Raw genomic sequence first — 71,735 nt, 5'->3', positions numbered from 1 at the left:
ATGAGTCAATATTATTTACTGTGATTTTCTTAATAGAAAAATTGGTTTTTCTTAAAAGAAAAATTACGTTGTGGTAGTAACAGTTTCTCTAGATTAGTTTTTTTTTTTTTTTTTTAAGGAATTTCTCTATATTAGTTAGTTTATGTTAATAAATACGAAGGATGTATCTAATAGATTCATGTGACGAGGGAATCAAACTCGATGCAGTTGCACTTGCTGAATATACCATATTTGTCTTAGGGTGTGTTTGAGTTGAGGGTTTAGGAGGGGAAGGGAGGGGAGTATTTACTTTTCATTTTTAAATCACGAACATTATAATTTTTTTTTAAGAAGTTAACATATTAACGCGATAAACGATCACAAAATACTTCAATCGAGTTAATTTATTTATTTATTTTAGAAAAATATGTTATATAGTTCGTAATTTAAAAAAGGAAACGTAAATTCTCCCTCCCTTTCCCTCCTAAACCCTCCATCCAAACACACTCTTAGACAATAATTAATACTACAAGGGTTTTATATCTTTCTCATGCTTTCTAAGATGATTGTAGCAAATATAGACCGGGTAGTAGGGATTTATTACTACTAGTAGCAAAGAATGTTAAGTTAGAGTGGATAGAAGAAGTGTTCTTGTTTTGCAATGAGCTTGTAACCATCCCTCATATCTAACTTTATTGCTTGATAGTATCAATCAATATAATTATCGAGAAGAAAACAAAGCCAAATAAACTCAAAATTCTAAACCACATTTTCTTAATGGATTAATAAAAAGCAGTAGTTATACAATAAATTATTTTTTTAATGACAAATATTAATATATTTTTCAATAACAGATGTTAATATGTTACTAATTGTGATGGGATGTTTTTTCATCTTTAATTCATCAACTCCTTTACTCACTTAGCTACTTATCAAGCAGTTGTTTCAATTTTTTTTTTTACGAAATTGTCAATGAATGGCTAATCACAACTTCATGCACACCACAAGTATATATGTTGTGTTTTTTAATGCACGTCATGTATTTCATTGCATGATTTCACTATCCATAACTCAATTTTATATAAATTACCTTAACCGCAGTGATTCAAAATCTTATTTTAGTTAATTGGAATTGCGGTGTTGAAAATGAGCTCATTTTCACAAAAAGGTTGCTAACACACTCAACTTTTTAAAATTTTATTATTTGAATATCCTCTTACAATTTTTGCAAATTAAAATATGGACAAAACTTAGATACAATTCTCTAGGTGTTTTTCGTATGGTTCTTAACTAAAAATACATCTTTTTTAGATATAACAAACTTTGAGAAAATTATGGATTTAAGAAAATCATGGTGAATTTAATTAAGAACCATATGAAAAGCACACGAGGAATTATACCTAAATTTTCTCCTTAAAATATTCTATTGATGTAATTATTTAACCAACTTTTTTAGCAGTACTCTATATTTTATCATAGGAAAATGTTAAGCTTGCTGCTTGTAGGCATAAGTTAAGAAGGCAAATGTATAAAGTTTTTCTTGAAACTTGTGCGTTGATATGCCTTAAAAATTAAAAAGTTATACTTTTTAATATAAAATTTATTTTTAATTTCCATTTTAATTTCCTTAACTTGTCTTGAGGCGCAAGTTAACACAACCCTTTATCATATGATTTGAGAGACATGATATTTCATATTTCTGTGCCAATGGATAGCCATTTTTCAGGTGACGTGCCATTCCCACTCACTCACATACAAAAGTAACTTTTCTCTTCCATTCCATTAATTTCGCAGCTCCCAAGGTGCTAGCTAGTTCCGAATGAAAAGGACAAATTTAAGTTTACACCCTATTATTCCAATCTCATCCATTTGACACTTGGCATGAAAGTGACGATATATAATGACACGTCACGCATTGTATTAGGATAAGGGTCTAAATAATGTCTATGATATCGTATTGTGATCACTTATAACAAACTTGTTAAGATTTTTTTAAGCAATCTTTCTATAACAAACTTTTTAAAATAATGAAACTTATTTTTAATTAATCTTTAAAAGTGATTTTGTTAAAAGTCAATTTGAGATAAAACATTTTTTTAATGAATTATAGTTCTAATGTATTGAGATAAAACCTATAAATCTTAATTTCAAATTAAAATTAATCATTATAAAAAATCCTAAACATATTAAAATCAATTTTAATTATGAAATCCTCAAAATTACTTCTAACTCTAAAAAATGAACAAAACTTGCACTTAACAAAATGTGTATTTGTAGGAAATTCATGGGATAGAAGTAACGTCCTTAAACCAAATTTAGATTGCACATATTTTAGACAAATACTTGAAGCAAGGTCAAAATTGACAAGGTACTACCACCTAACAATACATAATTTTCAAATAGTGGGTCATTAATCCACTTACATATAGCTAGGCTTTCTCATTTGTGAATTATGAGCTGTTTACCTCCTAAGCTAGCCAGATACACTATGATTGTTTTAGTTGGTGGGGCAATTAAATATGGACAATGTTAAACAGTCTTTCAGGGGCATTGGTTAAGACCAAAAGAAGTAAGTTTTTGTTAAAAAGTGATGTAATTATTACTTGATGAAAAGTGACGGTTTATAGTTCCAAGACGAGAAAATTATTTTTGGATTCCTTAGCAGGTGCTGGGCACTTGGTTAACAAGACCCAATAAATATTGGTTTAGTTGAATACGTACCACAAATCAACTAGACGTATGATCAATCACTAACACAAGCATGTAAGTAAATTAGACTAAGTGCGTTTGGTTCGAACTTTGAATATAATTGATTACGAGAGAATTGATTTTGATAGAATTGATTCTAACGGAATTGATTACGAGAGAATTGATTTATGTTTGGATACAATTATGTAGAATTGATTAAACAAAATGATTTATGTTTGGATGCAATTATATAGAATTGCTTTTGAATGTATAATTACTAAAATAGACATAGCTAAAGGAGAATTGATAACGAATGAGAATTGATAAAGAATGATAAAGTAAAATAACATGTTGTAATAATAAAATATACAAACCTATACACGTTGTTCAAGGAGAATTGATTCTAGAAAAGTAGAAGGTAGGATTTGTAAAACTACGTGGAGAATTGCTTTTGGAGGATAAAAGCGATTGAAAAATTTGACAAACAGCGTTGTTTTTGGCTAGAATTGCTTTTGGCACTATAGAGAATTGATTTTGAAATTTAGAATTCTTACCAAACCAAACAGGCCCTAAAGTATGTGTTTCCAAATAAAATATTAATTTTAGCCTTTAGACTAAAGTTCATTGAGAAATTTACTATTAAACAATTGGTAAGTAGTAAATTAACCATATTCAAAGTTCAAACCCAAACGACGGTCATAAAGAAGCCAGATGAATGTGATCAATTTACGTGGTTGTTGAGGATAGGAATTGAGTTATCAATAGATTCTTTTATTGATAAAAAGTTATGAATAGATTTTTATTTTTCAATAAAGAGGTCGGAATTGTACGTATATATACGGTATATACATTACATCAACCTAACCGATCGTGATACTGCCACCCGTTGAATGTCATACCAAAGTGCTTTTACAACGTGTCAATGTCAATCACTTATTGTTAGCGTTGTTAACCGTAGCTAGTGACAGTTATAACTTCAATTATGTTCATAAATAGTGAGACCATCTCAGCTACTTACAATATACTACTAGTAAATCATAACCGCCCCCATTAGTATAAGCTTTTTTTCCCAATAAAAACAGTGTTCTAAACATATTATTTTAAGAAATACACAAATAAAAATTTTATCTTAGAAATCAAGTCAAAGTAATCTAAATGTTATATTCTTTTTAATTGCTTAAAGATTACACTAAGAACCGTTTACATTTTTATAGAGCAAGTTTAGTTACAAATACACTAAGAATTGTTGTTGACATTTTTGTAGAGCGGTGGATAGTTTCACCTAGGCATGGCAAATGAGGCGGGGTGGTACGGGTTTTATTTTCTCCGTCACCTTATCCAATGAGTATCGAAATTGAATTTCATCCTGTTGGCGTCCACAACGAGCTCGGGTATTCCCGTCTCATCCTCATTCCCGAAGTGAATGATTTTTTTTATTAAAAAAGAAGTATTTTTCAGCCGCAGACGATACGTTGTAATGCATTATTTAACAGAGATGATGTTGATTGATTGCTATGGTGATGAGAAGAGAGTGACAAAGGTTGTGAGATGTGGACGAAGAAGAGAGAGAACTTAAAGAAGTGAATATCAGATTGGGGTGGGTACTTCTATCCCATTACTCATGATGTACCCGTGTTTTGAGATCAAGAAAGACCCAAACCCGAGTCGAAATGAGGAAACCGTCAATTTGGGTTTGGATTGAGGCGGAATACCCACGGATATGAGTTTTATCGTCATGCGTCGTTTCACCTTATAAATCAATTTTATAGGTGGGTCCAACCCAATTTATAAAAACGATAAAATTCTTTTTTTAGTTGACATCAACTTAATTTATGCGGAAGTGCATTAGTATTTATTAACACTATTAGTTAAAATTAGTATTGAAATGTTGTTAACATATAAATGATGTCTTAGTTCAAAATGTAATTCTGTAATCTCAACGGAGAAAGATCAAACCTTTTAAAACACTCTTGTAAAATGATTATCGATTAATATCGTTTAAATTAGTGATAATATCTTTTTCTCGAGTTTTTTAAAATAAAATCATATATTTGGGGTTTTTAATCAATTCATGCCCATGCGTAAAAGCGCTGACAAAGTTTTTGGGAAGAAAAACTTCATGGCTAAGGAAAAGTTAGAATGAAACTAAGAAACAAAAAGCAAACTAGTCAGCAAATAAGTCAAAATCAGAAAATGTGGGGCATCAATATTTCGACTTGTGTGTAAATCCAGCATAGTGCTTTGCAATCTTATTCAAGATTTGCTTGATCAGGTTTTCTCTAAAAATGTTAAATCTGAGAAGGTTGATGTAACGATTTTGAAAGAAAAGGTGAGAATGAACTTAAATGTCCAATCGATATACTTTGACAAACATTGTACAAAAATAGTACTCCCTCTTTTTAAAATTATATAAATCACATTAAAGAAAATGTCTCCTATAATTTGGGTTTGGATCCAGAATTGTATCGAGTAGGTTGTTATAGATTTTTTTATAAATTGTAGATAAAACTAACAATAATGTTTTTGACAAAAATATAAATGAACATTTTAACAAGTTTTTTTTACAAGTCAAAATAAAATATATTAACACTAAATTATCTTCCAATCACCAGAACAAGAATACAAAATAAAGCTGAAAATTAAGGGATTAATTTCATAAACATCAAAGATTAATCCACCAATGATTAAGATCGAATACTAAATATGGATTATGAATTTTCATCCATGAAAATGACAAAAAAGTTACCCTTCTCAACCAATTGAGCCATCATTTCAACCAAGCTGCGATCATTCCTTTCTTTTCACATCATCCAAACACAGGCAAAATATAAATGTGCATAACATACTTTATTTTCCTTGAAGAGCTTCCCAACACAGTAAGTTGTGCAACAAATAGTTTTCCTATAAAAAACTGTTAAATTATATTGGAGGTTCTTTAAGTTATTTAATTGTAATAAATTGGTTCTTTAATTTTTTTTCGTATCATTTAGATCTTTTAAATTTTTTAACTGTAACAAGCTAGTCCTTTAAATATTTTTCGTAACACTTAAGTCCTTTAAATTATTTAATATTGAAACTTTTAAGTTCTGAATAATTAAGGTACTTTTCAAGTATTTATGTTTACTCAAATGAAAAAGTTGAATATATCATAAGACACGTATGGTATGAAGATCTTCTCTTAATTATTTTTTAGTCAAGTAATACAATGGTTAGAAAGCATTTTTTAAAATAAATAAATTGAAAATTAAAGTTCAAATTTCAACTTCTACAACGTATCTATCAACTAAACTAAGCTCGTATAGACTATATCCTCTCTGATTTGATCCATCAACAAAAAAACTAAAACCTGCCTCCTATCTTTCTTTTTATCCTTAAAGTTTAAAAGCTTCTAAAAAGTTTGCAAAAACGCTTACATGTTTCTTTCTACAGGAACCAGCTATTTCCATCATTTTCTTACTTTAAAGAAGCAATTGGTAACGTCAAAACAATCTCTTCAAATTCAATAAACTATGTCTTATCTTCACCCACTTGCCACGTGAAATTTATGCATAAATAATCCTTATCATCCATGTCTAGGCAAATGGAAATATGTGGCCATCTTATATTTTTATCCTCAATTTAATGAGACAATGGGTGCGTTTGTTTTGGATTTTTTCCAAAAAAATCTATTTTTTCTTTAAAAAAATCACTTTTTTCATTTTTAAGTGTTTGTTTTGGATTTTTAGAAAAATCATTTTATCAAAAAATCTATTTTGATCCTTAAATGAAAAGCTATTAGGATTAGCTTTTCTCAAAATCTATTTTTTTCAACAACAAGGAGGTAACACATGTACAAGTTAAAACTCATTTTTAGAAAAAATGGATTTTTATGGGTAGTAGACAAACAAAAATAACTTCAGATTTTTTAAAATCTCTAAAAAAATCTCTAGATTCTTTTAACATAAAATCTATTTTTTTAAAGTTCGAAACAAACGCACCCAATATAACGAGACTAAAATAAATTTGGTAAAAAATTGAGGCAGTTAAATTTAGGGTGGAATTTTCGTAATCCTCAATTTAATTTTGAATGTACCCATAAGAAAACATAAATTTTGTAAACCATATGGTTTTTTTAGAAAAATGTGAGGTGTATAAAATTCCTCCTACAAATCTAACATCTTGACTTCTGGGAAGTATGTGGGCCTAAGTGATAATACCCACCCCACTAAGTTTTCTGAAAAGACAAGTCGAGTGGATGAAGATTATGTTTACACTTAAAAGAGTTGTTATCGTATATCCGAAAATGACCAAAATATCTACAACGCAGTCAACTTTTGTTCGTTCTAAAAGAAAAATTAAACAGTGAATGACAATTAACCGTCGTTAGAGGTATTAATGTCATTTTCAAGTATGTGATAGCAATCTTTAAAGTTTAAACAACAATCTCTCAAGGGGGAAAAAAGCCCATAATCTTGTGTACTACTAACTCCTTAATCCTTATCCAGTGTATCCTACTTCAGTACTTTGTATCATTCCAGAGAAAGTGTTATTTACTTTGTCGTGCATGCTATTTTAGAATTATTTCTGTGTGTGTTAACTTTTTCAAATGAAGTTTGGTCCACATAACTAATACTAGCAAGTACTCTTATCTTATGACTTCTTTCAATGTAGAAGAAAAATTAATACCGAAAATGGAGTAGCTTTTAAAACAATAATTATGTATATTTGACATCGAGGAATGATTCCACCTCCCTTTCCCAATTTCACTTGAAATATATATTCACCTCTCTAATTTAATTATCTTCCTCGTTTTAACAAAGAACAAAACAAAATCCTGAAAATAGTACATAAAATGCCATACGAGGATATACGAGGGAGGTGACATACATGACCAAGGCATCAACTACTTGGTTGACTTCTTTTAATAAGATGCTTCCATATATTAAGCTTTGAATACTTTGAAGTTGACATAACTTAATTCTTTAACATTTTGTCTCATCAACTACACCACACTAATTAACTTAATCTTTTTCATAAGCAACTTGTTGATGTTGAAAATGATGAAGAGTGAAAATTAAGAATTGACAAAACTCGTGTATAAATTATTTCATTGAATTTGAATCTTGTAATAGAGAAGAGAAACTACCTTCTAAGTTTTATATATAGAACAACATTGAAATTGCCTAAAAAAACATTGAAAACGATAAAGGAATTAACTATTAAGTGATCCCTTTGTTCCATATTAGCAGACAATACGGGGTTTTGTTTTTAAAATAAAAATAAAAATAGATGACTCTACGAGTATTGAGTTTGATTTGTATTGAAGCATAACACAGAAGCATTGGAATCAAACTTGCTACATGATAAGGAAGAACACCATACACCACACTTACTTGCAATACAAGCCATCAAAGCTTAAGCTATATTTTAATTTTAATTAGAAACTAGCAACAAACCCGTGCTAAGCACGGACCGTGCTCCGCACGGGCTAATTCAAATATGCTTGTTGTTTATTTAGTTAGTTCTTAAAACTTGAATTTTGATATCGTGATGACGGTCGATCCATTAGTTATTCTACACATATGTTCACTTTTCATTTTTTGTAACTTGTTTCGCGCTCATATATGAGTTCACTTTGGGTTGTACCCGTGATTAGTGAGTTTTTTTTTTTAGGGTTGATCAATCTTTTGAAAGTTACTCTCTCTCTCTCTCTCTCTCTCTCTCTCTCTCTCTCTCAACTAAATTGGATCTTTTGTTACAAAAGATACAAAAGGGTAAATATATGTTGATGTATCAAAATATTAACATAGGACAAACTTGTATTTTTACATGTCATTAACATTCATAATTAGATAATAAGATAATAGATTGTAAATTGTTTTTTTTTTTAAAGAGATTGTAAATTGTTTTTAACTCTTTAGATATTTAGAAGTTGAATTATAGGAGAATTTGTTTTTATTGAGAGTAAGATTAAGTTTGTTTGTTCTTTAAAAAAATATTAAGTTAGTGTTGTTTTATGATTTATCGAGAGAGTTTGTTTTAATTTGTTTTTAAGGGAGAAAAAATAGGGGGAGATTGAAGCAAAAGACACAAAAGGATACAATTTTGATGACGTGTCAAAAAATTTAGAAGGGGTAAGGTTGTATTTTTGATAGACATTAAGTTTCATATATAGAGAATAGAAGTTGTTATAACTACTTCTAAGATTTGTAGGAAAGTCGGTTATCATCCTATGAGAATGAGTTCATAGTAGCCGGGGTCGTTCCTAGAGTTTTACGGGCCTTAGGCATAATATGAAGAAAGGGCCCCCTTACGTAATACATCATAATTTTTTTTAGCACATTGTTGTGATTTTATCGAGTCTTTTTTTTTGTTTTTTTCCCGCATTTTACTACCAAAAAAGAAAAAAAAACAAAAAAAGATGAGTGGGCCACATGATCCTAAATTCGTCTCACATGATTTAGCATAATGATATAATTTAATTTTTTGGGATCTTTGAAAGACAACATTAAGATTAATTTCTCTAGTAGGCTTATTTTCAACTAAAATATACTTGCTTTGTTATAAAATTCTCAATTTCTTGGATAATAAATATGATAAATATATTTAATATTAGTGAGGAACATTATTAGATACAAATGGCCCAAAAAAATGTCACAAATTTAGTTGATAATAATTTTTTGGCACATTATTAAGAAAAACTAAAAAATTATAGGGAGGGTGTATATAGAAATCTTTGTATATATCGGGGTATATATAGTAAATTGAAACAAAAAGGCCATAAACATGAACAGGCTTCAGTACAGCCTTTCAACATGTTTGGGTCTTTCAGTAAACTTTGCTATACACACACCCCAAAAACCAAATATTTCTATATACACCCCCTTTCGTAAAAAAAATTTTAGGGCCCAAGGCCTTCGCACCCCCGGCCTATGACTAGGGCCGGCCCTGATAGTAGCTTATCATGTTCTCTCACAGAATCACTATAAATAATTGTAAAAGCTTCATTCACAAGTTAATAAAAAATTATCTCTTATTTTCAATCAGTTCTTAATTCTCTCAACAATTTGCATTAACTTTTAGTGTAAAAAAGTTTACACGCAAACATATAGGATTCATATGTTAGTGTAAAAGATTTTACAAGCAAATATATAGGTTAAAAATTTGCATTTAAATGCTTTCCAACGTCTCAGTATTTATAATTATTTCCTTTGATATATAGGATTCCTATTTTAAAATTTGTAATTGTTAAAGAGTCTCAAATTTCACAAGATGAAATAAAGTTTGAAAGTGTGATTCAGCCAAGTCTTTATTTTAATCTAGTTTTTTAACAGTTGAGTTAGACTCAACCAAAATTCTAAAATGAAATCAGAGCTTATCAAAGATTCATTTGGCCAGTCATTGATGGGTCAATTCTGTCGAACAACTTGAATCATGCTCCAAATGTCCAGGCTTTGAGAAAGTGTGTATGTTACAATAAGATTGAATTAAATTGAACCTAAATTCTTAGAGCAATCTTAACATCAGAAGAATGTGAGTTGCTCACTTCAGATTTGATTTCATCAGAATAATTTCTTGCCAAAACAATATCATCAGCACATATAAGTAAAATAGTAGGATTAGATCATGAACCATGATCATTGTGATGACACGGCGAAGGGAGATCAAGAGTCATGTAGAACTCTTCATATAAGTTGAAATCAAATCGTTCAATATTCCAACCTTGGTTAGCTTCCAAAGAAACAAAAACTAGATCAATTTAAAACGTGTGAGACTGAGTTGGATATATACTAGTAGATCCTTCCAATCATTAGTGATATAGTACTATAATATTTGGGGATCTTTTTCAGAACAAATGTTGGGGAAAGGGAGCTCCCTAATCTCATTGATACCTTCAGCATCGTGATTCGTGTCTGTTATTATGTCTCTTTGTAATCTGAACATTGAAAACAAGAAAATCAAACCCCCTCTCTAATAAACACATTCACTACTCTCTGTATCTCCTTTGTTCATTTCCTAATGCAGCAACAAACACCCAATATTTGGTTTGTTACTTGTATGTGCACAAACTGTTAACAGTATTTGTATAACTGGTGCATGTACAAGAACCTTTGACAAGCTAAGTTGAGCCAACTAGTGTCCACCTAAACTCCCATTTGTTTCATAAGGACTTATAGATATCTTTATTGAAATTGGGTCTAAAACATCATCACCAATAGATATATGCGCGGTTTAACGTTGTTCGGACAGAAATATCACGACAGACTTCACACTGAATAACTACAGTCACAGTAATTTCAAGAATCCAATGTGAAAAAAGTAATGCATAGGAATGACAAACTATTAAGGTAACATAATCCAATAGCAGATATAAGAAACAACAATGCAAGCCAACATACAGAAACAAATAGATGGGTGCAGATCTACTTTAAACCATGTACTAAATTCCCACTACCCTTCGCTCTGTTGTCCAAATTGGGATCTCCATTCTCTCCACATCCAGCTCGTTACTAAAATCCCTCAAAACAAGCTAATTACAAAGGATAGAGGAATACTACTAAACACACTTATGCATCATATAGCATATTGCATAAGCAAGAACAATCATGTTAGCAATATCTTTTATTCATAAGCATGCTCTTGCTCCTCGTCCTCTTCGTCCTCATATTCTCCTTCTTCATCAGCAGTGGCATCCTGGTACTGCTGGTACTCAGACACGAGGTCATTCATGTTGCTCTCAGCTTCTGTGAATTCCATCTCATCCATGCCTTCACCAGTGTACCAATGCAAGAAAGCCTTCCTCCTAAACATAGCAGTAAATTGCTCGCTCACCCTCCTAAACATTTCCTGAATTGAGGTTGAGTTACCAATAAAGGTGGAGGCCATGGAGAGACCTCGAGGAGCAATGTCACAAACACTTGATTTAACATTGTTTGGGATCCACTCAACAAAGTAGGAAGAGTTCTTGTTCTGGACATTTATCATTTGCTCATCCACCTCTTTGGTGCTCATCTTACCCCTGAACATGGCAGAAGCAGTGAGGTAGCGACCATGCCTAGGATCAGCAGCACACATCATGTTCTTGGAATCCCACATCTGCTGGGTGAGTTCTGGAACAGTCAATGCACGGTATTGCTGAGAGCCACGGGATGTGAGAGGAGCAAAACCGACCATGAAGAAGTGCAGACGAGGGAATGGGATGAGATTCACAGCCAGTTTCCGGAGATCAGAGTTGAGTTGACCAGGGAAACGAAGACAGCAAGTCACTCCACTCATGGTTGCTGAGATCAAGTGGTTCAAGTCACCAACTGCAGCAAACAATCACACATTTTCAGTAATGGCAAACAGCATCAACTACAGGACTAAGTTACCCAATTTGTGAACAATCAAATTCATTCAAACATAAAAAATTAGTCAGATTAAATTTAGGAAAGCAATTTGACCGAAAAGTGTTCAATGGGAAAAAATTTCCATTAGTAGTTAAGAATCACCATAATTGAACCAGAAAAATGAATCATTAACATCAAAGCACCATAGTCACATGATGCATTCATATTCGTATCAACTATCAAGCATTGAACAATTGCAATAGGCATTTAGAAATTAGATCCCAAAGTGTAAATATAAGTTTAATTAAAAGCGATCAGTAATAGCATAATAACTATAATTAAATGCCCACTAACCAGATCAGTAAACTGAGTACATCTAAATTGTCAAATTAATCATGTAAAACATAACAACATTAAAATGGAAATCATAGTATTTGCAGTAAAATTCCTTGAACATCTAGAATCAGTCAAATCAATTTCTCAACAAGTACTATATCTCAATGTCATTCAATACTAATTCAAATTCCAAAATAGAAAACTAATCTGACTAAATAAATGCAAATTAAGAAAATCATTTGACTAATTTGACTGAAACAAGTATACATTAAGAAAACAAATTCCACTATTCAATAATTACCACAACTAACCAAGAAGTCTGATCTAACTAATTGCGCATCAAATCAAACAAATCAACGAACAATTAACATGTAACTCATCTACCCTAGTGATGAACAACGAAAAAGAGATCTAGATCGCGACAAAAGAGAAAAATACTCACAGCTAGGAGTAGTCAATTTAAGAGTCCTGAAGCAGATATCATAAAGCGCCTCATTATCAAGAACCATACACTCATCAGCATTTTCTACCAACTGATGAACAGAAAGAGTAGCATTATAAGGCTCAACAACAGTATCAGAAACCTTCGGTGAAGGAAACACCGAAAACGTCAACATCATCCTATCAGGATATTCCTCTCTAATCTTCGAAATCAACAAAGTTCCCATTCCAGATCCAGTTCCTCCTCCCAATGAATGACACACCTGAAACCCTAAAAAAATCACAAAATCACAAAATACAAAGTCAGTAACCGCCATAACAGAATCAAGATTTTCACAAGCACAAGTAATAGATTATACCTTGAAGACAATCACAATTCTCAGCCTCTTTACGAACAACATCGAGAACTGAATCAATAAGTTCAGCGCCTTCAGTATAATGTCCTTTCGCCCAATTGTTACCGGCACCGGACTGACCGAAGACGAAGTTATCAGGACGGAAGATCTGACCGTAAGGACCAGTGCGAACACTGTCCATTGTACCAGGCTCCAAGTCCATGAGGATGGCGCGTGGAACAAACCTTCCACAGGAGGCTTCGTTGTAGTAAACATTGACGCGCTCAAGTTGTAGATCTGAGTTTCCGACGTATCTTCCGGTTGGATCTATGCCGTGCTCGTCGCAAACTACTTCCCAGAATTTTGAACCGATCTGGTTCCCGCATTGTCCTCCTTGAACATGAAGAATTTCTCTCATTTTGCTGTGATTTGAACAATTTGAACACTGAAACGGTGTTAATTGATGAGAAAATGATGAAAGTAGATCTAGATTTAGAGAGAGAAAGAGAAAAAAAAAACCTGTGATAGTGATGAAGATGAGTGAGAGAGTGACGAGTTTGGATGGGAAAATGGTTGAGCGGGATTTTTATAGCGAGATAGAGTGAAAATGTGGACAAAATATATTGGTTCCCTCGCTTTGTGATGAGAAGTGATGTGGATCGTTGGATGGAAACCTTTGGACGGTGGAGATTGATGTTTTGATTATTTAAATTTTGATTTGGGTTTTGTCTGTTATTGAAGCAAAGAAATTAGGATGGGACGGATATACCCTTGTGTTGAATGACGAAATGGTCCTTCATTTTTATTGAAGAGGTGAGAGGGGATGTACGAAAAAAAAAAATGAAGATATAAAGAATCAAGAATGTTTTGGACGTGGTAACTGCTTGAGTTGTAAAGTCTATATCAGGGACACAGACATGTGATTCTTTCCCAGTTTTCTTCTCTGCGTACTGTCTTTATTTCCGCTGTGATAAAGTTTATGAGTACGTTTGATATTAGGATGAATGTGCATCACAACAACTATGTGATTCTCACACATTCACCGGGTCATCATGATATCAAACATGAATTATGTAAAATTGTATATTTGGTATCGCGGTAGATGTCTTTAGAATCTTTGAAATTCCGACATATCTACATGATATCAAGCATAGACTATGTAAAAATAATTTTTGAGATGTATGATAATTTATGGTATAACAATAAATTTACAAAGAAAAGTAGATATTAACATAAAAATTAAAACAATAGAGATAGTATAAAAAATATAATGTGAGTATGAAAAAAGAAATTGTGTATGACTGCATTTATGTAAAAGTAAATCGAACGTTAAAATCAATTTTAAAATTAAAAACTATAAACTTCAACTTGAAGTATACTTAATTTTAAAGGCAAAATCAACGTTGCTGCAAACAATCACACTTATCATAAACAGTTCTATATTTCTAGAATCTATATAGACATATTTATAAATGGAACCAAACACAAACTAAATTTACTATGCTATTAGCCTATTAGCTAGGGTAACATTATAAATGTCTAAATGATCTTCATCAAATTAAATAAATAAAAATAAATTGCGATCTGATCTTTATCAAAATCAAAATAAATAAAAATGAATAATTGATTGAAGGTTTAGAATACCATAAGGGTAAAAGTGCTTTTAGCCCCCTGTAATATAGGGCATTTTTGGGTTTAGCCACTGTAAAAAAAAATTTTTAGATTCCACCCTCATAAAAAATTTTTGTTTTGGTTTTGGCCCCCGACCCCTGTGACTCGGCAGAATCTATGAGGTGTCACCGACGTGGCATTTTTTTTTATTTTTCAATTTTTTTGAATGCCACGTGTGTAAATGAATGTCCACGTGGCATTTCTGATTTTTAAAAAAATATTTTTTAAAATTTTTTTTTAAAAAATAAAAAAAACGAAAAAATTCTTAAAAAATAAAAAAAATTCTGAAATCTGAAATTTTTTAAAAAAATTGGAAAAACTAATAAAAATGAAAAGAAAAATCTGGAAAATTTTAAAAATAAAATATGGTAAAATTAAAAAAATGAAAAAATTCTGGAAAAAATTAATAAATTTCGAAAAATTCATATTTCCAAATTTTTTCAATATCGGAAAAATGAAAGAAATTCATATTTTTTTTCGGAAAGTACTTGTCATTCAACCGTATAACGGAAAAAAATTCATATTTTTTTTTTCGGAAAGTACTTGTCATTCAACCTAAGCTCGGAATACACAAAAATTCCCGGAAAAAATACTAATGAAAATTTCGAAATTTCAAAAAATACACAAAAAACCTAAGCTCGGTTTATAAATACACATATTTTTTCCCTTATTCTCGGTTTATAAATACACAAAAATTCCCAAAAAATTTTTTGGAAATAAATACACCGAAAAAAACCTAAGCTCGACATATATACTAATGAAAATTTTGAAATTTCAAAAAATACTAATGAAGATTTCAAATATTTAATTTTTTTAAAAATGATTAATCTTCAAGAAAATTTGGAATTTTTTAAATATTTTCCATAAGTTTTTCAAAATTTTTATTTTTCATTAAAATTTTAATTAGAATTTTTCCAGAATTTTAATTAAAATTTCGAAAATTTCATTTTTCCGTAATTTTAATTTTTTTCAGAAAATTTCGAAATTTTATTTTTTCATAATTTTTCATTTTATTAGATTATTTTATTTTTCTAATCATTTTTTATTTTTATTAATTTTTATAGAATTTTTAAACTTTTTTCCGTATTTTTTAAAAAAAATCATTTTTATTAATTTTTCAATTTTCCAGAATTTTTTAATATTTTTTTCAATTTTTTTATTAATTTTTTATTTTTCCAGAATTTTTTAATATTTTCAGAATTTTTTTTATTAATTTTCAGATTTTTTTTCAATTTTTTAATTATTTTTAATTTTTCTAGAATTTTTTAATTTTTTTTAAAATAAAAAATGCCACGTGTACCCCAAAAAAATATAAAATAAATTTAATTATACGGTCGGCGTGACACGTCATCAAAAAAGGTGACGTAGCATGCCACGTCGACGCCACGTCAAAGATTCGCTGACTCAAGGGGTTCGGGGGCCAAAACCAAAACAAAAAAATTTTATGAGGGTGGAATCTAAAAAAAAAAATTTGCGAAATTTAAACCCAAAAGTGACCTATATTACAGAGCTAAAAGCACCGTTTACCCATACCATTATATAAATTGGGAATGAGGCATTTTACGAAATTTTAAGTTTTGAAAAGAATTCATGTAAAAAAAAAAACAGAGGAAAGAATTAATGTTGTTTATGATGTGACTCATTATACAAATGTATACCGATTTTAATCTTGTTCTTAATGTGAGGACATTATGAAGAGTCTCGAGACTCAATTCATTTCGTTAAAATGGTGTGGTATTTGTTCCCATGAGTTTAGCTCAACAGAGTTAGTTTACGATTATGTTTATTTTTGGGTTTACTTGACCAAGCAAATGTTTAAGCCGTGTTATACCCTAATTTTGGACCTAAAAATACTAATCAATTTTTTCCTTATCTTGCATTTTAAGTCATTTGATATGTCTCTGATCCATTGCATCTTTCTCTCGCATTCTATTTCAATGTTATTTGCAAAATTCACATGCAAGGGTATTTTAGTCATTTCCTATGTCAATTTTCTCTCGAGTCTCTCAAAATTTTGCCTCGAGTCCTTTCAAATAGCCTGAATAAGTCCTTGCTTCCAATTCTATGTCAAAATCTATTTTAAAATTGCATTTGAGGTCATTTTGAGTCGGTTGCCCTCGGGGGCATTTTAAGTCTTTTCATGTGTCAAAACCCTGTTTAAATACTAAAAATTGTCTACTGAGTCCTTCAAATTGGTTTAAATAAACTGTTGTTTCAATTCTCTCGTTAAAAACCCATTTTTTTTTGCATACGAGTCATTTTTAGTCGTTTTAGCCCCGGGGCATTTTGGTCATTTCACACGAAATTTTGGCGAGAGAGAGGTTACTTTAAAGTACCTCATTTAAGCCATTGGTTCGTTTTAGTCCGTTTTGTCAAATTTTAATCGTTTCGCTTTACGTTTAGTCAATTTACCATTTTTTATTCCAATTTTATTTTTAGTTTTTTTTTAAGACCAAAGTGTCCAAAATTACGTTCAAGTCCTTTTTAATTTTCTTTTTTTTAGGCCTTTTAATTTCGCATTTTTGCATAATAGTCCTTTTTTATTTCAATTTTTTTTAAGTCTTTTTATTAAAATTGCAATTCGGTCCTCTTTAGTTTTTTTTTGCTTGCGAGTAGTCCTCACAACTTTCAAAAATTGCGAGAAAGGGTCCCAAGTCCAAATCCGGTCATTTTGTTCGAACCTTAGTCCAAGTCCAGGTGGCGTTTTCGTATTGGTCCGGTCATTACACATGTCACCTATATAAAGGCCACATCACCGATCACAGAGGAGAAATCAATCATTACGTGACAAATCACCACAAACACATTTCATCATTCTCTCTCCAATTCCAAAGATCAAAACCGTAACCGTTTCCGTAAATCACCAAGAACACAATGGAACCCTAGAAAATTTCCGAACTCAATTCATCGATTCATCATAGATTCGAACCAATTCCACCACAAATAAACCTAATTCAACAATCATAGCACAAGAATTGATGCGAATTCATAGAAGGTTCTCGTAAACTTGTCATCACCGAACCTTCACCTTCGCAATTCAAGCAAGAACTCATCGGAGACGAATTCTTTGCGATCACGAAGGGTTTCGTGGAAGAGAAGAAGAAGATTCACCGATTTATTTTCGGTCCAAGAGGTTTCGAAGGCTTACCGTAACAATCAAGAACGAACGCGGGATCCTTTTGTTCGAATCTCCAAACAAATCCGAGTAAACACATGAAAACCTTCTCGTTTGCATTCGTAGTCGTCATCGAAGGCTTAAAATGGAAAATAAACGGTGAATTGATGTGAAGATTCGAAAAGATTTGAAAAGGATTGAAAACCGAACCCTAAAGAGCAAAATCATGGAGATTCACCGTTTATTTTTCAAATCAAAGCTTAAATCCATCATCGGCATAAAAAATAGGTCGAGTTAGGGTTTGATTCCGAGAAGATTAGGAAACTTTTTCAAAACCCTAGGAACGTAAGCTTCGAGCTTAGATTTGCTCGAATCTAAGACTCATTTCCAAAAACAAGTGTCAAAATCATAGAGAGGAGTTCAAGACGAACACAACGACGTAAATAGTTTTCAAAAAGGGTTCAGGTACGGCGGCGCCACCGCAGGCCACCGTACCTCCGTCGTAGTGTTCGTCGGAGAAGACGACGGAGAAGAAGAGAGAAGTTGCGGAGCTTCTCTCTCTAAAACGTTGTAGAGAGAGAAGAGAGAAGGAGGAATGAACTCGGACCGGCGGGTTTACGTTTATATAAACGCCCGAACCGTCCGGTTCGTTTTGGTCCATTTTCTTCCCGATCTACACCGTTTGATCCTTGGTTCGCCACGTGTATGCCCGTGATCCCCTCCCCGTAATCATGTGTATGTGCGCCCATGCTTTATCATGCTCCTCTCGCGTTACGGTGCTTTGGATCTAGGGTTTTGGCTTCTGGATCCATCCAACGCCCCCGATGCGTTTGGATGATCCGGGATCCATCTCCCTTTGGGCCTGGACCTTCCGGGTCTTTGCAGCATTTTCGTTTTTTCCTTGTTTTTTGCTATTTTCCACGCTTTTTGTGATCTTTGTACCCCTGGCATGCTTGAAATATTTTAGAAAATCCTAGGAAAATTTACAGAGCTTTTTCTAGTATTTTTGTGATATTTTGTGTTGATTGTATACCGAAAAACTTGTCAAAAATTTTGAAATAGTTTCTAGTGTTATTTCTTGAATATTATGTTAAAATTGGTGAAAATTGGCTTAATTTTTGTTTCTAATCCATGATGTATATTTGTGATACATGACATATGTTTCCATGAACCATTAGCCACCGTTTGAACTGATTTTGATACTTGTGTACGAATTTAGTTAGTTACTTAGCTTACAAGTTAGTTGTGTAGTTAAATAATGTAAATATGCTTAAAATTTGTTTTAAAATGCCAAGTAAACCATGTTGCCTTGATTCCCATTCCAAGACTTGATTCTAAACCCTTAAGAATGTATTGGAATGTGAGAATTATAGGTCATATGGTTCTTGCATTCTATGAACAAATTTTAGCCATGTTTGCACTCATTTTCTATCCTTTATGTTCTAGTGTTTCTCTTGCTTTATTTCCTTTGATATTGTCATGTGCTACTAACTCCTTTCATTTCATGTTTCATCATTTCATAAGCATCTCCATTTCATCCCATATTCATCTCTATTTTTCTTACAATTTAATTTGTACCAAAGTTAGAATGTAAATACTTAGGAATTTTGTAATATTTTACTTCATGTCATTTTAATTTCTTGGCAAAGAGGCCATAGAATGTATCTAGGGTATGATGTAAAGGACAATGGACTCTAATGATGTACACCGACACAAGCACCGACACATGCACACACATCACTATATAGTTAGAATATGCATGTTTAGATGTATGTTTAGGATTATATGTTTAGATGTATGTTTAGGCTTTATACTTAGAAAAATCATTTTCCAAAAAATGTGAACAACTTCACTCAAACCATTTTCCAAACAAACCTTGGGATCCGTAATCCCATTGTATTTTCTTTTTCATTTTCGTAATCAAATTTCAATGAAAATAATCAAACTTGGACCACATTTTGCAAATGACTAATTCAACCTCACAATTTCCCAATCTCATGCCCTTGAGGCCTCTTTCTATTCTTCAAATTCCAATTTTCAAACTTAAAATCAACCAACAAAAACAAAAAAACATTTTTGGAAGAGAACTACGGTGGATTTGATCTCTTAAACGGGTACGTGGGCAAGGAACAAAATTCCTTCAATTCAACTAAAATAAAAAATCCAAACACATTCTTCTCACTCCAATTCTTCATTTAGTAACTTTTAGGTGTAAATAACATTTTCAAATAGCATTTAAAAATAAAGCGCGCGCGTAGAAATTAAAGACGGTTCCTATAGGATACTATAGTCGTTATGGGTGCACGACACCTTCCCGTAGCGAAAACAACTCCGGACCTCGATTCTCAAGGGTTTTGCTTTACTTTTTCCCTTCCCAAGAAAAATAAGATATCACCAGGTTAAAAGGTTCAAACGTAATCAATGTTTGACACCCGAAAACCAAGATAAAACAAGCTGTTGCTACAAATTGGCCAAAGCCAAAATGTTCTTTTGGTACTGTGTTCAATAATATTGTAAATCTTTGTCGTCATTCCAAAACCAAAATGATGACTACTACTAGATGCATAGGTATTTGATAATAAAACGTGAATCATGACATATAATTTAGTTAAAATGTCATCTTCATGTGAAAATCAAATCGGAAGGTAAGGAATATCTAAAACCAGCTTGCATTGCGTTGCAAGTTACAACTAACCCAAGTATCTTTTTTTAGCAAACTAACCCAATTATCTATAATCCAATTCAAGTGATGAACATCAAAGCAAATGTCTAAATAAATTAATCATTAATATCAAAGCACCTCAGTCAAATGATGAACAATTAACCCATGTATCTAAATAAAGTGATAGTATCAATATGGTTTGCACAAATAAGAGTTTTGTATAAATAAGTTGTTTTGAATAAGTTGTTTTGCACAAATAAGCTGTTTTGTATAAATAAGTTGTTTCGAATAAGCTGTTTTGCATAAATAAGCTGTTTTGAATAAGTTGTTTTTTAAAATGAAATCGGAATAAGCCGTTTTGTATAAATAAGCTGTTTTGAATAAGTTTTGCACAAATAAGCCGGTTTGTATAAATAAGTTATTTTGAATAAGCCGTTTTTCACAAATAAGCTATTTTGTATAAATAAGTTGTTTGGAATAAGTTGTTTTGCATAAATAAGCTATTTTGTATAAATAAGTTGTTTGGAATAAGTTTTGCATAAATAATTTGTTTTGAATAAGTTGTTTCGCATAAATATGTTGTTTTGCATAAATAAGGTGTTTTGAATAAGTTGTTTTTTAAAATGAAATCGGAATAAGCTGTTTTGTATAAATAAGTTGTTTTGAATAAGCCGTTTTGCACAAATAAGCCGTTTTGTATAAATAAGTTGTTTCGAATATGCCGTTTTGCATAAATAAGCTGTTTTGAATAAGTTGTTTTTTTAAAATGAAATCGGAATAAGGTTTGTTTGTATAAATAAGCCGTTTTGAATAAGTTTGTTTTGCACAAATACATTGTTTTGTATAAATAAGTTGTTTTGAATAAGCTGTTTTGCATAAATAAGCTGTTTTGAATAAGTTGTTTTTTAAAATGAGATCGGAATAATTTGTTTTGCATAAATAAGTTGTTTTGAATAAGCGGTTTTTAAAAAGTCATTCTAATAAGTTGTTTTGCATAAATAAACTATTTTGAATAAGCTATTTTGCATAAGTAAACTGTTAAGAAAAAAACTTATAATATGGGGCTTTATTAGGCCCACAAATAAATAGATGTTATAGTGGGCTTGGCCCCAAATAATTCTTTTTAATTAGGGGGGCTTTAATTTAGTGGGTTTGGTGGAAGCTTTTTAAGTGGGGAACTTTGAAATTTGAACCATTTACATTAATGGCATACAAGTGATACCATGTATCAATATAATGCATCACACATGTGAATATTCTTTATTTACTCGGTAGAAACATAATGGATTATGTTTGTAATTGCAACTGGATTTATAGCTTTATTGACATTGCTCTGTAGGGACCAGAATTCGATTATTGTGAGGGAAAAAAACATCAAAAGCCGATTAGATAACATCATCTGAAGCATGTTAAAATGATAGCAACAATTTATTACCACCTAAGCCAATAATTTATACGGATATCCGCCAAAGACTTACTTAATTGATGAAAACGTAAGTTTTTACTTTTGATGAAGTAATAATTAACCTACCTTTTTATAAAAACTTATCTGTTTTGGTTGCTTAACCAAGGAGCACTTTAACATTCTTAAAAATTTAAAAACAAATCATTCGAAGTAAGTTCGAATTTTCCTATAGGAACCAGATGACAAATACACAAAAAATATCATTTTGTATTTATTAAAAAATATGTTTGTTATAAAATTTATAATATGACATTAACCTGTTTAAAACAGAGGTAAGATAGGAATACAAATTTCATTTCGTTCACTTTTTAAAATAGAATGGTCATTTTAATTTATTCCGTGGATCTCGGACCTATAAACGGGGATATTACCAGAAACTCATAAAGAAAAAAAGAAATGAGTTAGACAAAAATGGAAGAAACTTCGACAAAAATGAAAGAAACTTGGACAAATCTTTCGTAAATTATCCAAACAATACAAGGTGATAGTTATACCGTCCCACTCAAATTCATTATATTCTGCTCAATTTCTTTAATTTTTAAATACTATCCAACTAAACAAATCCTAAATTTAATTGAGTCCTTTATCCTTATGATAAAGATTCAATCAAAGCCAAATTATGTTGTCCTCAAGGGTCATGAGACGTCAGCATATCCTACGACTGGTTTAATACTTTATAGTCAAGTTTTTGACCAATATATAAATCTAGTCTAGTTAAGAGCCGGAGAGGAGACAAAAATATAAAATTAAGAAAAGTACCGGAAAGAAATCAAGATACACCCATTTGGCAAACCATAAATTAATTTGACAAATGCAATGGAGATGGAAAACCCAATTAATTAATCCACTTTCTTCCTAACGATAAAAGCCAAATCCAAATGTTGTCATTTATCATATGGCCTTTGTTGGGAGCAAGTGAAGTGATTGAACTCCAAGTGTATTTTCAAGGATCATTGAAAACGGCTCTACTTGGAGCACTTGACTCATGAATAATATTTTTTAAATAAAAGTTTTTACTAACCAACACCTTTAAACAATGGTTAAGGAATCTACTTGTTTTGGATGTTTAACAAATTCTCTTAAAGCTCTGCTAACATTCTCCTTTAAATAATAAATGAAAAATAGGAAATTTAATTTAGTCTAAGAAACGATTCTTTTTAATATCTGATGGAAATAATTTTAGACATATTAGTTCTTTATTTTTTATCAATTTTTTACCTAATCTCCTAGACCACTTCAGCTAAAGCACGTGAGAAGAATGCAAAGACACCCACAAGCAACTAGACACTAGAGAAGTTTGAGACACTTCAGGTACCTGAACTGACCAAATAAAACCCCACAAGCATCTAGAAGATCCCAAATCAGCTTACAAATAAATTCTGAGAATTCGAGTGAAGTGACGTCTTCTTGCTTGGTGAAAAATATGGTGAAGAAGTTTGAAATTTAAACCTTGTTTATTTAGCAATAATTAAAGGTTTTATTTTCTAAGTTAATGGTTGTTTGCTTCATATTATAAGTAATATAAGTGCTTGAATAATAGATTTGAGAGGCATGTAAATATGAAAAAACATTATTATGAAAGAGTTTTACGTATATATATGTAAATAATTATACGTGACTTCTATTTAATTTCTAAGTTTTAAGATTCAATCTTTATAATAAATTATATTAAATTTAATAACACAAAATACATCTAAAACATTATCTAAAATGAAACTAAAAATACACATATATTGAAACCCATTTTGGTAATTATACATCCAAAATCAATTTTGATATAAATTATCCAAACAACATCGGGGCATAAGAATCACTTTTACATTATTATATCTAAACATAAATCAATTTACATCTAAGTCACTTTTAACCAAAATCAATTCTATCAAAATCAATTTTATTCACCGCCGAACCAAACACATACTTAGTCCTTAGGATCTTAAATGTAGGTAAGATTAATTATTTTTAAGATAATTTTGAAGGACATTTTGATCTACATTTGATATTCTTGAAGAACAAAACCTGTATTTTTTTTTCTTCATTTCTTAGACATTAAATGGGTATTAGTTTTTTTCTTTCCAAGACTGCTTTAGGTATTATATCAATTTAGTTCTTAAGAATATCAGGTCAATTAGTCTTATTTAGAATAATTATTAACTTATGGGGACATTTTGACTAACATTTGAAATTTTCAAATAACCAAAATGACTTTTGTTAAATTTTTACACCAAATGCATACTTAGCTTGTGTTTAGTTTTAATTGTCTCCATGACACCACTATAAGTCTGGTCCAGAGCTCCAAATTACATGTTCAAAATTTTGGTGATAGCGTGATTTTGTTAAATTTAAAAGTGTAATTTTCACTAAAATTATAGTGATTCACAAAGATTCTTATAGATTTTACTGTCAATTGAAACATACATGAACTAAGATTTACCGCATCACAAGTTGAAAGACATTTCAATGTATTTCTAAACATATGAGTGTTTTGCAGCATTTTGTTGTTTAATTATTTTTGATAATATGGTGCATTTCCCTGACAAAAAACAACACATTTTATTATTTACCTCATTTTTTGTGACCGAAGGAGCTAAAGCTCAAAGCTTGAATGGCAAGTTTCTTGTGATTGATGATAGTACATTTCTTTTTAGGGGGATAAAAAGAAATGTACTATCATCAATTGATAGTAAACTTGCCATTCTTTAGGGGATTGATAGTACATTTTATTCCCCGACAAAATATGCCAGTTTTTGTTATTTACATTTTTTTTATTCAATTTGATCTTGCTAAAATTGAATGGTTCACTCCTATTTATGAGGTTGTAACTTTTTTTATAATTAAATTTTAAAAAATGCTTAAAATAACTTCTGTTGAAAATCTTTTTGAGAGATGACAATGCTCATAAAATATTAACGAAGGACCATACTCACAACCCATATTTATAAGTGCATCGGTACATGAATTAACTTTCCAACATGATCGATCATATATCGTTTCTGAATTTTGATCTTTCAATCCATATAAATTAGTTTTTTAATCTTCTCAATCAACCTCCAACCCAGAACACTACTCATACTACCATTCTTCCAAGTATTGTGATCTGAATAACAAACGGTTCTTAAACCACATTTTTATGAAGCACAATGATAGACGCGTAGGAAGGATTATAAAGTAATTTCATTATATAATGCAAACACTGAGACAATATGCATGAGGACGGCATCGTAATTTTAAGAAGTGTATAAGATAGGAGTAATTCGTTTTGCCACTCTAATTGAACTTGAAATCCAATTATTGATGAATTTAAGTACTCTCGTAAGCTCAAGCAAGCATTCGAGCAGTATCGCGTGTAACGCACAGCCTACATGAAAATGTTGAGTAAAGAACTAGTGGAGTGATGAAGCGCGTGGAGTTAATGTTTGTGAAGGCAACAAAGAGACAAAAATGATGTGAGAATATAGAGCAACCCACATGAGTAATGTGCATTTACATGTGACCTCACTGACCTAGCCACACTGCCAACCAATACCTAGGAGATATATATATATATATAGTAAGTGCATATATATACTCTGTTTGGTCCTATATATATGAAAAAAATTTGATCAACAAAAATTAAATATATGGTCCAAATTTAAATCAAATACATCAATTTTTATTTAGGAAACTTTTTCTTATATATAAGATCGGAAAGAGTACACCAACTTAGTTTTCTATCGAAAAATATAAACTTTGGTTAGGGTTTGTTCCCTTGGTAAAAGACCAGGAGTCCGATAAGTTTTGGATTCCCGCTTCGCTGATATCTTTAGAGTGAGGTAAATATATTTTTGTTAATGTTTTCTCTGTATTTTGGACTGAAACATTATTTCATCACCCTAATTCCAATGTTATAAAAAATGGTTAGAATTGACTGCATCAACTAGATCAGTTTAATTCAGCTTTAGCTGCTACTGTCTCTGCTAGCATGTCCTACATGTGATGCTTGCTTCAATTGAGGTTTAAGCATCCCTTATACAAGGTGTATGTCCAAGTCCCAAGTAATTCACCAACTAAAATAAAATGCTTAGTTGCTTAATTGGTACTGTTACTTAGCTTAACTACTGGCTTTTAGAAGAACTAATATAAATAACATATAAGTGTGTTCTTTTATAAAATAGATTAAGTCCATGTTTGGATGCACACAAAAAAAGTATATGATAGGATTTGTCAGTGAGTTTAGCATAATCATCTTTAAGAAAAACTACACTTTAATTAGAATGATAGTTTCTATAAAATCAAAGTATCAGAATACAATTTTATCAAATATGCAGGGTGATTCTAAATATGTACTGCTACTATATGTATTTCATTTCATATAAGTTTCTACCCAACTACTTTTCATATTGAATTGAATGATACAGCATGGCATGGTGTTTATGTCGCTGACTCCACCTTCACTGACGTGTATTTTTGGCAATGAGTGGAACCAAATGAAGCAACAAAGTTATGATTGATTGGTGTGGATTTTAAAATCAAGAGCCAAGTGTGAAGATTTTCCCAGCTTGGTCCTGGATCCAAAGCTCATATTATTTCAAAGTATATACTAGGACATGTGTTTCCTACTTTTTTTAATTCTTCGTTCTTTCTGTTACATAACATCACATGTTGCATCTACATGTATATTTAACTTTGCTGATGAGTAGAATAAAAAAACTTTGATGTAAAAAGTAGACCGAATCGACTATGCCAAATTGAACAATACAAAGGAACATTGAAGAACATGTAAATGTTGGCTTGAGTTATTGATCCATATTTGACAAGTCCAGTGCTAAGCATCTGATTTAAAGCTGTCAATATATGCAGTCACACAAAACTTAACCCCAGCCTACATGTTTGGGGTAAAAAAGCTTTAAGAGCTCCATTCAAATAACCCTCCAAAGTTCTTTGGGTTAAAGTTGACCACAATACCCTAACTTTTTTTTAAAAAAAATTTCAAAAAGAATTTCCAAAAAATTATCAATTAAAAAAAAAATCTAAAAAATGAAAATTTTATTTGAGAGAATACAAAAATTAGAATATTATATTATGTTCCCTCTTCAAAAAACTGTTGGTATATATATCACTCTATTAGTCTCATCTAGCAAGCTCAAAGTATCAAAAGTTTATCTGTATACAAAAACCTAATTACAGTGATTTACCAAAATAATAACCATTTAATTCTTCCCTCAATTGATTTTGTCTGATATCATACGAGTTAACCCATTGGCTAAACTGAGGTCCAATTATTTTATTAAAATATTATCAGCATAAGTGTTTAACATTCTCTAATATGAATGTTGGTATGGGGAGCATCGGGAGCGTAATGGACTAAACGTCCGAACCATCAAAAGACTCCGACATTACATCTCCAACCAAAATCTTAAGATGTTATGTATATGTGTCTCCTCTCTTATATATCTAATGTTTCCTCCATTTCTAACCGATGTGAGACATAAGTACTCACACTTGATTTCTAACAATCTCCCTCTTAAGTGTGAGTCACTCACATCGGCGGCCTTATCCACACTAGGATCCCCCACCCCCTACCCACCGAGCCTAACTAGGGATGCGATACCACTTGTTGGGGAGTCCGGGAGCGGTAATGGGGTAGACACCCGTAAACACTAAGAGTATTGCACCACATATCCATCCAAAACTTTGAGACATGAGGCATACGTGTCATCTCGCTTATATGTCGGCACTTGTTGGGGAGTCCGGGAGCACCATAAGCGATAATGGGCGAAACATCCAGGGACCACTAAGAGATTTGCACCACATCTCCATCCAAAACTCTAAGACATCAAATATATATGAGTCCCCCTCTTATATATCCAACATTTCCTCCATTTCTAGTTGATGTGGGACTTAATCACTCACACTCGAAACCCAACAATAAATTGTTGCATAGAAATGCTTGCAAAATAAGTGATTGTAGCATAAATTAGTATCTATGCTAACGGAAATTACTTTGTTTTATTTTGGCTAAAATGCACTTTTGGCCCAAGTTTTCAAAAGTTGCGATTTTTGCCCCTCTATTTTGAAAATAGCACTTTATGCCCCCCCAAGTTTCAGCCCCTTTGCAAAACCTTGACCCCCCTTGATTTTGACTCTGTCAAAAGCTCGACATGTCACTTTTTTTGGCCATCTTGGATATTATTAAAATTAAAATTTTGCCAACACTTATTATTACAATTAAAATTAAAATAAAAACCATAAAAGGTAAGATTTCTCACGTGACCCTTCATTCCGGATTAGAAACCGTATAAACCAAAATCCAATTGGGAATTAGGGTTAAGTCCAAACTCCAAATCTCACTCTCATTTCAAAGCACGTATGTTGCTTAAGACTCCTTATTTTGTGTTAATCTTGGTTGCAAAATACTTATGTTGCAAGCACTTCTTTTATTTTGTCTTAATCTGGTTGTTAAATGGCCGCAAACATTTATTTTGTGCTATCTAAATGTGGTTGTAAAAAACTTATGCTACAATCACTTATTTTGCAAGCATTTCTATGCAAACAACTTTATTACTATATTTTGTGTCGTCTTAATAGTTGTAAGCACTTATAGATTAAATCACTTATTTATGTTCTTTCAAAAATTTAGATTGCAAAATATATATGATTCCAAAAGGAAAAGATAGAGGAATTTTTTTTGCAAAAATCCACGTGAGGTTTTTAATTTTTTTTTTTGCAAAAATCCAAAAGGAAAAGATAGATTTATACCAAAAAGGAAAAAAATAGATTAAATCACGGTCACGTGAGGGTGTGAGGGTTTTAATATTATTTTTTTCAAAAATCCACATAGGCTGTCTATATGGCAAAAAAAAATGTGACATGTCGGCTTTGACCGAGTCAAAATCAAGGGTCATGGTTTTGCAAAGGGGCCGAAACTTGGAGGGCATAAAGTACTATTTTCAAAATAGGGTGGAAAAAAATCGTAACTTTTGAAAACTTGAGGGGTCAAAAGTGCATTTTAGCCAAAATAAAACAAAGTAATTTCGGTTAGCATAGTTTAGTTAACAAAAACATTGTGATATCAATATGCATGGGTCGGTGTTCGGATCACAAACCTTCCATTTATTCATCGTGATAGATGAATTTCTAACCATAAAACTATTTGATAAAAATAATAAAGTAAAATGATAAGATTTAAGAATGAAATGCATTAAATAATAGTAAAAACTTGACACAATTTTTAAAACCTTAATCAAGGAACAAACACATGCAATCCATATTTGACAATGCCACTTGTTGTTTTCACATCCATTGTTTCCTAGAAACACATGAAAATGATCAAAAAATTCAGCGGTAGTTAACTACCGCCGGTTTTCTAGTTACAAGCCAAATATAGTTAACTACCACTTGGGTGTTTTTCGTCATTTCTATGTGTTTTTAAGACACAATGGATGTGAGAAAAGCAATTGTCTTTGACAATTTATCAGCCTAGAACATATTTATGTCCTACTCTACAGTTCGTCCCAGCCTGAACCAAATATGACTTAGATTGGGCCTTAGACGTGTGCAAGTGGATGGCGGCCAATTGATTGAAAATTGTTGTTTAGGACCCCCATATTGCTCAAAGTAAATGAGAGAAATTGACACTTACTTATTGGGTTTGAGAGGAAATTTGACAATAAATGTGATAATTTTGACGTTGGTTTGATGAAGATCAATGATTGAAGGAATAATATATTTTCTTTTTTTAGTTTAAGTTTTTGAACTTTTAAATCAATTATAACACATATGAGAAACTGTATTTTTGTTTCTAGCTTTATCATGGGCTCTATTGATACGTACCTTCCAATAGGTAGAGAGTGGAATTTCACTTTCAATCATACCATACAACAAAAAATTCATCTCGTTTTTCATTTACTTTTTACTCACTTTCTTTCTTTTAAAATTTTTTTCCTCTAAGTTTTTTTCTTTAACTTTGTTTTTACATTCCAAACAAAACATAAGATAGATAGAAATGAGACGTTGTAGAAGGGTGTAGGGAGAGGAATAAATCATCCAAATATGTAGGCCATCGGAAGCAAACATCATATATGCATAGGTGGCCACGACCCACCCTAAACAAAATTATAGGGGATTGGTCCGTCTGAAAAAATTCACACATTAATCGATCAGACTAGTTTGTGTAAATTATACACCAATAAGATATTTATTTCAATGGGAAATGTTAACTTGCGCCCTTGCTTAAAAGATAAATGTTAACTTGTGCCTTAAGGAAAAGATAAATGTTAATCGGTTGCCTATTTTTTTTTGTCAACTTTTGCCGTTTGGATTTTATTTATGAGAAATACTAACTTCGCGACCTTTGGCGACACATAAGCTAAAACCAAAGATAGAAACATTTTATTGGAAATTGTGCATTTAATATTCTAAAAATTTAAAATCTTATCTTTTCAAGACAAAATTTATGATTTAATTACATTTTTAGATTCTTAACTTGTGCCCTTATGACACAAGTTAGTATTGTATTTATATATTTAGAGTTGTGTTATTTGAATATCTATTTATATGACAACTTTTGAGACAACCAAAATTTTATAAAGAAAATGGGGTATTGACACAAAAACCAAAGCAATAGAGAGAAAGTAAAAATATAATGTGAGTATGAGAGAGAAAGTTGTCACAAAAATTATCAAAAAATGGTTGTTTAAATATCATTTGTCATATATTTATGGGTTTGTCTGTTATGTGCAATATTGCACACGTTGAGTCAACTAAAAGTAGCAATTTTTTTTATTAAAAACAATAACTATTTATTAAAAATATATATTTAATATAAAATGCACAAGTTCTAATATAAAACTTGCTATTTTAAACTTCTTACCATGTGTAAATTTACACATTATAGAAAAAGCATATATTTATTTACCACTTACAAGTTACAACTATCCATAAGATTTCCTAAAAAAAAACAAAAAAAAACTATCTATAAGAAAAATTAGATATTTTGTCAAAAATATAAATGACATGGTTCGATGCTAGACGAATAAAAAGTAAACATTTTAATGAAGTTACATCAAGCCGTAACTTTAATTTACAAAAATAATGTTTTTTTTTATCGGGGGATTTTGAAAATGGTAATGTAAATTTGAGATTATTTTAAATAATATATAGTTCATCGAGGGCCGGTCTAATAGATTAAGAGGCCTAAAGCAAAAAATTTAATGTGACTTATAAAACTATTTTTTTAAGAGAACGAATATTTATATAAAATCAATTTTGTGGAGACTAAAATTTGAATTCATGACTAAGAGTAATTGAGACCTTTTTGATAATCGGTTATGCAAATGTGTGTAATTTATTTGTCATATAATATAATTATAACCAAATTAATTATTTAGTATAATTATAACCAAATTAATTATTTAGAAATATTTTTTTCCACCCAAAATTTCGAGGCCTAAAACCCTTGTTTAGGCCGGCCTGTAGTTCATTCGGTTAAATCAAAAATAAAATAGTTTATATTAAAAACGCAAATTCTCACACACACAACTCTAAAATAAATTGCGTTCGCAACAACTGTGTTCATCACTTCACGTATATACCAGCAAGTGGAAAGGAACATCAATATATTGGTAATGTTAAAATTTGGTGTGGGGAAGGAGAAGTAATTGTACTTGCATGCCTATGCATGGCTCAGCTCAGCGTGGTTTAGTGCATACCCTACTAGCAGATGGGTTGAGTTTTTTTTTGACAGACATGGGTTGAGTTTTTAGAAGCATGTGTGGTACTATATAGTCTATATGACATAATATGATCGATATACTCAAAGGAAGGTATGTCAAATTATATTGAACATTTGGACCCTACCATGTGCTTGTCTTTAACATTGCTACGGGATAACGACTGGGGAATATCACTCCATTTATATCTATTGCTTTCTGTTAAGATAAAAAGACCTCATGTCATAATCGTATGCATTAAAATAAAGATGCTACAACGAAAAAGGGAGAAAAAGCTAGACAAAGAAGATAATTTAAGGAATTTTTTTTGTTGACAATATATGAATACTAAAGTAAATGTGAATTTTATACAGATAAGAGCGGGGAGAGAACGGGTTTCTGACCGCTTCTTTCACCTAATGAGAAGTTAAGTAAGAGTGTTATATGTGCCACTCCCAAAAGTCTAGCCTAGATGAAGCTTATCTTGACTTAAAAGAACTTTGGGATGATAGTAAAACTAAATGTATGACATCTATTATTTTTAGGTCCTTAATGTCTCATAAGTCCCTAAAAAAATTGGGAGATATCTCTTTTGATGACATTTATTTTTTTAAATTTTGACATATTCGGATGATAACTTCCGGAGCGCATTTTTCAAAGCACAAAGATATATTGAGGGGGTGTAAAAAGAAATCCTCATTTCATAATTTCACCAGAATATGCATTTATAAGTGATGAACTCTATTGCTCATTCAATGTTTTGAGGCCTAACATGGAGAGTTTAATTTGTAATCAATTCGTGACTTTAGATCATTAGGCATGTTAATGGGACAAATACGAGTGCCGCGTTCTCCGTTCCCAACTTTAATGGAGGATATAAATAAAACTTCATCCGTGTTTTTTATGGAGTCCAAGTATCCTCGTCTCATACCCACATGAACTTGGACGGCGTTTTTGTACTTTTTTTATTAAAAAAAAATAAAAAGTTCAAAACTCCATTTCAAAAAATATTGATTTATTTAAAAAAAAAAAGAAGAGGAAACCGCTAGTTTAAGATTCAATTTAAAAATGAAAATAAGCATATGAATCAAGATCGTAGGTGGACACCAATGTCACCATTACCCATCCATGTCTTTCGAAATCGGATAAAATCCAAATTGAATCAATTTGGGGCGGTAACATGTGAGTACGGGTTCATTTGCTATGCCTAATGTTTATTGAATGCATGTGTAATATTGTATCTAAATTACTTGCTAATTAACCATATTTGCCACGCCATCACATGTCCCCGTCTTTAGAAATAGGATATACCATTGTAAAGACGCTCTGCGCTCAAGTCGGTGAAGTCTCAAGGTAATTTGAGGAGATTACTCATAATGATGTGTGCGTGATTTTGGTGCGGCCCGCTTTATTTATTTGCCCCTAGAGCGAGATAAAACGGTTTTACCCTTATGGATCGATGGTCGGGAGATCGTTTCATCATATAAAGTGGCTCAAACAAACTCTTGATTGATGCATGTGGTATGCGGTTGTAGGTTGTCGCTTTATTGGGCCTAAACTTGGATAATGGACTATGGGTCATGAGGATTGGATCGTGGGCGGATTCGGGGTACTATGGTGTTGAGCCGCCGATGTCCGAGCTAATAATAAGATTCCATGTTCTCGGGTCGAATTCACGTAAGTGTGTAGCCGTCCTTTCTCGTTGTTAACCATTTTATTTGACTTTTCTTTGAGTTACACTTTTTTTCTTATCTTCGTTCATTCATGTCTTCGGGTGACAAAGAATTTCGGGGTTTCGACTCTAGGGGTACCCCTAGTTCTAGTTCGGCCAGATTACGGTGTGGGTCCTCCGCAAAGTCCTGGAAATGGTTCATTTGATCGCTTCAATTCTCCATTTCACTCTTCCTCTCGTTGCGTCCCCACCAGGCTCGAAGGAATTTGGGGTGGCACGGCCCAACTTTAAAGACCTTTTGGATCATGAACCGAACGAGGAAGAAGTGAACCGTCGGCTTGTCCTAACTTTCTTTTACACTAGTGTGATGCTAAAATGCTTTTAGCATCCAATTTTTACCAACAATGTCATCTTTTTGCTCACACCAAAACGCTAGTTTCTTGTAGTGTAATTAGGATCATATTTTAATTTCTGAAAACAAAATGAATTGTGTCCAAAATTAGTTTAAATTCTTATAAAAGTAAATCCAAATACATATTTACAAGGAAACAAGTGAACATTTGAGTTTAATGGGGTAGCTCTAAAAGTACAAGGTTAGTGCCGTAGTGCTATATTAGTTGCGGGTTGCAAAAGTCCCTAATAATAATTAAGGACAATAAGTAAGTTGATTGTTGCCTACCACCACAACTAATTTAATAGCAAATGAACGTTGATCATGTGGGTCAGAAAACCCAGAAAGCATAGTATATGGAAAAGGTACAAAGGCAAAAGTCTAAATGGCTGTTATCATAGCCAAGTGTAAATGTGTAAATATTTTTCTAACACTGCCATCATTTCTATGATTCCTTCCTCTAGACGCGGCTATAATTTATGATTAAAGACATAAACTATAGATGGATAGTTAATTAGCAAGTGCACATACATATATAAATTATAAGCAGCAATATGATCCTGATTGAACGACCTTATCAATCATCATCACTTCGAGGCTGTAGGTGACTTTGATGCCAAAACGGCATGTATGTAGGGTATGCCAAATAATATAAGCCATTTTTATTTTATAAATAAATACTTGGACTAGCTTATGATAAACAATTTTGATGCTTCTTGTTACTCCTCTAATTAAACTATTAGTTTTGTTATTTTATCCACCTATAGATATCAAGATACGTGATTGTTCCCTAACTAACACTGTTCTTCCCCTTGCGCAGAAGGCACGATATAAGGAGGGATTAAGCTTTTCAGAGAGGAATTTAAATAAACTCTTAAGATAAAGTATTTATTCGTTTCAAATAAAACAAATGAAACAAAAATGTGTTTTAGCCGTCTATTAATTTAGTTTGGTCAATCTCCACTGTAACTAGATTATTCATACGTATAATCCTTATTCTCATAATTAATTAGCTTCCGATTTCAGTATAAAAAATTAAAAAACTTAAGATTACGTATTGGTTTTGCATCTTTGATTAATTCACACCTACAACTACAGCCTTTACACATAGTTGGTGTGCTTTCACCATCAGAACAAAGCATAAAAAAGAAAGATAAGTTTCCTTTTACATAATCAATTCCGATCACTAATCACATAATTTGAAGGCTATAACAAGTCGTGGAAAAAGCAAACCGCAGCTATATATAGGCCCAGCCGTGAATCGATAGTGATCTCACCTTCACCCACTTCTTTCACCTCTAAAGATGTTGCTCGTTTTCCGTTCTTTTTCATTGTAATAACGTTTGAAAATTATGAGCGGTGTTTTTTTTATTGAGAAAAAGCGATGTTTTTTTATGAAATTTTAATTTTGATTAAAAGTAAAAATATAAATGTTTTTTGTTTTCAAATTATAACAAATCAAACTAACCATAATTGTCTATTTCAACTAACCAACAATATAAAAAAATATAATATAAATTCTTATTTTTTAATGACACCAACAACAATCTTTATTATAAAAAAATTGTTGTTTACGGGTATAATTGGGATAATGAAAAAGTAAGTATAGATACAATTTAGTTTGTTGCACTTTTTAAATGATAAATGAAAAAAATGGACATTTGTGTTTGTTACACTTTTATTTTAAGCTTAATACATCCTCAGTCCCTTAACTTATTTCTTCTTCTCACTTCAAGCCCCTTAACTATTAAATATGTCGATTTGGTCCCCGTAAGTTCTCTTAGTTTACTTAGTTGGTCCTTTCTGTTAACTTTTTTCAAAAAACGTTAACTCTGCACATGTTGCACACCAGGTTGGCCAATCACTTGAGGTAAATGACCATTCTACCACTTTCTTCTTCTTCCCTCTCCAAAACCCAGATCTTGCTTCTATTCTTCCTCTTCCTTGTTCAAAAACTCTCATCTTTATTCATCATCTTGAAAGAAAGAAAAAAACAGAAAATCAAAAATACAAAACTCATTCATAATCACTAAAATTCATCTTCCATTCCACTCCCAACCCCAATTTCAGTCCCCAAATCCAATCCAATCTCAATCCAAACCTCTATCTCCAACAACAACATCAACAATTTCTTCATGGTCAATAATAATAGCAACATCAACAATTGAAAGAAGGGGAAAACGCTGACAATAGGGGGACGGAGGCGGAAGGAAAAACTGAAATAAGGGGAAAACGATGAAGAAATATATGTGTGGAAGGAGATGGTAAATTTTGGAGGGGTGGCTCGGCAGTTTGTTGCTTCTGTTCTATTTCTGTGTTGTTTTTTTTTTCATGCTTCTCTTGTTTTTTTGTTTAGTTTGTTTGCTCTTTGGTTCCTTTGTTTTTTAGTAGCGTGTTAGCCTTAGATTTGTTTACTTTTGTTATTGCTTGTTTCTGTTTAAGTACCGCATAGTTGTGTGGAGGATTGTATTTTGGTTGTGCCACACATCTCAAGTACTTCTTATGCTGAGATGTGGTTTTAATAAAATCTTGTTGTCATAAAAAAAAAATGAAGAAATTGATGATGATGATGATGTTGATTGTTGTTGATGATTTCTGGATTTAAGAAATTGGAGGTATAGTGATGAGATGATGATGATTTTGTTGTTGATTATTGTTGATAAATTTCTATGGCCTTTTTTATGAAGGTTAAAGAAGGTGTTGATGTGTTAAAGAAGGTGTTAATGTTAACTCTCAAGATCTGGGTTTTGGAGAGGGAAGAAGAAGAAAGGGGTAGAATGGTCATTTAACCTCAAGTGATTGGCTAACCTGGTGTGAGAGTTAACGTTTTTTGAAAAAAGTTAACAGAAAGCGACCAACTAAAAGAAACTGGGAAGAGACTTACAAGGCCCAAATCGACACATTTAATAGTTAAGGACGAAGTGAGAAGAAAAAATAAGTTAAGAGAAACTTGCCAGGGATGTATTAAGCCCCTTTATTTTAATATATAAATTTATTCTTATCTATTTGTTACATGTGTTATTTGTATTAAAAATCGAGCGCATTTTTAGAAAGAGAAAAGTCGGCCAAAAGAAATTTGAAAGAGGTAGTTTTAACTTTTATATATAGTATGGATGAAACATTTAACACACTCTCCTTCACACCTAAAAATAATCATTTAGAGTGTGACTCGGAAGATCCGATGACAGATAATTCTATTAATCTCAAATATGCTTTAATACAATCTTAAAATTTGAGTTTAACCTAACTCAACATTTGAAAAACCAACTTGTAAGGTAATGTCTATACCTACTTATAAAATATTCAGAATTATGCGACAAGTCAAATCTTTACAAATAACATATAAAATTTCACATTTAGAAGAAACATATTAAATTTCACATTTAGAAGATCATTTGCTCATAAATTTAGACTCTCAACACATTCAATACGGCTACATGAAACTCTTAACACATGCATAGAGTTATTGGTACTTACCTTAAATTATGATAAAACTCTTAACACATGCATAGAGTTATTGGTACTCACCTTAAATTGTGATAACATCAGTTAATGCATTTTAAATTGTGTTTATTTATGAATGAATGTTGATATGTTTATTGTATAGCAGATATTGCACGTGATTCTACATCCATTTTGTTAAATTCTTAAATAGAATTTCAGTACCAATCACCTTACACACACTATACAAATACAAAATTTGAAAGAAAAACAGAGAAATCCCTATATGTTATATTTTTTTCAGACAAAAAAAAATTGTTTTTTTAGGATAAAGTCTTAAACTATCACTTTTAATAAACAAAATATAATAATCTTAAACTGTCACAATTTTACGGTTGGCTAACTAAAAAACTACAAAACGAACACATTTGTCTTTGTCCCTATTTTGTAATTTACATTTTCTCAACAACATATTCCACGTCCATTGTCAACTACAGTTTGTTTATAGTTTATTCACATGATCACGTATCCATCAAATATATTTCTTTTTTCCTATTCAAACAAATGAAATTAGCATCATAATTAGTGGTGGCATTTACTGTAAATAAAACCAAAAACACAGGGTCATTTCAGGAAACACACTGGTCAAAAGAACGACATCCCGCCAAACACCAGTCCCCGCTGTAAAAGAACAATCAGAAAAAACATAAACATCGGTACGACAACAATTCCACCACGCGCATGAACACGTCTTTAACACCACGCGCCTACATCAACCCGTAGATAAAGTGGACCATACAGTAACAGTGGCGCGTGTGATTTCCAAAAGTGGACCCCACCGTTAGAAGAGGTAACAATGATGCAAGTTACTGAAAGAAAAAACAAATTGATTTCAAGTCGTTGAGAGGGGAGACAAATGAGTCAGGTTTCAAGCTTTTTATTTTCCTTTTACTATTTTTAATTTTTTTCTATTTTATTTTAATTTTTCTCTTTTTTTAACCTTTTGAAAAAGTAAAGCTATAGATTCTTCTTCTTCATCATATTCATCATCTTTCTTTCTTCTTTTATTATGTACTATTCTTGTTGTCATTCTTCAACTTCAATCCTGTTTTTTTCTCTTTATCATTTTGTACACAAATAATCTTGCTTAGTTGGAACTGCATAAGCTGTGTTTGGCTCTATGTTTTAACTTTTTTGCTATGTAAGTTCTTTCTATCTTTCCTGCATTTCCATTTTTGTTGCATGCAACTACTTTTTTCACTTACTTTACTTTAGCTCTCATTTTATATTTAGTTTTTCAATTTTATTTGTCTACAATTTGCTTCAAGTGCAATGGTTGATGAGAAGTATGTTTATTAATTTAAGTTAATTTAATTTTTATTTTTAACTAGTAATTAATTGGAGTTGATAATATTTTTGGAATGTAGGTTGATTTGATGTTGATAATATTTAGTAATGCATTTGATAAATTGTTAATTAATGGTGTCCACGTCTAGTACAATATATATCCTCTTGCTTGTGATCTCAAGTTGCCAATTTTCTTAGATCATCTCTCTATTTTATATTTTCTTTTGTTTTTAATTTTATTTTTATGTTAGGCTCCTACGTCATTGTCTACAATTTTTTCATTTTTGTTGTGTAGATCTCTATGGTTTCATGATTTTGTTTGTTTGTTTGTTTGTTGAGCTGGAGTAGCCATGACATTTTATCTGATTTGTATTTTTCTAATTTTTTCTTGTATGCAGATGTACTAACTTTATTCAAATTGATTTGATAAATTGATAATTATTTTGGTTATATGAATGCTATTAACATGGTGACTGTGCTTGATCTATCTTTTTCATTAGGAGTAGGAAAAAAATGACACCTAATGATTGTGATTGAAATCAACCACAGTAATAGCATACTGGTTAGTTTGTGTTGATGTTATTGTGTTCAATCTTTCCCTTTGTCCTTTACAACTTATGGCGACACGACAGCTACTTCTACTAGATTTTAACGACATTTATAATTTCATTGTTTAATAGATATGCACGATCGTTTTTTTTTATCAAACTATATAAAGGTTAATCGAAATGGCTGTTGTAGTCAAAATCCATCTTATACCAACCTGACAATAGTTGCTTTAAACTCTAATCTTTTGTTCTTTGGTGATAATACTTAAAGATTATATCCACCTTCAAATTTTCATTCTCTTAAACAGAACTTGAATGGTTTAATTTACAGCGTTAGATCATGATTAACTGCTAAATCATCAACAACAGTTGGTGAGCATACATGACTTAGGCCCTTTTACTGTTTAACACCTAATTGCATGGTGATGAATTTGGAATGTCCCTTTCCTGTTGTGTAGTACACATGGTAGTTGGATCAAATAATCCAATGTATTTGATGTATCTTAAAGTGCATATACATTTTGCATACATGACATGGAAGGGTGAACATCTAGAGCTTTTAATGTTCTATCTGGTTCAGCCAAATGAAGCTATACTATTTAGTATTGATTTTTATTTCCACGATATTCTTAACTGAAGGTTTGATAATATGTTTCATTTCTTCTTTTAGCAGACAAATCTTTTTTCACAATGACAAAGATTAGTCCTGAAATTGAAACCAAGATGCCAATGGAAGCAGTTCCGCCTGTTTCGGCCGATGTGAGCTTTATTTCTAATAGTTTTCCAAAGTATAAACTAGGGGCTGATCATCAAGTTTTTCAAGAGCCTGCTGAGGATAATCAGGGTCCTTCGTTGAAAGATGTTATCGAACAAGAAGCTTCCAATTTGTCAGAGCAGAACAAGCGTATCTCAGTTCGTGACCTTGCCAGTAAATTTGACAAGAACTTATCAGCAGCTGCTAAGCTGTCTAATGAGGTTCCATAATTTATATTTGCTTCTGGCCTATAATAGAAAATTCATTCAAATACGTATCTGTTCAGTAAAAACGAAAAGAACGAGAAAAATCATGTTTAGTTACATCACTTTTCTGTTGTTATGACTGTCTTAGTTGAATTAGAGTTTGCCATATTTCATGAGTTTCTTTTTTATTTTGCACTTCAATGGAGTCATGTTTTTTTCCCTCAACTTATGGTGATGTGTTTATTTTTCATGGAATTCAGGCAAAGCTAAGAGAGGTTCCATCTTTGGAGGGGCATGTTCTTTTGAAGAAGCTAAGAGATGCATTAGAATATTTGAAAGGCCGTTTTACGGGAAGAAATAAAGAGGATGTGGCGAATGCTATCTCTATGGTTTGTTATTTTATACTACTCCATGATCTTAAGTACATTACTTTGTTCAATGTTTGAAATGGTATTTCTATTTCATTTTCTGTGGTAACTGGGAAAAGTTGAGCCTTCCAGACTTTTTGAGTTTCTCGGCTCCCTCTTTTGGAGCTTATATCAATTTTTTCTCTATATTCATATACGTCAACGCTAGTTCAGAGTGCATGATAAAAAGTCTTATTTCCTGTTATTCAATCAATGTTACTCCATACTTAAAAATATATTAATCACAGGTGGAAGCTTTAGCTGTTAAGTTGACTCAGAATGAAGGAGAACTGATTCAAGAGAAGTTTGAAGTGAAAAAGCTTTTGAATTTTCTCAAACAGGTCTTATTTGACATCTAAACTTTTCTTTTTCTAAATGAATTTAGAATCTCCATCAAAACATTATGATTTTTTTCTTGAAAAGATATCTGATCCCATCTTTGTTCAACAGGCTTCTGAAGATGCCAAAAAGTTGGTTAATCAAGAGAAGTCTTTTGCTTGTGCCGAAATCGAGAGTGCTAGAGCAGTGGTGCTGAGAATTGGGGAGGCACTTGAGGAACAAGAAAAAGTTACCCAGGCTTCTAAACCACAGGTTCTACACCATGCTGTTTGATTGCATAACTATGGTTGTACATGTACAATTTTGCGTTAATGATTTCATAATTAAACACTAAGCACTAATAGTCTTTTATGTGCATTAGAAAGTCACATGCATGAGTATATATGAAAGAATTGCAGTTTTTTTTTCTTCTTTTTTCCATCTATTATTATGTTACGTTAACTGTTAAGCATACATTTTTTGTGTTTTCTTACTGTCAGGATGTGGATGGACTGGTAGAAGAGGTTCAAGAGGCTAGAAGAATCAGATTGCTGCATCAGCCAAGCAAGGTACATTGCTTAATTTAATTATACTCCATTTTATGATAATGACAATGATAATAGTAAATCAGTAATTCTAATTTATAGATTATTGCAAAAAGCATAGACATTCCTTTTTTTTTCTTCCACGGTATCCATATTGTATATGAATGGGAAGCTTACATAGTGAAAATTTCCATATCCATGCATTGCCGTAAAAAAACCAAGTATCCCATACAATTTTGTTCTATGATTAATATTTCTCATAGCCTAGACTGTATAACTATTTGAATATTCTTCAAAATAGTGAAAATTTGCTTTTCATGAGAATTTTACAACAATTTCAGGTTATGGCCATGGAATATGAACTCCGTGCTCTAAGGGATCAAATTCAAGAAAAATCGGTATTTTCAATTCAGCTTCAGAAAGAGGTTTGTTGGTATCTTGTTTTACTTGTTTGATTGACCGTCGAGAGAGTCTACACAATTATAATTTTCTTCCAATAACTTCATTTTCTTCATGGCAGCTAACAATGAGCAAGTGGGACAAGGAGAATAAATCTCATTCATATAAGTTAGATGGTTCTGAAGCTTTAGGTTCGCATCTGCAAGTCAAGCCTTGCACGAATGAAGTGCCACAGGTTTCAAAATGTTCGTTTCAATGGTATCGCTTGTCATCTGAAGGCAGCTGGAGGGAAGTTATTTCAGGTACGATGTTTTTTATTGATTTTCTAGCATATGGTGAAAATTCAAAGGTCTTATTATTTATAATGGTTTATTTTAGTAATATTCTTAACAGATTATGGTAATTTGATAATGAGATGTTTTTATTCAACAACTTTATTCTTAGAGATAGTACTCAGGTGCTGGTAAGGAGATGCGGCTATTTGTAGAAAATATTTGACCTGGAATGTAGCCAAAATATAAGATCTGAATAACTGAATTTACATCATTCAGAACCTTACATTATTCAAGTTTGTTAAACATCGAAAATATAGCTCTTCTCAACTTAGAAAAGATATGCATATGATCTTTTCTGATCCAATATATAACTTTACTGGTATCTAATTTGAGGATGTTTCCTTGATAATCCTCAGTCCAAGTAGAAATCTGCATAGTGCATACAATGTGGAAATGCAATATCACTCAAGTAACCTATTCTTTAAATTAAATTTTTGCTTTTATAAGCATTTGGCTAAAAAATTCATCTATACCTCTGTGATGCTTTTTTTGTCGCATTGGACTCCTATTCATTCATTTACTTAGAAAAAAAATGTCACAATGACTCCATGATAATTTCTCTTATGTATGGCTCCAATTTGATGGCTGAATATTTGAATTTGAAACATTCATGTGGGACATTGTCTTTGTACCCGATTTGATTTTTTTATCATGCTTTTTGCTTAATTGAGCTCCAACATCAAATCAATCCTTTTTGAATTTTATATTGATCGAAGTTGATTTGCCTTTATTTATCAGGTGCCAACAAATCAATCTATGCTCCTGATCCCCTTGATGTTGGGAGAATGTTACAAGTGGACATTGTCTCCGATGGCAAAAAACTTACACTAACTACTAATCCAATTCAAACCGGTTAGTTTTTGTTTTTGGTTTCGGCTTGAACTAGTTGATGCATCTAAAAGTAGAAAACAAAGGCTAACAGCTACCTATCTTGTGTGGAACAGTCCCAGGACTCGGAAGCCATGTGGAGGCACTTCTCCGAAAATCCAACACCGACTTTAATGTATGTTATCCACTCTCTTTAGATTCAATAATTTCACTATATCTAGCGCAAAACACTATCGAAATTATCACCTCAAGTAGAAGCATATGAATATCTAAATGTCTATTTTCACTCCTTGATGTTCTTCTACTTATCTAAAGAGAAAGATTTGCTTTGGGAAATGGAATTTTTTGGAAAAATAATTCTTACGAAGTTTGTACTTGGTGTTATACAGGTAGTTATTTCTCAGATGAATGGAAAAGATCACTCATCACATTCTACTCATTCGTTTAATGTGGGGAGAATGAGGATAAAGCTATGTAGGGGTTGGATTACAAAAGCTAGAGAGATTTACTCCCCAACAATGCAGGTACTATTTTAGTAATCCATGTATTCATTTTTCCCTTGGTTTGAGTTTTTTATTTGGCGGCTATATCCGTTAAACTAACATTTCATTTAATCTAAGCTATGCGGAGTCAGAAGTGATGTCGGTAATGCAGCGAAGGCACTATTTTGGCAAGCAAGAAAAGGGCTATCGTTTGTGTTAACCTTTGAATCAGAGAAAGATAGAAATGTTGCGATTATGATCGCCAGGAAACATGCTCTTGATTGCAATGTATGTATCTTTCTCGTACATTATTGTCTACGGAATCATATGCATACTTATTCTTTCATTTTGGTTTTTCATGTAAAATTGAATATAGCAATTTTTATTTTTGATTTTTGACAGGTTGTGCTTGCTGGGCCAGATGATCTAGTGTAGTAGCAAAATTGACTGACTGAGTTTTCCAACAAAAGTGAGTTTGATCAGATTCTTGGTGTGAGTATACATGTGTGCTTGTCTTATTTAAGAAATGTGTGATTTCATCATTGTAATTGGGTTTCCACTAATTAGGTTGCATTGTTTTAGGCATGTTTTTTTTGTTTGCCTAATCATGTTGTAACAAACTCAAGTTTTTATAAATTCGTTCATTTGTTCACTGTGGCTGATTTGCATATTCCTACTAGTTGTCGCGGTAGCTAAATTATGGTTTACATTATTCACTTGTCTCTTAACAAAATTTACACGGCATCAAACTGCGAAATGTCCTTTTTCGGTTTATCACGGCATCAAACTGCGTCATGTCTTTTTCTTCGGTTTGTTGAAGTGATCAACAACTACTCGACAATCAAGCTCAAAACAACATGGTGCACTGCATACCATCGAAAGCAATATTGCTAAAATCCATTGAGTTGATGGAGTTTTTTCACTTCATGATATATGGTCTCATCTCCTCACTGGTTTATGGAATGGAAGAGATTCCACTCCAAAGAAAACACTCAATTTTCCTAAGTTTTTACCTTTTATTCAGCATTTTCCTTTGGTGTGAATGGATTATTGGAGATGAATGAATTGAGAAGAATGGAAGTAAGGCATTTTCCTAAGTTTTTAATAGAAAAATTATTGTTTATTACTCCCACCGTCCCAAAATGAATTATTCATTTTACCATTTCATATGGAATAAGAAAAATATAGTTTACGGGAGGCTTAACTCGGTTGATAGGAACATTTCATAATATATGTAGGGGTGAGGTTCAAATCTCGGACACTATATTTTTTTAGTTTAGTGGTTAAAATTCACCTTTTTCGGACAATCTATTTATTCACCTTAAAAAGGTTAATTTCTAATCCCAAGCTATTTTAAAAAACAATATAAATGATGAGAGAGTGGTGGCAAGATCCTTTTACTAAAGAAGTAACAAGACCCCTACTTTTGGCTTAAACACTATTGACATAAATGCACGGTGGAAAATGTTGACTTGAGAATACGAAAGTAGTATTTGCGACAATTTGTTTTTGTCCAGAGATGAGTCACTCACTATGAGGTGGAGGGAATAATACTCTCTCCTTTATAATGAGCGTCGTTTAAAGTTTTGGCACATAAGTTAAGAAATGAAATGAGACAAAAAAAGTTATTAGAAACAAAGTTAAATGAGAGATAGAAATAAAATTATCAAAGTCACCAAAACTCAAAGGTAGATAGTATTGAACGACAAAAGGAGGATTAGTCTCTTCCTGCAACCAATTGGACGAGACAAGACAAAAGCGAGGATTAGTCTCTCGCTCTTCTTTACGGATAGCATTTGGGTGACATTGTGGTTGGTGACATTGGCTAACCATAATGTCATAAGTATACAAAAAAAAAAAAAATTGTGAAAGAGAAAGTAGAAACCACTTATGACATTGTGGTTCGCCAATGTCACAAACTACAATATTGCCCAAATGCTTCCCTTTTTCATTGCAACCAAAAATGTCCATTGTCCGCAATTTTTATCTAAGGAAATTTTTTTCTCATGTCCCCTCCCCTAAAGTCTCCATGTCACCGCATGGATTCTATTAAAATAATAAAAAACAAAATTTTTCTATTATTTTCAATCAAATCGGTAGTAAAATAATTTAATCGCAAAATAAATAAAATAAAATAAATTTATACAGCTATCGTATGAAAAGACAAGTAGATATATAACCCATAGGGTACTACTTGAATATAAATATCCCTATGGCGTGAGAGGAATGAAACCAACCTCTTCTCGAAACCAACCTTGGGGGTAATTCCTCCCCTTCCTTATCCCCAAGGAGAAATATTTCTAGACCGCAAGGCACCAATTATTAGGATCTCCACTTGCAAATACAAATTAACATCTTTAGGGACGGTTAATACTCTACCAAACATCACTTATTTGCGTTGGTCTATTGATGTTGCCTTAAAATTTAGAGTGTGTACCTCTCGGGATCGCAAGTTCGATTTTCCCTAATGTTAATTGCGGTGACCTAGCTTCACATAAAACTATGCTCTAACTTTAAATGAAATCCCGCAAGTAGAGTGGAGGAAATGAATGGTTATTAAGTATTATTATTAAAAAATTATAAATAAGTTACGCCAAAAAATAAAGAGATAGTGGAGGCAACCATAAACATTGTTGACTGGAGTCACCCAAAATTTTCACTTCAATTCATATTTAACTTGAGTGTCTCGTAACTAACTAAACTTAACTTATTACACAAAATAAACATCACTTTTCACATCTCTCTATTAATTATTGACTTGAGCTTTAGAATTGTTATAGATGTACTATCACATGATTTATGTTTCTAAACTACATTCCATCACCATCTAATTAAAATTTATTTTAAATGCGAAATCATTATTATTCAATAACATAAAACATGATAAAATAATTTTTATATTTATTAAATTACACTTACAATTGATTTTGCCTATGTTATTAAGAAGTTAAAGATTAAATTGAAAATAACTACATATATTTCTTGTATATTTTAAGACTTAAATTGAAGATAGGGTCAAAATTTAGGAACTAAATTAATAGTTTTTTTTCTTCAAATAATCTAGTGGTTAGAATTTACTTTTTAAAGTGAATAAGTGGGGTGTACTAAGCTATGCTCATGGGGACAAATTAATAATTTATTCTAAACCAAGACAAAGTTAATCAATTGTAAAAAGTTGAAATATTAATGGATATGTATGGGTGTGTGTATGATAGAGGGGTAAAATAATCTTCTAAAAGCATCTTATTGGTAAGTCTCATGAATTGGTCTATTGGTCTATTCTTGAGATCTAGGAGTGTTCTCCTATCTAAATCTCAAATTAGTACGCCCATATTTCGGATACCGGGTATGAAAAAAAACATTTATTTTACATAAATCTATCAAATAAGTTTTTCTAATGTAAATATATTTTAGGCTTAATTACACTTTTGACCCTCTATCTTTTCAAAACTTGCGGTTACGCTAACTAATTTAAATACAAAACGGCCCCCAAGTATTGAATCTTTGGCAGTTTTGGCCCCCCAAGGCCAAAAAAAATTAAAATGACACGTGGCACCTCATTTAGGGTGCCACGTCGATTGGGGCCAAAACTCGCGCAAAGATTCAATACTTAGAAGGTTGTTTTGTATTTAAATTAGTTAGGGGTCAGTAACCGCAAGTTTTGAAAAGATAGGGGGCCAAAAGTGCAATTAAGCCTATATTTTAATATGTGTACTTATTGATTTTTAAAATATTATAAAAAACACTATAAATGAAAATAATGTTATGAGTTTAATCATTTATGATAAATTTTAAAATATTAATGTTTTTAAATTATTATTATTTATTTATAAACCTATAAAAAATATAACATTCTAACAAAAAAAAAACATATGACTACTATACCGTCATATCGTCGGTTGACTCTAATTTTAGGACAAGTAATTTTAGACCGTTATCCAGTCAAAACACATCATCTTACTATTACCGCTCTATATAAACCTATTTTATAATCATTTTTTTTAAATAATAAAATCCTACTCCATTTTTATTGGACACATACATACATCGATGTAAACAACTGTACATACAATTTTTTCTAGAAAAAAATTATCACAAAATAGAAAATAGAAAAAAAATTATCACAAAATAATATTATATTAAAAAAGGAAAACAATCAAAGTGGAAACAATGTGCCAGTCCACATGCCTATCTTTCGATTCTTCACCAACGGCTATATTATCTCGAATATGCACGCTCCATCGTCAGATCAACTATAAGGAAATCCAACGGTTAAAAACAAGACAAAAATTCGACCGTTGAGGATAGAAACGGTGTCTCCATCAGCTTCATAAGAGGCCTTTTTCCTTCGTTTTTCTCATTCCCAATTCATTCATTCATTCTACAATCTCAAACAAGAGTGCGTGCGAGGGTGTGAACAACAACAACAGTGTTTTTGATTCCATCCTCAAGAATCAACAACAACAGTTTCGTAATGGCTTCAAGACCCATTGTTCAACAACAACAACAACCCAGAGGTTTGTTTGTGTTTTCTTCAATCATTGATTCTTTATGGTTTTATTTATCCTGGGTTCAATGTTTTTGTTCTAAGATTGAAACTTTGAGTAAAATAGTTTCTGGGTTGGTTTCTTTTTCATCTATCTATTCACTGATTGAAAGATCTTGCAAATCTGGGTTTTTGAAAGAAGCCCAGATGATAAATCTTAAAAAGTTTCGATTTTTAGGGTTTTGCATCAAATCTAGTAAAAGGGTCTTGTTTTTTTTTTGGATTTTGTGTTTGGATCGAAATCTAGAACCTGTTTTTGATGTTCGTTTGTGCAATGTTATAGGTGATGCTGCCTTGGGAGGAGGGAAACAACAGAAGAAGAACGGTGCAGCAGGGGAAGGAAGGAACCGTAGACCACTTCTTGATATTGGAAATGTTGTCACACTAAAAGGTGTCGAAGTTAAGCCAAATCGCCCTGTCACAAGGAGTTTTTGTGCACAACTACTTGCCAATGCACAAGCAGCAGCAGTTGCTGAAAACAATAAGGTTAGTGATGATTATTTGATTAATCTTTCTTTTCTTTCATTATTTAATTTAATGTTTCATTGTGATGATTATTTTCTGAGATTGGTTTTTTGTGTTTGATTTGAAATTGAAGAAACAAGCTTGTGTCAATGTGGCTCCTGGACCTGCTCCTCCTGTTGTTGCTGATGGAGTTGCAGCAGTGGCTAGAAGAGTGGTGGTGGCCCCTAAACCTGTTCAGAAGAGAGTCACTGCAAAACCTAAGCCTGTGGAAGTTATTGAAGTAAGTTCTGAAGAAAAGGACAATGAAGAGAAATCTGTGCACAAGAAAAAGGAAGAAGTTAATTCCAAGAAGATACCTTCACGCACTCTTTCTTCTGTCCTCACTGCTAGAAGCAAGGTTTGTTTGTTGTATTGTTACTTGTTAAGAATTAATTTAACAAAGAAACATGTTATGTTGTTGGATTGAATTCTCTTTTACATGTTCTTTTGTTTGTTTACATGTTCTTTTCATGTTCTTTTAGGCTGCATGTGGTTTGACTAACAAACCAAAGGAGATTGTTGACATTGATGCTGGTGATGCTAACAATGAGTTAGCTGCTGTTGAATATCTTGAAGACATATACAAGTTCTACAAGATAGTTGAGGTAACAATAACAGACATGACTTTAATTTACTTTTCATTCTATATGTTTTTGTTTTGTGTCTGATGTATTGTTCTTTATTGCTTGTGTATGTGTTGAATGATTCAGAATGAAAGCCGTCCACATGATTACATGGACTCACAACCTGAGATAAATGAGAGGATGAGAGGAATACTCATTGATTGGCTGGTAGATGTTCACTCAAAATTCGAACTTTCACCTGAAACCCTTTATCTCACAATCAACATAGTTGATAGGTTCCTTGCTGTCAACCTTGTGTCAAGAAGGGAACTTCAATTGGTTGGAATCAGTGCCATGCTGATGGCATCAAAGTATGAAGAAATCTGGCCACCTGAGGTTAATGACTTTGTGTGCCTCTCAGATAGAGCTTACAGTCATGAACAGATTCTCGTCATGGAGAAAACCATCCTAGGAAAGCTTGAATGGACTTTGACCGTGCCGACACCTTTTGTGTTCCTGGTTCGTTTCATCAAGGCTGCATCAGTATCTGCAGTTCCTTCTGATCAAGGGGATTTCGAGATGATGGCTCATTTTCTCTCTGAGTTGGGAATGATGCATTATGCTACATTAAGGTATTGTCCATCAATGCTTGCTGCCTCAGCAGTTTATGCAGCAAGGAGCACATTGAGCAAGACTCCTGTTTGGAATGAGACACTCAAGATGCATACCGGTTACTCCGAAGAACAGTTGATGGATTGTGCTAGGTTGTTGGTGAGTTTTCACTCTGGTGCTGAGAATGGAAAGCTGAAGGTTGTGTATAAGAAGTACTCTGATCCTCAGAAAGGTGCTGTTGCTGCGCTTCCACCTGCAAAGAATCTTCTGCTACCTGCTGCTGTGTAGGTTCTCTCTAGATTTAAGTTTGCTTTGAAAAAATAAGCAAAGGAAGTTGCATGAGTTTTAGGTTTTATGTGGGGCTCTCAGCAATAACCATTTGTTATTGTATTCTTTACATTTGATTGGTTAGATATTTTTTCCTAGCAATTGGTTGTAGTGAAATCAAAAATTCATGTATAAGCTTCCTCATTTTATAGTTCTCACATCATTATATAGACTAGACAGTAAAACCATAAGTGTAATGGTTGAAGCTGCCAGCCAATATCAACAAAGCATGAAACAATATTCTGGAAATGAAATGATGTGTTTTAGCAACATAATTGCTTTTTTTCAATTTTCTTTCTTTTGGAGAAATTTCATCCCATGATGTTATGCTTATGAACACATTCACATCCCAAGATGTTGAAACAATAAATCCATTCAAAAAAATCCAAGGTTAATTAGCTTCAAATTGTAAGTGTTCAATTTTCTGTATGAATGGGTCATTTGGTGTTGACTCATTTTATCCCTAGGGAGATTGTCCAAGTTCTATAACAAGTTAAAGAGAGTCTGGCTAATCTTCACAAGGATTTGATGCACTGGACTTGTTAATTGTAGTGAAATAGTTCCAATGACAACCAAACTTGTATTAAATTGAAATGTAAAGAGTTCTTGTAGTCTACTCTAAATATTGAATCGTGACGAAATGGATGGTAATGAGATTCAGCTGTGTAACATATCTTCAAAATGTTTGACATGTCCCTCACCTCATCTTATTAAGTATTAACATATCTTCCACTGGGTCATACTAACTCGTACCTTAAAAGAACATGTTACGGAATCTTGTTTTGAAAGAAACAATTTTTAACTTTTTAAACGTAGAAAGTACAATTTCCCATACACTGACGTGTTAGTATTTCCTTTCGTTTTATGGTTGGCAAAGCTAATGTTTTGATTCCAAAATAGGCGGGATATATACTATTGTTTAAAATTGTCTTTTTCATCTTCATACTTTGTATATTAGTTAGCTATTATTAAGTGTTGCATGTGCTCGATTGTCTTTTTCATCTTCATACTTTGTATATTAGTTTGCTATTATTAAGTGTTGCATGTGCTCACACCTCAATATGTACTTTATCTATTTCTTTGACCGTAAATTCAGTATTCTCACATGCCAAGAGCAACACACAGTTCAGAGTATACACAGTTTCACAAAGGAATGAGTTCACTTAGTAGTGCAAACTGCAGCATACATTCAATCTCTGATTTCCAATCTAATCTAATCAAATCAATCACTTTTCTTCTCGGTCGAGACCATGGCAGCTACTGTTGGTGAAGCTCTTCTCTCTGCTTTCATTGAAGTTGTCATCAAAAGGCTCTCTTCTCCTCAGGTTCTTGACTTGATCCGTGGAAAGAAGGTTGACGTCAATTTGGTACAACGGTTGAAGAACACTCTGTATGCAGTAGAAGCTGTTCTTTATGATGCGGAGCAGAAACAAATCAAAGACTCTGCTGTTAACAACTGGCTCGATGATCTCAAAGACGCTGTTTATGTAGCTGATGACCTTTTGGATCACATTTCTGCTAAAGCCGCAACTACTCGGATGAAAAAGGAGGTGGGTACTTCTAACTACTTCTCTCGCTTTTTCAACTTTGAAGAAATGGATATGGTTTGTAAGTTAGAAAACATAGTTTCTAGACTTGAATACATTCTAAAATTCAAAGATATTCTTGGTCTTCAACACATTGCAACTGACCACTCTTCTTGGAGAACTCCATCTACCTCTCTAGATGCCGGATGTAACATATTTGGTAGGGATCAAGACAAAGAGGCCATACTCAAATTACTGTTAGATGATGGTGATGATAATGATAAGACTTGTGTGATCCCCATAGTTGGCATGGGTGGAATGGGAAAAACCACTTTAGCCCAATCTGTGTACAACCATGACAGTATAAAGAAGAAATTTGATGTTCAGGCATGGGTTTGTGTTTCTGATCATTTCGATGTTTTGAAGGTTACAAAGAACATTGCGGAGGAAGTGAGAAGTGCTTGTAACACAAATAATTTGAACATCATTCATCAAGATTTGAAGAAGTTGACGGGAAAGAAGTTCTTAATTGTTTTGGATGATGTCTGGACTGAGGATTATGACGGTTGGAATACTCTTTTAAGGCCTTTTCAATGCGGAACTAAAGGAAGTAAAATTCTTGTAACAACCCGTATTGAAAATGTTGCTACTATGGTCCAAACTTTTCAACCTTACCATCTTAAGAAATTGTCTGATGAAGATTGTTGGTCAGTTTTCGCAAACCATGCATGTCTTTCTCTTGAAAAATCCACTGAGAATATGGATATCCAAAAATATGGCAAAGAGATTGTTAGAAAATGCAAGGGACTGCCTTTAGCAGCACAATCACTCGGGGGCTTGTTGCGAGGTAAATGTGACATCAGGGATTGGAATAATATACTAAATAATAACATCTGGGAAAATGAGAGTAAGATCATTCCGGCACTAAGAATTAGTTATCATTATCTCCCTCCCTCGCTTGAAGCGATGCTTTGTTTATTGTTCACTGTATCCTACAACAACAACAACAACAACAACAACAACGCCTTATCCCACTAAGTGGGGTCGGCTACATGGATCAAATGCCGCCATAATGTTCTATCAAAGACCATATTTGGATCCAACTCATTGACCTCTAAATCTTTTCTAATGGTTTCTCTAATAGTTTTCTTAGGTCTTCCTCTACCTCTTTTAACCCGACTCTCCTCCATTTGATCTACTCTTCTTACCACGGCGTCTACGGGCCTTCTCTCTACATGTCCAAACCATCTAAGCCTATTTTCTACCAACTTTTCTACTATAGGTGCTACCCCCACTCTCTCGCTAATGATGTCATTCCTAATCCTATCATGTCTAGTCTTCCCACTCATCCAACGCAACATCCTCATCTCCGCTACGCTTACTTTACTCTCGTGTTGGCTCTTAACCGCCCAACACTCCGTACCATACAACATTGCCGGTCCGACGGCTGTCCGATAGAACTTTCCTTTCGGCTTAAGTGGTACTTTCTTATCGCACAAAACACACGAGGCTCTTCTCCATTTCAACCACCCAGCTTGAATACGATGATGTACATCGGCCTTCTATTTCTCCGTCATTTTGTACTATGGACCCAAGATATCTAAACCGTGTAACTTGGGGTATGATATGATCTCCAACTTTCACCTCTAAGGTAGACCCACTTCTCCTTTTACCGAAGTTACATTCCATATATTCCGTCTTGTTTCTACTCGGGCGGAAACCGTTACGCTTCTAAGGCTTGCCTCCAAGTCTCTAGCCTCCCGTTTAACTCCTCCCTCGACTCACCAAGCAAGACTACATCATCGTATTATGGACTACATCATCGTATTATGGACTCCCGTTTAACTCCTCCATGTCTAGTCTTGTTCTTGTATCCTAAGGACTACGAATTCGATAAAGATGATTTGATCTTATTATGGATGGCCGAAGATCTTTTACGGCCTCCGGAAATTGGGAAGACTTTAGAAGAAGTTGGTTATGGGTATTTTAATGACTTAGCTTCAAGATCATTTTTTCATCGTTACGGGAGTGGGAACGAGAGTTTTGTGATGCATGATCTAGTGCATGATTTAGCAACGTTGATAGGTGGAGAGTTCTATTTTAGAACGGAAGAACTAGGGAAAGAAACAAAGATTGGTACCAAGACTCGTCACTTATCATTTAGCAAGTTCGGTGATCTAGTCTTGGAAGACTTCGATATGTTTGGCAAAGCAAAACATCTTAGGACGTTTTTGACAATCAATTTTACACCTACTCCATTTAACTATGAAAATGCATCGTGCATCATTTTGTCGAATTTGAAGTACTTGAGAGTTTTGTCATTTCGCAACTATCCATATCTTTATGCATTGCACGATTTGATAGATGAAATGATCCATTTGCGTTATTTGGATCTCTCTCGGCACATATATAAAGTTGTTACGGATTCTTGTGTAATATGTATAATCTACAAACTTTGAAGATGATGTTTGTGAACGGCTTTGCAAAGGTTTGCCTAATGACATGCATAAACTTGTAAATTTGCGCCATCTTGATATCGGTGGAACTCTTAGGTTACAAGAGATGCCTAGAGAAATGAGAAAATTAAGCTGTTTGCAACATTTGAGTTGCTTTATTGTGGGCCGGCATGAAGCGAAAGGGATCAAGGAACCGGGAACACTTTCGGATCTTCACGGATCACTTTCAATAAAGAAATTAGAGAATGTTAACAACGGCTTTGAAGCGTTGGAGGCCGGGATAAGTGATAAGAAGTACCTTGAGGAATTGGAGTTGGAATGGTACGAAGATCTTGCGGACGATGTTGAAAATTCACAAAGTGAGATGGATATACTTGGCAAGTTACACCGCCAAGTACCCGAAAAGGCTAGATATAGTTGGATACGGAGGCACAAGATTTCCGGCATGGGTTGAAGATCCTTCCTACCACAATTTGACCGAGTTATCTTTGTATGGTTGTGATGACATTCTGTCATTACGTAATATTAGGGACTTTTTGTGACATTTTGATAGAGTTCTCATGCAATTTATACGTTACGGAGTGCAAAAAGCTTAAAATTTGAAGTCTGTTCGAAGGAAATCGCGCCACGCCAATTTCAAGCCGTGCTGCGATTTTTGAAGCAAAAATACACACTTCTGTAAAGGGGAAATCGCGGCACGCCAATTAACAAGGCGCGGCGCGATTTTGATGGGTCGGGCCCATGACTTCTATAAATACCGCACTCAATCCGAAGAACGGGGGTTACGATTTTGGAGAACGAAAGTGCGATTTTAACACCCGGAAAGTCGTTGCACGGCGGAGAGGATTTCATCATCTCTAACCCGGTTTATGTATGTTTTAATTCTTTCATTGATTATGCTATTTGTAAACTCAATTATGAGTAGCTAAATCTCTTAGAGATTAGGTCGGAGATGAACCTATGTAACCCTAATTGATCATATGTTGCTTTGTGAAACTCTATTACTTATTAATGATATTCTAGTTTTCATTCAATTCAATTGTTCTTACTGCTTTTTATATCTGATCAAATATAAACATGATTTTGTGAGATCGAATGACTACCGACCATAGCTTTCGACTTAGACCTAATTGAATTGTTCTAATAAACATGGTTAGTCTAGGAATGGATAATCGTTTGTTAGTGATATTAGGTTAACGTGCTTAAACCTTTGATGATTATTAGACCACCTAAGGAATTAGGGGCTGTAGTTTAAAAAGAGGGTCCTAACTCAAGGGATTGATTAGGGCTAATTTGTTAACTATCGTGAAACTAGAGAATCATTAGTAATAATAGGTGCGGTAACCAATTAGGGGAAACATAGAGGATTCGAAGACGATCTCATCTCTCTCCTATTTTCTTAATCAAATCTTTACTATTTTATTTGATTTCTTAAAATCAAACCAAATCTACGCCTAGTGGCAAAACAAAATAAACTTTTATACATCCTACTTTTATAACGAAATTGAATTATTGAAGTTAAAAACGAGTCCTCGTGGGATCGATATTTTTACTACTTCGATAGTATTTGGTGCACTTGCCGGAGATCTATCAAGTTTTGGCGCTCGTTGCCGGGGTTTGTTGAATTATTTCAACAAGGCAATTACGTTATAATTTAGGGTTTTTGCAATTTAATTTCTGTTTTTTAATTTTTATTTTTACGTTTTCATATTCACTTGATTACTTTGCGTTGTGCGGTGCTACTAAGGTATTTTGCTTGTTTATGCGAGGTAAACGAGCTCGACGACTTAGAGTACGATCCGGAGATTGAAAGAACCGCTAGAGCACTTCGGAAAGCCGTCCGATCGCAAAGGTTAGCTCAATCCGTTCCACCGGGTGTTCGAGAACAAGTACCGGAGCAACTCTCAAGTGAATGCGAAACAATCTCTTCTCCTAAATCCGCAACGATGGAAGGAGAAGGAGTTGTACCACCAAGACCTAAGCTTGGAGACTACGGGTTAGCCACTCATCGCGGTCAACCGACCCACACTTTTCAACCGGCTAACCCCGTAGCGTACGACATCAAGACAACTCGTCCTCAATGGTTTGAGGGACAAGCAATTCGATGGGACCGAAGCTATGAGTCCTCATGAACACTTGAGCCGTTTTGCCGAAACTCGTGAGTTTTGTGTGCAACCGGCCACCGTGACTGAAGCACAAAAGAAGCTAAGGCTATTTCCTTTCACCTTGACGGGAAGAGCAAAAGATTGGTTGCTAACAATTCCAAACGGATCATCCCCGAACATGGGAAGAGTTAGAAGTGAAGTTCTTGGAGAAATACTTCCCTATGTCTAAGTATTGGGACAAGAAGATGGAGATCTCTAACTTCAAGCAAGGAGAAGGTGAATCATTGTATGATGCTTGGGAGCGATTCAATTTGCTTCTCAAGAGATGCCCTAATCATGAGTTCACCGAGAAGCAATACCTCCAAATCTTCAGCGAGGGGTAACACCAAACACTCGAATGTTCTTAGATGCTTCCGCGGGAGGTAGTCTCAAGAGCAAAACTGATCATGAAGTCCAAGCTTTGATAGAAAACATGGCTGGAAATGAGTATCGTGCTGAAGCTAAGAAGAAGGAAAGAGGAGTGTTTGGGGTAAGTGAACAAACCGGCTATCCTTGCCAACCAAGAAGAATGAACAAACAGATCGAAGCTCTAACTAAGGAGTTTCAAGGCTTCACTTTGGCTCAAAAGCAACAACAAGTAGCTGCAATCAAGTGTGACTTATGTGGTGAAGAACAACCCAACGGTGAATGTGTTCCGGAAGGATCAAGTGAAGAAGCTAACTTCATGGGAGGATATCAAAGGCAGGGAATCAATACTACAATTCAGGCATTAATAAGCATCCAAATCTAAGCTACTCAAATAACAATGCTTTGAACTCTCGGATGCTCACTCCTCCTCAACAACAACAAAGGAAGCCATCGGCTCTTGAGGAAACTATGATGAACTTCATGAAGATGACTCAAGGCAACTTTGAAGAGATGAAGAAGAGTCAAGAAGCTGAAAGAAAGAACAATGAAGCTTCTAGGAAGATGCTTGAAACTCAACTGGGGCAATTAGCTAAGCGGTTGGCTGAACAAAACAAAGGCGGATTCTCGGGTAACACTTTAAAGATAACCCTAAGAATGAGTCTTGTAATGCTATTGAATTGAGGAGCAAAAAGGTTTTGACACCTTTAGTTCCAAAAGCTCCAAAGAAGGTTGATGAAGTGGTTGAGGTGGAGGAGAATGATGTAGTTGAAAAAAATGAGAATGGTGTAGTTGAAAAAGAAAATGATCATGGAGTAGTTGAAAACGAAAGGAAGGAAAAAATAGAGGGAGAAAAAAATGAGAAGTTAATTGATGAAGATTCAATCTTGAGGAAGTCGAAGAGTCAAATTTTGAAAGATGGAGACAAACCACAGGTTATTCCATCATATGTGAAGCTTCCATACCCTCACCTTTCGAAGAAGAAAGAAAAGGATGAAGGCCAATTCAAGAAGTTCATGCAACTTTTCTCACAACTTCAGGTGAATATTCCTTTCGGTGAAGCTCTTGATCAAATGCCGTTGTATGCTAAGTTCATGAAAGACTTGTTGACTAAACGAAGGAAGCCTAAGGATGATGAGAACATAGCACTTTACGAAAATTGTAGTGCTATTCTTCAAAAGAAGCTGCCACCTAAGCCGAAGGATCCCGGTGCTTTTACTATCCCTTGTTCAATTGGACCGGTAGACATTGGAAGAGCTTTATGTGATTTGGGAGCAAGTATAAATCTGATGCCACTTTCAATGATGAAGAAGCTTAAGTGTGGGGAACCTAAACCAACAAGAATGACCATTACTTTAGGCGATCGGTCAATCTCTTATCCTTTCGGTATACTTGAAGATGTGCTAGTCAAGGTTAATGACTTGGTATTTCCATGATTTTGTGATCTTAGATATGGCTGAAGATGAAGATATGCCACTCATTCTAGGAAGACCATTCCTTGCGACCGGCCGTGCTTTGATTGATATTGAGAAAGGAGAGCTAATGTTGAGATTCCATAAGGAGCAAGTAGTGTTTAATATATTTGAGGCCATGAAGCACAAAGATGAAAATCCCAAGTGTTACCGGATTGACATTGTTGAAGAAATAGTTAAAGATGACTCTTGTGAACATCAACCAACACACCCTCTTGAACGTGCAATTGTGAATTCTATAGCAAAAGGTGAAGATGATGAAGATCTTGAAGTAAGTGATTGTGTGAAGCAACTAAAAGCAAGCAAGCAAGAGTTGGGTCCGGTAAAAATAGAAGAATTAATGGGTAAGCACTCCATAGATGTTCCTATTTTGAGTGGAGAAGGAGAGAAAATCCCGAGAATTAAAAGAACTCCCTTCCCACTTGAAATATGTTTTTCTCACTAAGGATGCCTCTAAACCGGTAATCATCGGCAATACCTTGACACCCTTGGAAGAAGAAAAATTAATGAGGGTGTTAAGAGACAATCAAGGAGCTTTGGGGTGGAACATTTCGATTTAAAGGGTATTAGTCCAGCTTATTGTATGCATAAAATACACATGGAGGCTGAATACAAACCGGTGGTTCAACCTCAAAGGAGACTTAACCCAACCATGAAGGAAGTGGTAAAGAAAGAGGTGCTGAAGTTATTAGATGCGGGTATGATCTATCCTATCTCGGATAGCTCATGGGTAAGTCCGATTCATGTGGTACCCAAGAAAGGAGGAATGACGGTGGTAGCAAATGAAAAAAATGAATTGATACCTACCCGCACCGTCCTTTGGTTGGAGAATGTGTATAGACTACGGAGGTTGAATACCGCAACAAGGAAAGACCACTTTCCATTACCATTCATGGATCAAATGATTGAGAGATTGGCTGGCCAAGCCTTTTATTGCTTCTTGGATGGGTATTCGGGGTATAATCAAATTGCGGTGGCTCGGAAGATCAAGAGAAGACTGCCTTCACTTGTCCATTCGGTGTGTTTGCTTATCGAAGGATGCCCTTTGGGCTGTGTAATGCGCCGGCAACCTTTCAAAGGTGCATGCTTTCCATCTTCTACGATATGATAGAGAAGAACATTGAGGTATTTATGGACGACTTTTCTGTTTTTGGTAAGTCTTTTGATCAATGCTTGTTCCATTTAAATCTTGTACTTAAAAGATGCACCGAAACTAACCTTGTTTTGAATTGGGAAAAATGTCATTTTATGGTAAGCGAAGGTATAGTTTTGGGACATAAAATAAGTGCTAAAGGCATTGAGGTGGACCAAGCTAAGATAGAGGTTATAGAGAAACTTCCTCCACCAATCAATGTTAAAGGAGTGAGGAGTTTCTTGGGGCATGCCGGGTTCTATCGGCGGTTCATAAAAGACTTTTCTAAAATTTCCAAACCCCTCTGTAACCTCTTGGTCAAAGAAAACGAGTTTAATTTTGATTCGGAATGTCTAAATGCTTTTTCTTTGATTAAAAACAAGTTGGTGATCGCACCAATAATCATTGCACCCAATTGGGATTTACCTTTTGAACTTATGTGTGATGCAAGTGATTATCTTGTTGGTGCGATCCTAGGCCAACGCAAGAACAAATTTTTCCATGCAATTTACTATGCAAGCAAGGTTTTAAATGAAAATCAAGTTAACTATTCCACAATCGAAAAGGAATTGCTTCTTTGTAATCTTCGCATTGGAAAAATTTCGTTCTTATCTAATAGGCTCCAAAGTCATTGTTTTTACAGATCATGCGGCTCTCAAATATCTCTTAACTAAAGGGGATTCAAAGCCTCGGCTTGTTGAGGTGGATCCTATTATTGCAAGAATTTGATCTTGAAATTCGTGACAAGAAGGGAGTCGAGAACGTGGTAGTGACCACCTCTCAAGGCTGGAAAATGATGAGGTAACAAAGAAGGAGAAGGCCATCAAGGCCGAGTTCCCCGATGAACAATTGTTTGCTATTGGAGAAAGACCTTGGTTTCTTGACATGGCAAACTTTAAGGCCGGTAACATAGTTCACGATGATATGACCTATCCTCGAGAGGAAAAAGTTCTTCAAAGATGCGAACCACTACTTGTGGGATGACCCTTATCTGTTTAAGGTAGGTACGACGGTTTGATTAGACGTTGTGTTGCGAGGTGAGGAAGCACATAGTATCATGTGGCACCGCCTTGCCATAGCTCGGCTTATGGAGGCCACCACGGTGGTGAAAGAACAGTGCAAAAATTTTGCAAAGTGGATTCAGTGGCCCACCCTTTTCAAAGATTGCCACGTCTTTGTCACAAGATGTGACAGATGCCAAAGGACAGGTAACATATCAAAGAGGAATGAAATGCCCCTAAAAGGAATCATTGAAGTTGAACCATTTGATTGTTGGGGTATTGATTTTATGGGACCATTCCCTTCCTCTTACTCTTATCTCCATATTCTAGTCTGTGTTGATTATGTCACAAAGTGGGTTGAAGCGATACCATGTGTTGCTAATGATGCCAAAACGGTTGTCAATTTCCTTGAAAAGAATATTTTCACTAGGTTTGGAACCCCTAGAGTATTGATCGATGATGGGGGGAAGCATTTTTGCAATAATTTTCTTGAAAATGTGCTCAAAAGTATAACATTAAGCACAAAGTTGCAACTCCCTATCACCCACAAACTAGTGGTCAAGCGAGAGGTTTCAAACCGACGGCTAAAGCAGGTCTGGAGAAGACGGTTGCGTCAAATAGGAAAGATTGGTCTAGGAAATTAGATGACGCCTTGTGGGCATATAGGACAGACCTTTAAGACCCATCTTGGGTTCTCACCCTATCAGTTAGTATATGGGAAGGCATGTCATCTTCCGGTCGAGCTAGAACATAAAGCTTATTGGGCCATTAAGGCCTTAAATTTTGATCAAGTAGCCGGCGGTAAGAAAAGAATTTTGAAACTTAATGAACTTGAGGAGATGAGGCTTAGAGCGTATGAAAATGCACTCATCTATAAAGCCAGGACAAAAAGGTATCATGACAAAAACTTAGTGCCTAGGGATATTAACTGTGGACAACTAGTTTTGTTGTATAATTCCGGTTGAAGGCTGTTTCTGGGAAGCTCAAGTCAAAATGGTCAGGACCATTCTTGGTCAAAAGTGTGTCACCATATGGAGGCACATTGAACTAGTGACACTGAAGGAGATCGAAGTTTCAAAGTAAATGGACAAAGAGTTAAACCATACCTAGGTGGCGACCTACCTAAAGGAAGGGTGGCACTCATTACGAAGGACCTTTGAGGATCCTTAGCGGTCAAGCTAGTGACGATAAAGAAGCGCTTGGTGGGAGGCAACCCACTAGATTTACTTTGTTTTTCAATACATTCAGTTTTTTTTTATCTTCTTTTTAATGTCGAAGTCCATTGAACTTATTTCCCTATTGTAATTGCTCCTGCACTTGTTTATTATTAATGAATTTGTTTTGTTTCATGTGACCTATTACAGTTAGTAACGGTTGTTTGATGAAACGGTATTCCAAAAGTTCTCAAGGAGGGGTGACTTGATTCAAAGGCGAAGTGTACGGCGTTGCTAGGTAGTCACATACTCCCGAAATCTCAGCCATAAGGTTCATTGCCAAATCTTGTTTTTCAATTTACTTATATTTAGATTAGTTTTCCATGCAACTACATTTCTAGAACTTGCATTGTTTCTCTATTATTGATTGGTCTTTGTCAATTACACACCGAGGCAAAAGTGCTTGGTCTGTGAGCCTTTTTGAAGCCTACCTGTTTTAATTTGTTGAATTTATCCTTTCTTAACCAATTGTGAGCCGGTAGGATTAGAACTTTTTGTTCGGTGACAAACTACATTACAAGCCTAGAGACTTTTAAGACTTGTCCCTTAATGTATTTTTCGAGTTAAGGCATTGTAGAATGTTGCTAAAGATTAAGTTTGGGGTTGCTATTGGAATTTGCAACCAACTAAGTTTGGGGTGGGGGTACTAGAGAATAAGAGAACAAAAATTAAAAGAAATATGAAATTGTTATGCAAAATATACACAAAAATGGTGTATTAAAAAAAAAGAAATTGAATGATGAAAAAGGGACAAAACATTGAAAATCCGAGTAACTTCAAACTCGATTGTCCCTAAATGTTAAAAATATTCTCTAGTACCTTTGCATTGATTGTTATTTCAAAAGGTGAATGATCGAAGGATTGAATTTTGTGCTTTAATTTCCGTAGGAATGCCTAACTCAAATTTTGTGTAGCCTACTTATCCAAATATATCCCACCTTTCACCTAAGCCCCGTTATAACCCTAAAGACCTCAAAAGTGTGTAATGATATTGACTTTGATTGATATCTAGAAACTTTTCAAGCGTATGGTAATATGTAGACACTCGCATGTCGACCGGTAGAACCCTATTTCATATTGTTGCGTGGAGTTGTGAATTGGTGGATGCGAACAAGTCAAACTAGCTCATCTTTAGCTAGAAGGAGAATGAACTTTTGGGTACTATCGTTTTGTCGGAGTAGCGTTATTTCTTGTCGTTTGTCAACATTTGCGAAAGCAAATTCCTTGAGGACAAGGAATGGTTTAAGTTTGGGGTTGTGATGACATTACGTCATTACGTAATATTAGGGACTTTTTGTGACATTTTGATAGAGTTCTCATGCAATTTATACTGTTACGGAGTGCAAAAAGCTTAAAATTTGAAGTACGTTCGAAGGAAATCGCGCCACGCCAATTTCAAGCCGTGCTTTGCGATTTTTGAAGCAAAAATACACACTTCACTGTAAAGGGGAAATCGCGGCACGCCAATTAACAAGGCGCGGCGCGATTTTGATGGGTCAGTGCCCATGACTTCTATAAATACCGCACTCAATACGAAGAACGGGGGTTACGATTTTGGAGAACGAAAGTGCGATTTTAACACCCGGAAAGGCTGCGGCGGAGAGGATTTCATCATCTCTAACCCGGTTTATGTATGTTTTAATTCTTTCATTGATTATGCTATTTGTAAACTCAATTATGAGTAGCTAAATCTCTTAGAGATTAGGTCGGAGATGAACCTATGTAACCCTAATTGATCATATGTTGTTGTGAAACTCTATTACTTATTAATGATATTCTAGTTTTCATTCAATTCAATTGTTCTTCTTGCTTTTTATATCCCGATCAAATATAAACATGATTTTGTGAGATCGAATGACTACCGACCATAGCTTTCGACTTAGACCTAATTGAATTGTTCTAATAAACATGGTTAGTCTAGGAATGGATAATCGTTTGTTAGTGATATTAGGTTAACGTGCTTAAACCTTTGATGATTATTAGACCACCTAAGGAATTAGGGGCTGTAGTTTAAAAAGAGGGTCCTAACTCAAGGGATTGATTAGGGCTAATTTGTTAACTATCGTGAAACTAGAGAATCATTAGTAATAATAGGTGCGGTAACCAATTAGGGGAAACATAGAGGATTCGAAGACACGATCTCATCTCTCTCCTATTTTCTTAATCAAATCTTTACTATTTTATTTGATTTCTTAAAATCAAACCAAATCTACCGCCTAGTGGCAAAACAAAATAAACTTTTATACATCCTACTTTTATAACGAAATTGAATTATTGAAGTTAAAAACGATTCCTCGTGGGATCGATATTTTTACTACTTCGATAGTATTTGGTGCACTTGCCGGAGATCTATCGGGTTGTAAGAATTGTTTTATGCTTCCATCACTTGGACAAATACGCTCTCTCATGAACTTGACAATTTGTGGCATGAGTATGCTGAAGACTATTGAACCTGAATTTTTCAAGAACGGTGATTACTCTTCTGATACACCTTTTCCCTCCCTTGAAAATCTGATGTTTGATGATATGTCATCTTGGGAAGTGTGGCATCATCCCCATGAGTCATATGCTTCTTTTCCTGTACTGAAGTCCCTTGTGATTACCAACTGTCCTAGACTACGGGGAAATTTGCCAACTCATCTTCCTGCTTTAGTTACAGTAGAGATTGAAGGATGCGACCAACTTGCTTCTTCTCTCCCAAGGGCTCCTTCCATACGCAGGTTAGTGATACATGAAAGCAATAAAGTAGCATTGCAGAAGCTACCCCTTTCGTTGAAAGAATTAAGAATCAAAGGAAGAGAGATAACGGAGTCCATCTTTGAAGCCATCAAAATCACCCTGCCAACTTCTCTTAGAAAATTAGATATCAGGAATTGTTCATCTGAAATATCATTTCCAGGAGATTGTTTACCTGCATCCTTAAAGAGTTTGTACATCCAGAATTGTAGAAATCTAAATTTCTCAAAACAAAGCCACCAGCATGAGTGGCTTCAGTATTTGTGTATAGATAGGAGTTGTGATTCTCTCGTAACACTCTCACTAGACACCTTTTTGAATCTTAATCATCTCTTCATCAGAAACTGTGAAAACATAAAATGTCTTTCCTCTTCGAATGTTCTTCAAAATCTCCTTGATGTTGAAATTAGAGAGTGCCCCAAATTTGTATCATTCCCAAGAGACGGATTGTGTGCACCCAACTTGACATCATTGTATGTTTCCCGCTGTGCTAATTTAAAGGCATTACCTTGTCACATAAATAAGCTTCTCCCAAAGTTACAAAAGGTGATTATATCTAATTGCCTAGAGATGGAGACATTTCCTGAAGGGGGTATGCCGCCTAGCTTGAGATCCCTTAATATCAGGAATTGCGAGAAATTACTGAGGAGCTCATCTCTAACTTCAATAGGCATGCTTATCCATCTTTCAATTGGAGGTCCATGTGATGGCGTCGACTCCTTCCCCAATGGGGGTTTAGCGTTGCTGCCTCCCTCCCTGACTTCCCTAGAGCTATGGAAAATGTCAAGTTTGCACACGTTGGAGTGTAGGGGCTTCTCCACCTCACATCCCTCGAGGAATTAAAAATAATAGACTGTCCCAAGTTGGAGAATTTGGCGGGAGAAAGGCTGCCTGCCTCTCTAATACAACTTGAAATCTATAGATGTCCTCTGCTGGAAGAACAGTGCCGTGTGAAACACCCTCAAATTTGGCCCAAAGTTTCCCACATCAAGCGCATTGAAGTTAACTACAGATGGATTTAGCAAGACTGAACATGGACTTCTAACAGGTAACTGTTCTTCTCTGCCTCAATTAAATTTGGCCCGAATTTCATTCATTGAAGAAATCTGGCCACCTGAGGTTAATGACTTTGTGTGCCTCTCAGATAGAGCTTACACTCATGACCAGATACTCATCATGGAGAAAACCACCCTAGGAAGTTTGAATGGACTTTGATTGTGCCTACACCTTTTGTGTTCCTGTTTATTTCATCAAGGCTTGCATCAGAATCTATGGTTCCTCCGGATCAAGCAGCTTTGGAAATGATGGCTCGTTTTCTCTCTGAGTTGGGAATGATGCATTATGCTACGTTAAGGTATTTTGGTTGCTGGATCAGCAGCATATGCAGCAAGGAGCAAGACTCCTATTAGGAATGAGACACTCAAGATGCTCACCAGTTACTCCGAACCGAAGAACAGTTGATGGATTGTGCTAGGCTATTGGTGAGTTTTCACTCTGGTGTTTAGAATGCAAAGCTGAAGGTTGTGTATAAGAAGTACTCTGATCCTAAGAAAGGTGCTGTTGTCGAGCTTCCACTGGCGAAGAATCTTCTGCCACCTGCTGCTGTAGGTTCTTTCTAGATTTAAGTTTGAAAAAAATAAGCAAAGGAAGTTGCATGAGTTTTTAGGTTTAATGTGGGGCACTCAGCAATAACCATTTATTATTGTATTCTTTACATTTGATTGGTTAGATATTTTCTCCTAGCAATTGTTGTAGTGAAATTAAAAATTCATGTATAAGCTTCCTCATTTTTTCAGTTCATAGTTCTTACATCATCATTGTATATAGACTAGACAACAAAACCATAAGTGTAATGGTTGAAGCTGCAACATTTGATCCGTTTGATGCATTTTTAATATATTGGAAAGCTCTTGAAAAGATCTACAACAACCTACATAAAATATCAAAATTACTTGGACCGTAATCAAATGCTCATAGGCTCAATTTTCTTTCACTATATTTTGAGTGTTTGTCTTTGAATTTAGACCTCCATATTTCATTCCACCAATTCAAACATAATCTTAAAGAAACATGGAGACTTCAATGACATCAATGTAATGTCGAGGCGATTTATCACTATTTTAACTTTTAAGGCCTAAGGTAAAAGGTTGTGCAATAATTTCAAGGCCAATATGTATTAAGAAACTAGGTATTCAACCCGTGCGTTGCACGTGTTTGATTATAATATTTATTTTTTAAAGTTATTGAAAATAATAAATTTGGTGGATCTCTATTGAATTATTCTTTAATTAAAAATAAAATAGCTATTAAAAATAAAAGTAGTTATTTTATAGAAAATAGATACATAATGCATAAATGTAATACGGGTTAAAATTTACAATCAATATTTTTAACATATAATATTTATTCTCACACGACTTTCATGACTCTAAGAGTCATGTTTTATACACGATCAATGAAAGATATACATTATTTGCAAGATATATTGGTAGTTCATTCATGTAATTGATGATGTTGTTTGTGATTGAAATGCATGAATAAAAAATTATATTCAATATAATAATGGAGATATGTATTCATTATGATATATATATATATATATATATATATATATATATATATATATCGGTGGTTCATGCATCTGATTGATGTTTTTTTTTAAGGATGCATCCGATTGATGTTGTTGTTTGTGATTGAAATGCATGTCTCAAAATGTCATGTTCAATTCATGAGAATGAGAAAAAAATCAATTGCATGTGATTTATTCAACATTCAAAATTGATTTTTTTAATATAAAACTAATGATACATCATTTATGTTTTTATCCGTTCTTTAACTAATAACTCGTGCATTCAATAATTTTGAGACCTAAAGCCCTTGTTTGGGTTGCTTGGCCCTTAGGCCGGCCCCGCCAACAACATTAAATATTATAATGACTAGCTTATTATCACAATTTAAATTTAGTTATTTATTGAGACTAATGTTCGGTTACTTTTAGGGATGAGAACATGTCGGACCGAGCCTACATGGGCGTATCGTCTAGCCTACGTCGGACCGGCTTTTTTTTTCTTAAATAGGGATGAGAACATGTCGACCGGCCTACATGGGCGTATCGTCTAGCCTACGTCGGTCCGGCTTTTTTTCTTAAATAGAGGAGGCTTATGTTTTTTTTTTGTCAAGTAGCCTAGTGGGCTGGAGCTCACACATTTTAAATGTGGAGAAGTGGGGTGTCCGGGGTTCGAACTGCGGCCCCTGCATATATTATGCATTTATCCCTACCAGTGAGCTAAGCTCATGGGACGAGACTTAGGTTTTTTTATAAGCCTATTTAGCTAAAATGGTCATACCGCATGCCATAAAAAAAGCCTCTTAAGTCTATCAAATCGACATACTTAAGTAAATATGAATAATATTATTTATTACTAACATTATTATATTATATTTTTCATTTTGAATTAAAATTATAAATTTGTTAACCTTTTCGGTAATTTAAGCTTAATAGTATAGATATTTTTTTTTGCATATTTAAATGTATTATTATAAACTAGAATTAAAATATAATTTAATATATAGTCAAATTCTCTATAAGTTAATGTTAAATATCACAAGAGAGTTTAATCTTATTGATATATTAATTTACTAGTCTATTTAAACTTAGATCGATTACATATTTAAAGATGTTCATATGAAATAGACTTTTAAACATGCTAGCGGGTCATATCAAACTTTCAAAAGGTCGAATCGGACAAAAATTAAGCATATGATAGGCTACATGCCAGGCTAAGGCCTTAAATTTTTTGACGAGGTCGGACTTAAGTCTTGTAAAGTCTAACTCGGTCTAGCCTATTCCCACCCTTGTTTTAAGAAAAATAGTTGATGGTGTTATTTTGTGTTGTTTGTTGCGATGTCTATTAGATTGATATGTATTCCACATAGTGAAGTGTTTTTCTTTATTTTGACTTGTATCTTTGCTAATGCTATTATGCATTAATGAATTTATTTATTTATATTGTTAAATTTTGAACTTAAAATTTTTCATGAAAAATGCTAGTTGTACAATCTTTTTATGATAATTTGGGAATACTTTTCTCACATACTTCCATTGTATTTTTACTGTTTCTCTATATTGTTTTTCCTTCAAAATAAGAGTGAAAATGGTTGTCCTAAAGATGACTAAAGAGGACCGTTATTTTGGTTGACGCAAGACAACAAAAATCTCATAACCAACCATAAATATTTAACTCAATGACTTATCTAATGGCAATTTGAAAGAAATTAGAAGAAAACTATTCATTTCATTTTCCTCCAAATAATCTCATTTCACCAATTCAAGAATAACCTTTTGAAAATTATATTGCTTTTTCTTTGCATATTCAAGAAAAAAAATCCATAAATTAAAGTTCAACCGATAAATATCAAAATTGTTAGGTAGAATATCCGTAGTGTTTTGAGTTCTAATATGAAATTTCTCATTATATGTGAGTTTCATGTATTATTTACCCACTTACTTCAAAAAGAAAAGTATTATTTACCCACTCTCTCCCTCTACAAACATAATATTTTTTGTAAACTTTTTTATAAATCATCTAAATTTGCATTTTTTTTTGTCAATAAATAAATTATATTTGCTCCGATCCTTTTAAATGTTGTTTTAATATAATTTTTTGTGAACATTTAATTGTTATTTCGATAGTTTAAGGTTTCAATTTATCAATTATATCTTTTTTCGATTACTCTTGCTTATACACATTTTGAATAAAACTAAAACTAGTATTGTTTTTCTTTATAAACAAGTTTCATGATAAGATCAAGGTGGATTTTAGGGTGAGGGTTCAAGCAAGTCCCTCACCGGTGTACCACTAAATTAAACCATTAGATTTAATACACGGTCTAGATGTGTCAAAAATAAAGAAGAGAGTATTTATAGATTTCCACACACAAATCTTCCCCTGAATCTCCCATATGTGTAAGCTGCGTCCTCTTATACACTTTGCTTCAATGGTGAAATTTCACAAGATCTCTAATCTCACTTCCAACCAAGTGTCTTGTTTTTTTGTGATTAATCCAAATCCATTGAATTGAAATTATGTACACGTATAACTACAGCATGGTGATAATCAAGGTGGCCATATAATATGTAACTAAGTTAGTATTTCAAAGACAAATACAAGTGTGTCCGAGAGTTTCTCACCAAACAAACAACAATTTTTTTGAGATTGAAAGAGGAAAAGTGTTTAGATTTCATATTAGTATTTAATTTTAATCTTCTTTCCCCTCCTTTATTACATCCCACTTCTCTCTAAAACGTACCCGAAGAAAGAAAAAATGTTTCTAGAATCGAGAACCAATTTTTAATTTTTGAAGAAAAAATTGTCCACACATAACCTAGATAAAAAATTGTAGAGAATTTAGATGGAGACGGAGATTGTTCGCCGGAAGATGCCGAAGTTGCGAGTAGAAAGAAAGTGAATCAAAGAGGAGTGGTTTGATGCAGGTGCGGTAATGACTACCAAATGTTATGTAGGGCAATTTAATCGATGGTGAAATTTAATGATACACCGGTGAGGACTTAATTGAACCCCGACCCTTAGAATCCACCTAAGATCAATACTAGCAATGGTTTATTCAAAATTTAAACTCAATGAAACTAAATTTTTTCGCTTATAGGAATGGTTTCGTTCCCTCAAAAAAAAAAAAAGGAATGGTTTCATGATAAGATCAACCGAAAAGTTTGAAATTCTATATATTCCAAAAAAATTCAAGTGTAAAATAGAAAAGTATTCTTTATAGAAAAAACAAAAAACACCATAAATGTTTAAAATGAAGAAAGAGTAAATAACGGACTCATTGAAATAAAGTATAGATTTTATTTTGTTAGTGTAAATAGACAACATGACTACGGTTAAATTCCTTAACAAAAACAAATGTGACTACGGTTAAAAAATAAACACACACAGAGACAGACACAGCGTGAAGAAGACTGAAGACATTCGAGCCATTAGCGTTCTTGTAAACCCAGTTGAGTTTAAAGTAAAACCCTACCGTGGGAGTGAAGGGTTTTACCTTGTATACATTCCTCTCTTCTTAACTTAACACACTCAAACCTCAACTACAAACAAATTCCACCATTTCTCTGTGAAAAAGCGCACACTCTCATTTCAACCATGCCTTCTTCAAATTCAAATTCAAAGCATAGCAGTAGCAGCAGCAGTAAGAAGCAATCATCAAAATCCAAATCAAGGTTACAATCGTCAATTCCAGATGCCGCCTCCACTCCAACACGCACCACCACCATTCAGTTCGACTCTCTCCTCCAACATGCTTCTCGAATCTTCCCTTCCTTCATTTCACATTCCGCTTTCGTCGCCGAAATCATCGACGTCGAATCCACCGATTCTCTTTCTAAAGGCGCCGCCAAAATTTGGCTTTCTGAGTCTTCTATGGTTGCTTCTTCTCTTGCTCCCGGTTCACTCGTCTCCGTAATTCTCTTTTCATCGAATTATTATTATGCTTCTATACTATGGTAGTTAGTTTATGATTGATTATTCCTGTTTTATATATTTTGATTCATTTTGTAGGTTTCTATTCCTTCTTCAGTGATGCCGGAATCGCACAATTTTCCTCTTACTTCATTGACTAATCAATGTGTCAAATGCTATGGATTGGATACATCTAAGACATTGGATGATGATATTGCTGGAAATTACTTTGTTATTGCAACGGTTTTGCCTTCTAAGAAGGTTAGTTTTCGCCAGCGGTTTGTTCAAATTCTGCTATGATATAGTAATATATAACGAAGTGACTCAATCGTGAAATATGATTGGATGAAGGTATCAATGTATTTTCATTAAACTCTTAGTCGTTTTGTATTGTGGAGGAGAATTTAGAAGGAAAAATAGTATGAGAAATGCATTATTAGTAATATTGTTGTTGTCGTTGTTGTTGCTTGTAGTAATTCTAGTAGGAAGGACTTGTTAATAATCAGATTTTATTTCACCATAATAGACCAATAGACAGGAAATGACAAAATAAATATAAGATGTTTTTGTTTACTTTGATAACTTGGTTCAGATTTTGGAACTTCTTTTTTCATTAATCACAATTTGTTTTTTTTAACCAAAGCCGGAAGTAGCACAATATGTTGTCCATACTGTAGACTACACTTGTTGAAGAACAAACAACAAAAGAAAATTACCTCATACACCTTTACCTTCTAGTTCTACTTTGTCTCAATCTAGAAAATTACTATGAAAAGGCATAAGACTAGGATTAACAAATAGCTCATTGAAGTTGCTGTTATTTTGCTCATTTGAAATATGATTGATTCATACTAGATAGTGGCTTTGTTTCTTTGATGTTTGATAATTATGTATAACAGTAGATCTATCTTTATCAAAATCCTACATTTTGTGATATTTATTTGGGTTTTGAAGGATGGAGCACGCCTCTCTTCGAATCTTTCATTTGCCATGGGACGTCCTCCTTTAGGAACATGTGTGTTTGTTCACCCAGTACACAAACAATCCTTGATATATAATTGCAAAGAAATATATCTTCAGCTGGCTACTTGTAAGAGTGGAACACCATTGAAAGTTAATAATTCCCCCTCATTGGACTTGTCTAAGTCAAAATCTCGTGTCCAATCTGAGAATGATAGTGTTGCGTCTCCTAAAACACCTTCTTATGGATCAAGGTTTTCTAATGACAGCGTGTATTCTTCCCCTGTATATGAAGATTCAGCATCAAGTGTAACCGATAATAATGGTCAATCGGC

The 71,735-nt window shown here is 33.5% G+C and overlaps 5 protein-coding genes, 1 non-coding gene and 2 pseudogenes across 15 annotated transcripts in view; 6 read left to right on the top strand and 2 right to left on the bottom strand.

The window, feature by feature from the left end:
- Positions 1-10,989: 10,989 nt before the first annotated feature.
- On the bottom strand, positions 10,990-13,646 carry LOC146909571 (tubulin beta-3 chain). Of its 2 annotated transcripts, none has more exons than XM_085727248.1 (4): positions 13,607-13,646; positions 13,112-13,532; positions 12,754-13,023; positions 10,990-11,954 (listed from the first exon to the last, which is right to left on the bottom strand). In XM_085727248.1, exons 2-4 carry the CDS (start codon positions 13,503-13,505, stop codon positions 11,269-11,271), a joined length of 1,350 nt encoding a protein of 449 aa, XP_085583374.1. In that variant the 5' UTR covers positions 13,506-13,532; positions 13,607-13,646; the 3' UTR covers positions 10,990-11,268. The 2 variants fall into 2 exon arrangements, with proteins under 2 accessions (XP_085583374.1, XP_085583375.1); XM_085727249.1 differs by having other exon boundaries at positions 13,112-13,509.
- Positions 13,647-37,747: 24,101 nt separating this feature from the next.
- On the top strand, positions 37,748-44,014 carry LOC146909570 (stomatal closure-related actin-binding protein 3-like). 8 transcript variants are annotated; one of them, XM_085730375.1, is made up of 14 exons: positions 38,242-38,394; positions 39,041-39,102; positions 39,762-40,063; positions 40,309-40,437; positions 40,704-40,796; positions 40,906-41,046; positions 41,274-41,342; positions 41,660-41,743; positions 41,839-42,019; positions 42,791-42,904; positions 42,997-43,055; positions 43,270-43,404; positions 43,501-43,650; positions 43,765-44,014. In XM_085730375.1, the coding sequence occupies exons 3-14, from the start codon at positions 39,779-39,781 to the stop codon at positions 43,795-43,797; spliced, it is 1,473 nt and encodes a 490-aa protein (XP_085586501.1). In that variant the 5' UTR covers positions 38,242-38,394; positions 39,041-39,102; positions 39,762-39,778; the 3' UTR covers positions 43,798-44,014. The 8 variants fall into 8 exon arrangements, with proteins under 8 accessions (XP_085586502.1, XP_085586501.1, XP_085586499.1 ...); XM_085730373.1 differs by having other exon boundaries at positions 39,759-40,063; XM_085730374.1 differs by lacking the exon at positions 38,242-38,394 and adding an exon at positions 38,425-38,539 and having other exon boundaries at positions 39,759-40,063.
- Positions 44,015-47,721: 3,707 nt separating this feature from the next.
- On the top strand, positions 47,722-50,189 carry LOC146909569 (G2/mitotic-specific cyclin S13-7-like). Its single transcript, XM_085727704.1, has 5 exons — positions 47,722-47,879; positions 48,192-48,394; positions 48,507-48,770; positions 48,895-49,017; positions 49,123-50,189. The coding sequence occupies exons 1-5, from the start codon at positions 47,837-47,839 to the stop codon at positions 49,873-49,875; spliced, it is 1,386 nt and encodes a 461-aa protein (XP_085583830.1). The 5' UTR covers positions 47,722-47,836; the 3' UTR covers positions 49,876-50,189.
- A 975-nt stretch (positions 50,190-51,164) lies between these two features.
- On the top strand, positions 51,165-52,895 carry LOC146909568 (putative disease resistance RPP13-like protein 1). The gene is made up of 2 exons (XM_085729359.1): positions 51,165-51,464; positions 51,867-52,895. The coding sequence occupies exons 1-2, from the start codon at positions 51,165-51,167 to the stop codon at positions 52,476-52,478; spliced, it is 912 nt and encodes a 303-aa protein (XP_085585485.1). The 3' UTR covers positions 52,479-52,895.
- A 175-nt stretch (positions 52,896-53,070) lies between these two features.
- On the top strand, positions 53,071-65,691 carry LOC146909566 (putative disease resistance protein At3g14460; annotated as a pseudogene). The gene is made up of 4 exons (XR_015020235.1): positions 53,071-54,426; positions 62,071-62,095; positions 63,552-65,009; positions 65,106-65,691. The product of XR_015020235.1 is annotated as a putative disease resistance protein At3g14460 (transcript).
- LOC146909567 (small nucleolar RNA R71) lies at positions 56,238-56,344 on the bottom strand. The gene has a single exon (XR_015020938.1). It is a non-coding gene; the product is annotated as a small nucleolar RNA R71 (small nucleolar RNA).
- Positions 64,985-65,691, top strand: LOC146909565 (G2/mitotic-specific cyclin S13-7 pseudogene; annotated as a pseudogene).
- Positions 65,692-69,912: 4,221 nt separating this feature from the next.
- LOC146909564 (calmodulin-interacting protein 111-like) overlaps positions 69,913-71,735 on the top strand; it is a 10,362-nt gene continuing 8,539 nt past the window's right edge. The window contains 3 exon segments of the mRNA XM_085724994.1: positions 69,913-70,440; positions 70,540-70,701; positions 71,395-71,735. The exon segment at positions 71,395-71,735 is cut by the window's right edge and continues 444 nt beyond it. Of these exon segments, the coding sequence (XP_085581120.1) occupies positions 70,126-70,440; positions 70,540-70,701; positions 71,395-71,735 (818 nt within the window). The 5' untranslated portion in view covers positions 69,913-70,125.

This window comes from Medicago sativa, chromosome 7, assembly GCF_051527215.1.
Source record: "Medicago sativa cultivar Bolivia chromosome 7, Bolivia_mono, whole genome shotgun sequence".
NCBI classification, from domain to species: Eukaryota; Viridiplantae; Streptophyta; class Magnoliopsida; order Fabales; family Fabaceae; genus Medicago; species Medicago sativa.
The sequence above is the reverse complement of the archived record's forward strand: the minus strand, read 5'-3'. Positions and strand labels throughout refer to the sequence as shown.

Excerpts from the sequence above, each read along its gene's own strand:
- LOC146909571 (XM_085727248.1), bottom strand. The coding sequence starts at position 13,505 with ATGAGAGAAATTCTTCATGTTCAAGGAGGACAATGCGGGAACCAGATC. Across the intron at positions 13,024-13,111 it reads GAATTGTGATTGTCTTCAAG|GGTTTCAGGTGTGTCATTCA; the intron begins GTATAATCTATT and ends TGATTTTTTTAG. Across the intron at positions 11,955-12,753 it reads TAAATTGACTACTCCTAGCT|TTGGTGACTTGAACCACTTG; the intron begins GTGAGTATTTTT and ends TGTTTGCTGCAG.
- LOC146909570 (XM_085730369.1), top strand. Across the intron at positions 42,905-42,996 it reads TACTAATCCAATTCAAACCG|TCCCAGGACTCGGAAGCCAT; the intron begins GTTAGTTTTTGT and ends TGTGTGGAACAG. Across the intron at positions 43,056-43,269 it reads AATCCAACACCGACTTTAAT|GTAGTTATTTCTCAGATGAA; the intron begins GTATGTTATCCA and ends GGTGTTATACAG.
- LOC146909569 (XM_085727704.1), top strand. The coding sequence starts at position 47,837 with ATGGCTTCAAGACCCATTGTTCAACAACAACAACAACCCAGAG. Across the intron at positions 47,880-48,191 it reads ACAACAACAACAACCCAGAG|GTGATGCTGCCTTGGGAGGA; the intron begins GTTTGTTTGTGT and ends GCAATGTTATAG. Across the intron at positions 48,771-48,894 it reads TCCTCACTGCTAGAAGCAAG|GCTGCATGTGGTTTGACTAA; the intron begins GTTTGTTTGTTG and ends ATGTTCTTTTAG.
- LOC146909568 (XM_085729359.1), top strand. The coding sequence starts at position 51,165 with ATGGCAGCTACTGTTGGTGAAGCTCTTCTCTCTGCTTTCATTGAAGTT. Across the intron at positions 51,465-51,866 it reads CTACTCGGATGAAAAAGGAG|GTTACAAAGAACATTGCGGA; the intron begins GTGGGTACTTCT and ends GATGTTTTGAAG.